Consider the following 72089-nt stretch of genomic DNA (forward strand, 5'->3'; position numbering starts at 1 on the left):
TCATGAATATAAAGTCTATTGGATGAAATTGAGCCAAGTTAGTCTGATTTGTGTCGACTGTAAATGTTTGATGGTTCATGAGTCTCCTTTTCAGAATGAAGTATGCGTATGTATTGTCGAAAGAGAGAGCGAGAGAGAGAGAGAGAGAGAGAGAGAGAGAATAGTGAACATAGGTGATGGTGAATGTCTAATTGGTGTCCGAACCATCTCACCTACTTTTCTGAATTGTTTCTTAGGTGATTGTTGCTGGCTTTCTTCAACAATGACAGTATTAAATCTTAGTTTTACTACCGTTGATTACTGACAGCAATCAATGCTGAAATGTTCATAAATTACCGGTGGTTTATGTGCATCTAAATGTTAGAATCGATTACCACAACATAATCTACAAAACAGAGGCTGTTTACATGGGTATGCCATTCCGAATCTTTAAGAGTTATTCCACGTCCATTTCCTATTTGTACTGAAGAAGTCCAGTGGAAAAAGAAAAAGTCTTAGCCATTTCTCTTGCACAGCAGTTCAGGTATGGCAGTGGTATTACTTTAGTTATTTTCAAGGAGGGTTTGCCATAATAACTGGGAATTGTGATAATCTTTTTTCTATTGATTGAATCGAGAAATATACATTTACTAAAAAGAAATGTTATATTAACGGAAGCTTTCATGAAATTTTGGTTAGCAATAACACATATTCCAACTCCCGTTGTTGTCTGATTTCTTTGTTTGGTTATCTCATTCCATCCATTTTTTTCTTTTTGAAAAAAATGGATGGAATGAGATAACCAAATGAGTTGCTTTAAAAAGTTCGAAAATATTCATAAATAAAAGTATGAATACATAAATCTTTACAAATTATTAATGTATTGAATTATTTTATTCGTTACTGATGTTGAATATATTGCATTAATATCAGCAGGTAGTCATGACAACAGCAAACCAAAGACTCCCTTACTTGTTGAAAGATCCAGAATTCTCTGATGTTACGTTTGTAGTTGGAGAAAAGGAACCACGGACAAGAATACACTTGCATAAGCTGATACTTGCCCTGGGAAGCCCTACATTTGCTGACATGTTTTATGGTTCTTCAAATGAAGAGAGAGAAATATTGGATTCCGATGTTACATCAGAGGCATTCCAGTTTATGGTCAAGTAAGTTTTTTCAGTGTCATATTTGACGAGCATCCTTTCTTCGTAGACTTATTTTGTGTATTACTGGAAAATGCAAAAAAAAAAAAAAACCTCGACTACAGTAATCAGCAAGCTTGAAGATTCTCCAGTAATTATCTAAACTGTGCATTTTCTTCGATGTCTTTTCAACTGAAGGAGAGTGACAAAGTTTCAGGTAGCACAGTGTTTTCACAATTAAACGTCGAAACGGACCTGAGGGTAAAATAATTGGCATAAACAAATAACTGCTCCAATAGCCTTAGACACTTTGTTCTATAATTCTGATGCCAGCTTCAAAATAGAAGGTTTAATATTTTTTCTTTTTGATACCATTCGTATTGAGGGCAACATTTCATGGTTAGTCTTATTACCATACATTTCATAGGTCAATTGGTATATCTCATAGCGGCTTAATTCATTTTGAAGAGGATTTGGGAGCTGGGGAATTAGCAAGTAAGGCCATGTGTCTGATATATTGTATTTTTTAATTTCCTGTGCTTTAAAACTAATATTTATGCTTAGAGGGAAAAAACCACAAATTTTAGTAAGAGAAAAATCTGCTGCCTTCGATTCAGTATGAGATGGCTGAACGATCATCAGTTAAAATGCAATTATAACGGGTTTTCTCTCTCTCTCCTCCCAGGCAGGATTCAAACTGAGATATCTACCTGAAAGTACATACCATGGCTTTTTTCGATCGCCCTATATTTTAAGAGAGGGAACACTTTCACTTCTCTATGAGCATTACTAGTTCTTCAGACGAAATTTTCTTATCAAGATTCTATGCATCGCATTCTAGTTAACTTTAGAATCTAGATTATTCCAAGCAAGGGCAGTATTGCTACTGAAGGAGTGCAGACTCGACAGACCACACACAAAAAAAGTCTTTGTGAGGTAATGCAGATAAGTATTCGTTAACGAGATTGTTTGAGAGATTTTTAGGAATTAAAAGACAATTCAGAACGATAAAATCCTGAAGATAGGATCTGAAACCAATAAACTCAGCCTTGATTTAAAAGTTTAGAAAATGCTGAACGTGTTCTTGGAATTCATATCCAGATATATCCTTCTTGAGAGCAATGATTCATTATACTGTAAAATGTTGAACAGTTAAGAATCTCTCATTTTCTTTCAGTTCTTGTTTTTGTTATGTTTTTTGTCTTTCGGTTCACTGATGATGCCGTTCTTTTTTCAGGTACCTGTATACGGATGAGTTACAGCCAATCCAATCATTAGATGGTGCCATGGAAATATTCTGCATTGCTGAAAAATACCAAATTGAATTACTCAAAGAAAAGAGTAAAGAAGTTTTATTGGGACACGTGTCATCTGATAATGGCTCTCTGTGTAAAGTGTATGAATTCGCTAAGCCTAAGGAACTGTATCACGTGGTCCATAGTTGCCTGAAAATACTCGACAAACATACAGAAATAATTCTCAACTCTACCGATTTCTTGAATTGTTCGAAAGAGACCATGGAATTCATAGTACGCAGGGACACATTGACTATCCAATCGGAATATTGTTTATTTAATGCCATTCATAAGTGGGGATTAAACTACCTCACAAAAGAGGGCATCAAACCAACAAAAGAAAACTTAAGAAACCTTCTCAAAAATGGTTTTAATCATATCAGATTCCAGTTAATGACAGCACAAGAACTGGTGAATGTTTTAGAAACGAAATTGTTTACATATGAAGAAATTGGTCCTTTGATGTGTAAAAATATAAAACCTGCAACTAAAATTAAACGCCTTTCGTCCATTGGCAGCACAGTGAATTCTCCACGAAAACATCGTCCTTGGGAATGCTCCAAATTTTATTTAATTTCTCCCAAAAAAATGGAGAAGAATCACGAGTTCTTTCGGAAGCTCTCCAGTCCTAAAGATTGTGCCATTTCTTTTACCATGGATATCTTAGAGGGTTCCTTGATAATTCGTTATATTTCGATGATAATACGCCAGCCTGATGGAACTAAATTTCGGTTTAACGAAGTTCTCCTGAAACAAATTTCCTCATTTTCAAAGGAGGTGAGATATGTTTGGGATGAAGGCATAGATATAAGCGTTATCCCATTTACAGTGAAAAAGGGCGATAAATTGGAAATTAATGCAACTGCTACTGGAAAACAGATAGAAACATTTTTATGGTCTTCACCTGTGGAGAAAACAGTGCTAATAGAGGAATGCAAGTTCAGCGTGCAGTTTCGGGATAATTACAAAGTCCAATCACTTCGTGTTGTGATTTACAAGACCTAACATTGAATTCACGAAAATTTCAAACTGTTCCTGAAATAGCCCCGTGCTGTCAAACATGTTACTGAGCGTCTGAATTGAAACGAAATGAGGAAATCGAACTTATATTATATTCATCGCTTCGAACATACCAAATATATGCTGAAGAATTTTTTCGTAAGCTCTTCAATACTTATTTATTTACTTTCTTATAAAAAATCGTTTCTTATATGCATGAATCATACAACAAAAAGAAAAAAATAATAAAAATGATAAACGAAAATACTAACCAACGACCATTCTTCACGATATTTTATCCATTTATGATACATTTATCCATTTACTTTCACAAGATCAGTGGGGAACAGTTTCCCCCAAACAGAAACCTGACCTTCCCAGCCTTCACTGGCCTTCTTAGTTTACAGAATCTCAATCGAACTGAGTATCAGTAAAATGAGGTGGAAGAAACCTTTAGCGACAGAAACACACCGGAGTCTGGTCAAAGGCAAATGCAGGATGACATCGAGTATATTAATGCTACTGCTACTGGAAAAGAGATAGAAACATTTTTGTGGTCTTCTCCTGTGCCGAAAACAGTGATAGTAGAGGAGAGCCAGTTGCCATGAACAAGCATCTATGAGAAACACTTTTGGTACCTCGAGAAGTTCATACACTCATGATTTGAGGACTAAGGCCATTCTGACAGCTACTAGGGGTCCCACACTCTATTAGAAATGATCTGTCCAATAAGACGTGTCATTAGTTCATAGCAATACTTTCAAGTTGTATATGTAGTGTGTACATTCATTCATTACCTTCTTTAGATAAGCATGCCTGGTTTCCTCCTAACCTTTCAATGCCCTATTTATTCCAATAGTAATTTCATTCTCATCTAACTGATTCGTACTACAATTATTACACGAACATTAATGTGTCTGTTAATAGCTAACTAATAGTGATAGCAATATGTCGATACAATTGCTAATAATATTAAAAAAAATTCCCATTTAAAATAAATCCGTTAGTTCTGTCATAGTAACCGAACAGACTTTCTTGATATTTGAGGGCACTATGGAGGATCCGAAACCCAGGAAGAGGAGGAGGAGGAGGAGGAAGAGAGACGAAGCTTAACATGGGATAAATCCCTTAGAACTGCATTGGATATTCAAAGATATTGACATATGAAAGAACGTGCTTTGGACAGAGGAGTGTGAAAGACTCAACCTGTTTTGAAAATTAAAGAGAAGAAGAAGAAAATAAATCAGGTTTGTTATTAACAGATGTAGTATAATTTTCCACAAGAGCTATTCCACTTCTAAAAAAATTAAGATTATTCTGATGGCAATAAATAATTTATTCTGTTTTCTTTTGTTTAGTTTTCCTGTTATATTATTAGCGAAAATCCAAACTAAATTTTCTTTATGGAAATAATATTTACTTAGAAGAAGATACGCGTTTCTAACGTTGATATCATATCCATACAATGGCTTTTATTAAAGCGAACAGAAGTATTTAATAATCACTACGTATCATTAAGGTCGCTATCATAAAGAATGAAAAAAAACCGAAGCTGTTCTGCTTCACTTTCGTGATTATTTTATCTTTGAAAGATTCTGTTAATAAACAATACAAGTCATGTCTTCGATTTTAACAATAACAACAAAAGATTTGAATACTTTTTTTAAAGTGTGAAAATAATACAATTTAATGACGGACCAACGCTTACTACCAGTTACTGAAAAACTGGAATTGCATAATTATAAACAAATAAATAAATAAATATATTCAAACTAGTTCAAAATAGAGAATTACATCTCCACCACACATAACAACACTTATGGCGGATTGTTTCACTGCATAATACAAAAAATCCACAACAATAGAGGTTTTCGGGAAATAATATGACAAATGTTTGCATATATGCAATTCACCAGGTCACAAATAATAGTTAAGTATTGAGTGTAGTGTAATGCAAGACAAGTAGAAATTGTGATATTATTTTATGTGAAAGATCTCATTATTTACTTACTAGAATGAAACATGGATAAAAAACATAAGAATATAATGTTCCGATCTCATCTATTGGTTTTTGAGTTATTGATGATTACATACTGCTAACAAAAAACATATATTGGATATTATGCCACCTGGTGTACGAAAGTTGCAGTAGATTTTAGTCACTGTAAAGAAAGGAAGCTTTTATTATTATTATTATTATTATTATTATTGTTATTATTATTATTATAGCGCTTACACAGAGGGTGCTGTGTAGGCATACGAACGGTTGCAAGGTCGTATTGCTGGTCCCGTTTTTTATAGTGTTAATGTGGTTCTAACTCCTGTTTTTAATTTAAAAGTATCATAACGTAACTGTACTTGTCACGCTGAAGACAGTGAAATATAATTCATCGAAATCGGTCAGGTGCAATACAAAATCTGAGTGTGCCGAAAATTAAACACAGTTCACCGTGGTCACTAACGAGCATAGAACAAAGGACCTCGCCATCGTTACAGTTGTCCAAGGGAAGAAAGGTGAGCCATGAAGTGCAACAAGTGCCTGAAGGAATTACCGTCCGACGGAAGTCATATAACCTGCAGGAAATGCCTTAGGAATCTAACTTTACATGTTCCGAAATTTCAGAAACAACATGGCAACGCAAATCCAATTCCAAACGAGAGGATTGGAAATGTTTAAACTGCAAAGAAACCAAAGAAATGCCGCCACCCACAGTGCAACTGATTATGCCGGAGGCAGAATCGAACGATGAACTGAACAGACAAAAAAACACTGGTGAATCTTATAATTGCAATTCCGTAAATTTATTACTAGAAAAAGGTTTAGAAAATATAAAAGCCAGCTTAGTAGATCTTGTCCAAGAACTATTTGATAAACAGAATAAACAAATAACAAAAAATATTAGCGAATATGAAGAGTTTGTTACATTTAATAATACAACAATCGAAGAAGTCTTACAAACGGTAAAAGACATTAAAACCAGCATTAACGTACTAACTGACAGGCAACACCAATTGATAAAAGACACATCCGAACTCCGTCAAGAATTTAATTCCCTAAAACTACAATACGAACTTTTAAATCAACAACAACATAAAGAAGACCTTGTCATAAACGGTCTTCCAGAAAGTGAATCCACAGAAAATCTCAGAGACGTAGCTGTAAAGTTAGGTCATGCAATTGACATCCCCTACAGCATAATCATACTCAAACCATAAATCGGATTCCCAGGAAGAACAAAAAACAAGGTTCGCCACTACCTGCACCATTTATAGTTCGTCTGACAAGCAAGGCTACAAGAGACAATCTCATAAAAGCCAGACGACTGAAAAAACCAGTTGTCAAGGACTTAAACGCAACACAAGACAATACACCACTCTTTCATCTGAGGATTTAACACCTTTCAATCAGAATCTGATGTACCAAGCAAGAAAAGCTAAAACAGAAAAAAATTATCAATTTTTGTGGATCAAAGACAGCAAGATACTCTTGAGAAAGTCACAAACTTCAAAGTCTATACAAATAAAAAGCTCGGAAGACATAGATACGCGGCCAGAGTGAAATAAAAGACTCCAATTTATTTCAAAAAGAAGACCTCAACACAAGAAAAATGAATGTGAACCATCAGATAGATGTAATCACACACCAGAATACAACAGCAATTGTACTTTCGACTCTCTTGGTGCATGGAAACAACACAGAGTACAAGCGAGAGGACTCTCAATCTTGCATATTAACATCAAAAGCATCCGAAAACATTGGTTATTGTTACAGGCTTATCTTAGGAATTACACCGGTATTATTTATAATACCGGTGTAATTCCTAACAGAAATATCGATAACTAATGACGAAGCGACTGCTTTCCAAAATCCAGGCTTCCAATAACATAGATCTTGCCGCCAAACAAAAAGAGGGGATTGAATATTAATATTTATCGAACATAAATTAATAGCAAAAGAAACTGGTTATCAATTTGAGCATGCTGAAACCCTTTGCCTCGAAATCACTAATACAACAAATAAACAGCATCCCATAATAGTAAATGCTATTTACAGGCCACCAAACTTAAACATGATAAAATTCTTGCATGAACTCAATTGCTGGTTTTCACGCTAAGAAATAGGCTCAACCGAATATCTAATGATAATCGGCGACATAAACATAAATATTGCAAACGAAAACCAGAACAACACTGTACAATACCTAGACACACTATCCATGTATAATCTGATACCAACAATAATATCATCTACTAGAGAAGAAATATTCGGAAATACTATCACTGCCTCCTGTCTAGATTATATAAACGTCCGAGCACCACCAAACAGTATTGCTTCATCAGTCATAAAATGCGAAGTAGAAGACCATTACTTCACGGCTCCAAATCTGCACACCAAGACAATATCCATGCAATGTCCCACAGAAGAAAAGCGACAGAAAACAATAATAGACGAATAAGTATTTAACCACGAAATAAGAAAAACCAACTGGGAGCACATGGCATCAGATTCATACTGCAACATTAGACTCACACTGGAGGAAATATATCAAAAAGTTGCAAAGAAAGTCAGAATTCTCTCAAAAACAACCCAAAATCCCTGGATAACACAAAACTTAATCCTAGAAATACACAGAAAGGACACGCTATGGAAAGAATTAAAGCGATATCCAAATAACACAACTTTAAAAACTGAATATAAGATAACAAGGAATCGCCTTACAACACAAATAAGAAACGCAAAAAGAAACTACTACAGAGACAAACTAACTTCTGCACAAAACAACATGAAACAAACCTCGCACCTGATCAACGAGATGCTAGATTGTGCTTACAACACCACCGCCTCCGAATCCATAAAACACAGATTCACGAAATACGCAAAACCTATCCAACAACTAGCAAATGACTTTAACCAATACTTTTCAGACTCCATCCAATAAGTGCATAGAAATATTCCCCCAATCACAAAACGGGATCCTCCACTTGGACCACAATCAAAACAGACATTATGGTTCCCAACCATAAAAGAAGCAGAACTTTCTCTATAATACATCAAATCAAACTAAAAAAAGGCCCAATAATTGATGGAATAAGACCTAAGGATATCACGCAACATGCAACTAGTTTAGGGCCTATTCTACTAAAATTAATAAATTAAATATTTAAATCAGGACAGATACGAAGTATGCTTAAGACCGCCGTAATCACACCCATATACAAACACATGGAAAAAGAAGTTTAATCAGCAATTACAGACTCATAGCAACATTACCTATTATCAATCAAATTATGGAGCGGATCGTACTGAAAAAACACACAGCATATACAGAGATCTTTCATATTATCCCCAAAACACAATACGGTTTTCAGAAAAATAAGGGAACAACGTCTCTCTTGGAAGACTTTACAAACGTAATTAATACCGCCTTAGATAAAAACAAAATTGCCATGGTAGTCTTTATTGATCTAGCTACACTCACACATCAAACCTTGTTAGAAAAGCTGAGGCATGTTGGAATAGACGGGCCTCTGCACAGGTGGTTTACAAACTACCTCCAAAATAGAAAGCATATCACAAGTATCGGGTCAAACCGAAGTAGAGTGCTACCAGTAACCTGTGGAGTGCCACGGGGAGCTGTAATCTCCTCAACTCTATTCAACATTTACACGCACGATATTAATTTGCTACCTCTCAAAGGTAAGATATTCCAATACGCAGACCATACAGCGATAATATCCATCCATAATAACACAAACATATCCCAAACAAATATGCAACATGACATAAATCTGATCACAGACTGGCTCACGAAAAACTCCATACACCTAAACTGAGAGAAGACAAAATTAATGATATTCAGAAATCCACTGACTTGACCAGTTGATAACAAATATATAACCATCCAACATCCACTCTCCAACATAAAAAAAAAAAACACAGAACAGCGAAACCACTATAATCACTCAGATTGAAACAATACGATTCCTTGGAATTTACTTCGATGGAAATATGAACTGGAATAGCCATAAACCATCTATACAACAAACTCCGAACAATAACTGGCAAATTCTACAGGTTAAAAGAAATAGTTCCCACACACCTAAAAACACTGATATACAAAGCACTATGCCAAAATATACTAAGATACGCTATAACAACGTATGCTTTCGGTGCACCCTACAAACTAAATAGATTAATGTCGCTACAGTACAAAATCATAAAACTGACCTTTTGGGAACAAAAAGAAAATAACGACCTTATATACAGTGCAATGTCAGAAAACAAAATACTGATAGCAAAACATTTATGTCAATGTGCAGCTTTGCTTAAAATTATTTCGATGCCAACTACAGGACAGTCAGAAACACATATCGCATAACAAGACCTCAGACAAATAATTATATCACATATAAATACAATAACCACTACGGAAAGGCCACACGAACTTCTACATCCCAGACATGATAAACAAATTACCTTTTGAATACAAAAACCTTACAAACTACAATAGCCTGAAAAGAGCTCTAAGGACATACTATGAACAAGAAACACGCACCCAAAATACCATACAAATTTAATGAAACACAGTATATTCGTTCAGGCTTCCAGTTCAGCGACGCCTCAATACATTCCAAGTTATTGTGTGCGTGTGTGTATGTGTGTGCGTGCGTACGTGCGTGCTGGCGAATTTCTCAATCATAGATTTCGTAGCCTTCCAACACAGCAAAAAAAAAAACAATAAATAATAACCACCTGGTGTCATCCTCAGATAAGCTTACATATAAGCTTCGAGGATGAAAGCAGAGAAATTAGTTCTCATCCAAGATGTACCATATGTAACCAAGTGCATGGAATGTACGTATGACATGTAAACCAATATATGTAATTTATGTATTATATGTAAACAAATGTACGTAATGTAAATATCACATGTAAACAAATGTAAGTAATGTATCATGTGTAATCAAATGTATGTAATGTATGTAATAACTGTATCAAATGTATTCAATGTAATAAAAAAAATTATTATTATTATTTAATTTTTTTCTCTTTAACGCAGTGTTACTCAAGGTGAAGCACTTGCATCCTCTCTGCTACACAAAAGTCTGTTAGGAGTACGAAACACTTTTTGTTTAATTTTGATTACTTTTTTTACATTGATATTTATGTCACCGTATTCTTGCAGATAAGTGCAGGTCCCTTCTATAATTTAATTTTTAATAACTAAAAAAAATCTAAAGAAAGTTTTAAAAAATTACATGTCTCTTTGGCATTATCGACTGATCTCTTCGAGCCGCATCTGGTTGACGGCACATCGCATTGCAACCGATTGGTTTCAACTGCTTGCATTTAAAGTTCCAATTCAATTAATCCGAAATACGCTGTCGGAATTTTCCGCTAAATTTCGTAAGCATTCGTGTCATAATAATTGTCTTCAGCAATGTCTCACTACCGGTATGTGCTTCTATATATGTTTAATCGTGTTTGTATCAGCAGTAATTTCGGCATTATTGGTCATTAACAAATCTCGAAGTGCAAATAATTAATATTAAACATTTTAATTAATATTAATATTTTTCATTTGTACTGGTTAAGAATGGGATGTTTGAAACGCACAACTTAATTAATTTAAATTTTAACAACTACTTTTAAAACAACAATTATTTTCATATTATTGTTTACAAACGCAGTCGTGTTGATTAATCTAATTTATTTTATTTTATTAATTTTATTTTATAAATAAGTATTGCGGAGTATAAATATAATATACTTACTTTCCTTGTTATATTCGCTTGACTTCTCAAACCATTTGCTGGACAATGAAAAATCCGATCCTCACAACAGCATTTTGACTTGATATTCAGAATATTTGTATTCCAAATAAGAATAACATTGCAACTGAGCATGTGTTATTTCATAAATAAATCCAAAACTCACAATAACGATCCAGTTATTTATTGGATATCAACAGATGCCATATGGTCGCTTAGATGCTCGGTGGTGTGTCAAACTAATCCTCGCCATGTGGTCTTCTTGTATGCCTTTCTGGAGGCTTCAATGCTCTGAAGATCAGACATGCCATCCGTCCATCTAATTGACCGTCTACCTCTTCCTCTTTTACAGGAAGTTTATCTTTTATTACTGTTTGGAGAAGTCCTCCTTCCATCTCTCAACTTGTCCAAATTATTTCAACTTTTTCCTCTCATTATCCTTAAGAAGACTTAAAAGTAGACGGTCAAGCTACACTTTGCAAAGAACAGCATTGGTTTACTAAATAGAGGTCATGTCGGAGTACAATTTGTTCGTATTTTATAATAATGTTACATCTGAGCTGGATAAAGGGAATGGATACACTATGATACTGTTCGACTTTGCTAAGACGCTGATAGGATACCACATTAAAAGCTGTTGTATAAACTAGAGAATATCGAATTAGAATATAAGCTATTGGTATTCAGAAGTGGGTGGCTGAAGGAGAGGTATCAGACAGTGGATGCGGTGATGTGAATCTGCCAGATCTAATGTGACTAGTGGTGTGTCCCAGGGATCGATCCTTGAATCATTGTTGATAAATCTCTACATTAACGATATTGGATAGGAGCTGGCAGGAAATCCTCAGTTGTTTCTGATGATAAAGATAGGCAGAACAATGGTTCAATGTTAGTAAGCTTAGAAGACAGTACTTCTGATTTATGCAGAGGTTGTGAGTTCAGTCTCACCGGGGAAATCGTTTTTTTTTTTTTTTTTTTTTTGCAGGTCGGGTAGTTAGTCGAACCTCTCTACAGTCAAAAGACTGTGGCTTCGAATCTTGCCATGGGCATGAATGTTTGTGATTTTCTGTCAAAATCTGTGAAAATACTAGTGATGGTGAGGGAGTAGATGACGTTGGTGTACACGATGATGGATGGTAGTTGCGGTTCGCTGTTGTTGGTGGATTCAGTGTTGGAGAGGAAGAGTTTTAGAGTAGGTGCTTTTCATTGATCCGTGTTTGGACTACCTGATGGTGTCACGAAATAAAAATTATATTTATTATAATTTATAATAAATATTATAAAAAATTTTTATATTATAAAAATTATATATATAAAATTACATGTGTGTATAAAAATCACACACACACACACACACACACACACACACACACACACACACACACACACACACACACACACACACACACACACACACACACACACACACACACACACACACACACACACACGATATTGATGGTTTTCTACACTAATCCATCCTAACACACATTGGTAACCTATTTCATATTTAGTACCGTAGACTTCAGGATTCGGCTCTGGAGACTAAACAGGAAACTCTGTGAAAACATTATTTTGAGTCTAAAATAAGAGGAAAACGGTGGCTGCACAGTGAAGAAACCAGAGATGTCTGTCACCTAATGACTTACTCAAATATTTGTGCCAGAGTAAGATTTGAATCCTATTGTTTACAGAAAGTAGACAACGTCCACTTTACCACAGAGAAATACAAATAAGTTTTCTTTTATGTTTATCTGCATTATTACTATTTTTTAATTACTTTATTTTTCTTTACAAGAATTCTTATCATAGTGGAATTGGAATCCACAGTGTGGTCATTGTAGCAAAGCGGATACGTTAAGCACTGAGCTGCTTGGTTCAGAGTGTAATATATGTGTCAGAAAATGTTTGACACATATTGCAGTTTATAATTTTTCCAGAAGTTTACCATACTAAACGAACTATTCGAGTTATTTAAAATTTGTATTTAATTTACTTACTCAAATTTGCATTTTATTTACATTAAGATCTAATTTTGTCACATAGCAAAAATTGCTGTATATCTCCAGTCAAATTCTTCCCAATATCATTAGTGAACAGGGTGAATAACAATGAACCAAGCACTGATACTATTACAGATTCACATTCCCCGCATAACACTTTTTGATATCTGTCAGTCAGCCATCCTCTTATTTAATATTTTATAATCCAAAACCATATTCTCCATTTTATGCACGAGGTTTCTATGCTATATTCTGTCAGAAGCCATGACAAAATCCAAAAGTATCATGGTGTATCCATTCCCCTTGTCTAAGTGGTAACATTATTAAAGAACGTGAGCAAGTTGCTGAAACATGACCTTCCCTTAGTACACCCATGCTGTTCATTGCAAAGCAGAGGTTCTCTGTCGACTATTATGTGAATAATTATCTCCTGAGCCATCTGAATAGGTAATTGAAGCTGAAAAATTACGGCAACACGAAGATTCAGGATAAAATGCTCTGATATTATGATGATGCATATATACATTCACCTAAGAAATAAAAGTCAGATACTCAGAGTTATGTAAGTACACTACATCAATTATTTTAAGCATCTAACCATACAAATGTGTTTTAGTAATGAATTAATTGTTTCACACTTGCTTCACAAATGTTCTACTATTGTTAAATAAAATTTATTTTTATGTATGCGTTTAAACTGTTTTTTACTTTTAACAAAGTAAAATTTTTCGCAAAAAAGTTTCATATAAACTTATTTTATGGGGGCGCTGAAAACGTTTTGCCCAAGGGCGCCTCCTACCTACAGCGTGGCATTACCTACAAGTCCAACCTATTCCAATCATTTTGCAAGTACAGTACTTCATATCAGCAGCATTCCTGATTACCCTACCCATCCTTGCATTGTCAGGAAATAGTTCTATGCCGTTTGTCAAATCCTTCCCAACATCATTAAACTAGAGATTGGATAATAGTGGACCAGGGACTGATCATTGTGGCATACCACAGGTCAGAAGCGCACTCAGGATTTAATCTTGAGGGGGAGGGGCGGGCCCTAGTTGAGTAGACGATTTGAAAATACACACTAGACATCGCATACGACCTAATGTCTGAGCATCTGCAATGATCTCTAATTCATAAGTAGTATAGAAATAGGACACGACACAACATAAATAAAAAAAAAGAATTTTAATTAAGAAAAGATTTTTGAAAATTTTTCTAGTGTTTTTTTCCCGTTTTCTTTGGGGTTTGGGCCCCCTTGTCTACCCCCTCCCCTCTGGGTGCGCTACTGCCACAGGTTACCTTAAACTCACATCTCCCGTAAACCATTTGTTGATAACAGTCAGTCAGCCATCTGTTACCACGTTAATATTTTATAATGCAAACCCATGTTTTCCAATTTATGCAGCAATCTTCCATTCTGTATTCTGTCAAAACCCTCGCAATGTCCAGACGCATCATTACAGATTACAGTCAGATTACATAACGGATTATATTCAGATTACATAACGGATTATATTCAGATTACATAACGGATTATATTCAGATTACATCACGGATTATAGTCAGAATACTTAAGACGGTCCCTCCAGCCATCATAGCTGATGATTCCAAGCTCAGGCGAAAATAGGGGGAATTAAAATCGTGCCGTATCTCCTCGTAAAAGGGGCTCACGAACGTTGTATCATTATACGAAATAAAAAAACAAAGTCGCATATCTTGAATGCTCCAGTTACACTAACTGAATACTTCTACATGCTTCTAATTACTCTTCTACTCGAATATATGATTCGAATTTCTATTCGAAAAGAGATAATTGATAATATAACCAGCTAATAATTAACATTTATATTTGTAATCGAAGAGCTGTAATGTATATTACATTACAGCTGGAATTTGCTATTTTTGAGACTGCAGCATACATGACGGTTAGAGGAAGAAGAGAAATGTATACATTACACTTGAGAATCCCCATCATATTTACTTACTATTTATACTTACATCGAAACAGCCTACGGGAAGAGTGTCTGTTTATTGTGTGTTCTCCGGCAAGTTTGTCTGTGCTTGTTTGATAAAAATATTTCCTTCGAAGAAAATCTCTCTTATCTCCGTGTCATAAAGTCTATCAATAATATGTACATCGCGGGAATCGGGGTCTGAACCCACAGGTTCGATAGTAGTTGCGATTTCCACTCACTCGGCCAACTAAACCAGCTTGGCAAATATTAATATATATTAATATATTTAACTGATTCATAATTTCAGGCACGAATTTGTCTGCAATACATTCCATTCACACACCAATCTTCATGAAAGAGAATTCTATTCCTCACTCCCTTGTTCACCACACTTGTATACAATTTTTATTTGATGTCTTCTTGTCCTTATTCCCTCCTTTTCTTCGACCTTTGAAAAATATTCCAGTTATCTAGGAATGAGTGTCATATCATCCGATGCCGCCTTTGTTACTCTCCTATGAAACCTTTCAAGGATACTTAACTCCTTCATAAATCTGTGCCCAGCAATCTAGATGTGGCCTAATTGAAGGTTTGAGGGAGAGAACGGCGATTTGTATCTCTATCAAAAATTATTCTAAATTATTTATGAATGCGCTGTATCAATTTAACTTACAGTCGCTTTCCGTGGTACCCTACGATAAATTACTCATACGACTTGTCATATAATATTCATTATACTATTCCTTATAACATGCATATTTATTAGATCCATACTTCATCGTTGTATTGAAAACCCCTTTATCAGTCCTACACTGGGTCTTTGGACTTAATAGAGATACCCATTAACAACAATAATAATAAATTCCAAAGCCTATTAGATACGAAACAATTCCTAGATCTAATAGTGTTTACATATACGTTCTTACATGTAAGAACAAACTTACAAGTTTTGCTGAGTTACGAGCTTAAAGACTCTGGTTTCTTCCATGAGAAAAATTCGTGCCCTTCTACACCAAAGTTCAGCGAACTCTTGAATTGGTTGAATCAAGGCAATGAAAATGTTCCAGTTTTTGGGCTATAATCTACATTGTCTATAGGTCTTTATATTTGTAGATAGCTAAAGTCTTTGTTTTTTAATTCCATCATTAAGAAAGTTACCAAGAGAGTAACATAATAACAAGTCCTTACTTCTGATAAAAAAATTAATAATTAATTATTATATTCATTTGACAAAATGGCTGTTCGTCAAGAAACAGCTGGTACTTTCTCTGACTTTAAAAAAAGTATCACCACAGTGTTGTGTTCAGTAGAATACTACGGTGGTACAACTTCAAGTCAACAACATTTTCAAATGGCTTCTATCTTTTCTGGTACAATAATTATCTTTAGATCGAATTTTGGCAAGAAAATTTAGCATTGAAGCATATTATATACTCTGTCCCACTTAAAATATTTGTAATACGGTTGGTGTTCTTTTTTTAATTACAGCAGAAGCATCTAAGGCTATAAACCAAACTATTATGTTTGTTAACGGCATGCATTCTTTTTGGGTTTTCTTCAATGAAACTCCGGATTAAAATCCACTTGAGTTTTCAGGGAGAAAAAAAAATCCTTCAAACTCTGAATGAGAATTGCTTACTTTTCAGACGAAAAATTGCAATATTTTTAAGTGTCAGACGAGATTCAAAACCAAGCATACACAGCCAAACTAAATTTATTGTTGGTGCAATTTGAAATTGGTGTAGTCGATAACTGGAAACTGAATGGTCATTCAATCTCCAGCTGTAGCCAATTCAGAGTAGCTGGCCCAAAACGAAAGCAAAATTTTTTTTTTACACGTTATATGTTATAAAAGAATAGTTTATAATTTTGCTGGCTATATCTGAAAATTCAGCTCATATCTAATATCTATACTCCGTGGAAATGCAATGAACCTTGAGAATAGTAAGCGGTGCAAACTGCCTTACTGCTGATTTAAAAAAATTGACAAGTACTGGTTTCTCTATTTGCGAAATTTAGAGAGTTTTAGATGTTTTTTTTTTTTTTAGTTTGTTTTATAAATTATAATTAACTCCCGACTTTCTTGTTGCGCATACAGCATTCTCCGTTCTCCCCATTTTCCGTCTTGCGATTCATACTGATCATCCATATATAATCAGGGTCGTGTATTCAGGATATGCTAGGTGTGCGATGCACACCCACGGAATAGAAATATCACGGCTATTATATTGCATTTATTCATGTAAAAGACTCCCCTAATTATTTCTTGGCTTCGAGTGATTCCCAAAATTAAACATATTATACTAATTGTTCATGAAGAGGACGCTTTTCGGCGAGTAAAAATTTCATGACATTCGCATTAATAGCTCAATTGCGCTGTCACAATTACGGACACATTTCAGTCCTTTGAACAGACGTACAAATGGCGCAGCGGGTCAAATTATTAGCTTTCCCGTGGTTTTAAACCACACAGAAAGTGAGAGAAGGTGTGCGCTGAGACAATAGCACCCATAAATCAGTGGCTGTGGTTGGTTATTGTGTGAATCAATCCAATTAAAAATTTTTATTTGTCACAGTTGTTGTTTTCTGAGTTTCGTCTGTTTTACTTGCAGGAAGTGTGAACTGACGTGTTTAAAATTACATATTAAAAACCCGACATAGACAGGTTTTTAATATGTAATTTTCTGCAAATAATTTATAATTTTTTTGCCCATATTTACAATGGGAAACAGTGTTGATGATCTGCTCAATGTCCCGTTTTCTGCCAGAACTTTTGCAGATTGCAGGATTGTAGTCGAAGGAAAAGCTTCGTTCTCTTCTTCCAAATTTTACACCTTTGAGGAAATCAAATATCCTCACCAAATATAGCATTCTCCTTCACTATTATTTGCTAATATATCTTATAACAAATGCATTGTCCCCCTATCTAGACAGATTTGGTTACTATTATTTATTGCACATTATTGTATTTATCCTACAATTAATTGCATTGTCCCAATTAAGATGAACTCTGATGTGCAATGCACTCTTAAAACTTTCATATATCGGATCGATAAAAATGCAATCATAGTCAAAATGAGTTATCGACGCCACTCGATTATTAGTGTTAAATAGTGTGTCAGTGTCATATACAATGTTTGTAATTATTCTTAATGAGTGAAAAACTTTTAATAAACACGAAACACGACCTTATACATTTTAATAATTATGTATACATTTATGTGTAAACAAGGTGGTGGTTTCCATTTTTATTCGTAATACTGGTTAGCTGTTTTGAAACCGCGTTATCTTAGCATAGGCACGTGCAATTTTATGATAAGAAACATGTTTCAAGCTTTTCATTTGATAAGAAAGAAAACTGAACTCTGCCCTAACTGTTAGTATTAATTTTGGTTCGAAGCTGGAAGAAGACAGGTAAGAAGTAATTTTTCCGTTTTTCACGATTTAAATATCAAAACTTCAGAGAAGTTTTAATTGCACGTGAAGGGTATCTTAAACTAAACAAATTACTGACAACTGTTTTATGAATATTAATATTTTTGTTGGATTAGGTAACGAATTTAAAGTTATCAGGGTTAAATAAATGAGCACTGTAGCACAATGGTTCATTGTAGATCGCGACTCACGACGGACATATGATTAATTCTATTAAGAAATAAAATTAAATATTTAATATTTAAAAGTTTAAAATATTAAATAAGGGTGGTTAATCCTTCAGCTATTAAATTTATAAAATGTTTTAAAAAAGTTTGATCTTTGGTGCGGGGATGCTCAGTGATATGAGGCTAAAATTTAGGGAAAGCATTCATGACTTGTGTGGACAGTACAATGGCTTATTGCGGTAATGTGGAGGACACTGAGAGCAAACGTAAGGAGATTATGGTTCTATTGTATCAGGCACGGATCACGCCATGTGCAGCGTTATCATCATCATCATCAAATGGTTCTAATCAGTAGTTAAGCACCTATGACCTTCCGAGTATCATTGCATTTCTTAACCATAATTGTAGGATATTGTGGATCCTCTATACTTATAAGAATTCTAAGACTTCGTAGTATACAAACTGCTTGTGTCCTAGGCCGTTTTCCCTGATTACAGGATCATAAACCCATGTTTCCGAGAGGAAATCCCTGCCACCTCCATATGAGACTGGCTAAGTCATCTTCAGTTAAACAGTCCTGATAAAGGTTTTTCGCATCCTAGAGGAGATTCGAATCCAGTTATTTCCAATCAAAGGGCTCCATCTCTGTCAATTCAGCTACGGATGTTCTTCCATATATATATAGATTACCGTGAATAATTTGGTCATGCGGTTTCAAAAAAGAATGTCGAGATAATGGTGATATTGGGAAAATGTCCGAAGGCAATCAAAATATTGCATATCGACTCAATAATTTCTGATACGCATAATGGTAATTGCAAACAAAGGTCTCACCTTACGCCTATCATCCTATGTCATAAATTGATGAGGTGTTATTACGAGATTAAGATGGAAATTTTTCACAGAATGGGGAAAGACAAAAGACCATCCCGCTTACCAAAAAAACACCTTACCAGTACATACCAGTATGTACTGGTAAGGTGCTTTTTGAATGCAGACTGATGGACGAGTAGAATGCGTTATCCGAGACTGTGGTGAGCAACGACATCGTGAATGCGTTGAGGCATGGTTTGATGTTACTTAAGTATAAAGAGCTAATAAGCTTCATTTCGGCAATGAAAACATTACTTAAATTAAGGGGATATTAAATCCCACATAGTTTTAAAACCGAATAAGAAACTCAAAGATTGGAATCAGAGAGTTTCTTACCGAATATAGTAAACTATAAAGTATCGGCGACACTAGCGTTAGCCAATGCAAGTGATCCTAGTACGTAGTACAATACCGGACGACTCGTTGCAAAGGTGGGGGAAGTTCAGATCGCTATTCTTAGGTATTTTCCATAATGTAAAAACACATTTCCTAGGAAATGTATGCTGTTATTACATTATGGAGGGAGGTCACTACCCAGACCGGTTTCATCCTTTTTTGAGGCTTCATCAGTGAGTAGCTAGACCTAATACCAAAGTGTATAGCGAAAAGAACTTATATACTCTGCGAAAACATTACTTAATTTAAGTAATGTTTTCATTGCCGAAATGAAGCTTATTAGCTCTTTATACTTAAGTAACTTAATGGTTGTACCTGTTTGGATAACTCGTTCGCAGAGTATATAAGTTCCTTTCGCTATACACTTTGGTATTAGTTCTAGCTACTCACTGATGAAGCCTCAAAAAAGGCTGAAACCGGTCTGGCTAGTGACCTCCCTCCATAATGTAATAACAGCATACATTTCCTAGGAAATGTGTTTTTACATTATGGAAAACACCTAAGAATACCGATCCGAACTTCCCTCACCTTTGCAACGAGTCATCCGGTAGTGTACTACGTACTAGGATCACTTGCATTGGCTAACGCGAGTGTCTCCGATACTTTATAGTTTACTATATTCGGCAAGAAACTCTCTGATTCCAATCTTTGAGTTTCTTATTCGGTTTTAAAACTATGTGGGATTTAATATCCCCTTAATTTAAGTAATGGTTTGATATGTTATTCTTGGGACACTGTTAGCCTTTCGAATCCACGGAAGTTTGATGATAATAATACTATTATTAACAAAATAGAGTTTACCTGCTAAGAATCTTGGGTTTTTATACTACTATATTAACAAAAATTGTATTGGGCAACTCACGCCATTCAACACTAGACTTGTTTCGGACGATTTCCTAGCAATTTAGATTATAGAATGCTCTATTTATTCACCGAAGGAATGAAGAAAAGTTATTTTGGTAAATGTTATTTGAATTTACTTAAATATATTCATTTTATTTTGCTATGCACTGTTCACACGAGATAGTGAACGACTTAAAGCAAGCTTCATCCATTAATAAATAGTTAACTTCATTATAATGAAATGTGAGTTATTTATGTATTCAAAGTTCTACCTTTTCCCTACACTTTCAACATCATTAAATATGATGTTTGAAAAAACATCATTAAATATGTTTTTTCAAATATGAATAGGGAATATATACAGAGGGATACGTATAACAACAACTCATGGATATAAAGTCTATTGGATGAAATTGAGCCAAGTTGGTCTGGTTTGTGTCGATTCTAAATGTTTGATGGTTCATGAGTCTCGTTTACAGAAAGAAATTTGCGTATGTACTGCCTGAACTGTTTCTTTGCTTCCCATGCTCGGAGTCCATTAGTAGGTTTGTAGAGAAAGAGAGAGAGAGAGAGAGAGAGAGAGAGAGAGAGAGAGAGAGAGAGAGAGAGAGAGCAAAAACAGTGTGAACATAGGTGATGGTGGATGTCTAATTGGTGTAGGAACCATCTTCTCAGCTGCTTTTTTGAATTGTTTCTTTCGGTGGTCTTTGCTGCTTCCTTCAACAATGACAGTAATAAATCTTAGTTTTACTACAGTTGATTGCAATCCAATCAATGCTGAATTTTTAATCAATTATCTAGCTGGTTTTTGGACAGTCTAAATGTTTGAGACGATTAGAAAAATATCATCTACAAAACAGAAGCTGTTTATATGGGTATGACATTCCGAATCTTTAATAGTTATTCCATATCCTATTTGTACTTAAGGACTCCATAAGGACATATTCTTATATATTTTGGCCATCTCTATACTAGCTATTGCTCTTGCACTTCTTTCATTTGTTGCTTTAAAAAATTCGAAAATATTCATAAATATAAGTATGAATACATAAATCTTAGCAAAATATTAATGTATCGAATATTTTAATTAATTATTACTGGTGTTGAATATATTGCATTAATTTCAGCTGGTAGTCATGACAACAGCAAAGCAACGATTCCCCTCCTTGTTGAAAGATCCAGAATTCTCTGATGTTACGTTTGTAGTTGGAGAAAAGGAACCACGGACAAGAATACACTTGCATAAGCTGATACTTGCACTGGGAAGCCCTACGTTTGCTGACATGTTTTATGGTTCTTTAAATGAAGAGAGAGAAATATTGGTTCCCGGTGTCACACCCGAGGCATTCCAGTTCATGATCAGGTAAGTCATTAAATTTTTTTTCATGTCATATTTGACGAGCGTCTTTTCTCTTAGATTTATTTAGAGTATTAACGGAAAAGGCGAAAAAAAAATCAACTAGTCTTCAGTAATCAACAAGTTTGAAACTTCTCCAGTAACCATCTTAACTGCTCTATCTTCTATGTCTTTTCAACTGAAGGAGAGTTACAAAGTTTCAAGTAGCACAGTGTCACAGTGTCTCCACAATTAAACGCAGAAACTGACCTGAGGATATAAGTAATTGACAAACAAAATACTTCTCAGATAGCCTTATACACGTTGTCGGTAATTAATGCTGATAGCAGTTTCCCTTTTGAGTAGTCAAGGCAATCTTTCATGGTTAGTCTTATCACCACACACACACCATAATCAATTCGTATATACTCATAGAGCCTCGTTCATTCTGAAGAGGATTTGGGTGTTGGGGAATTAGTAAGTGTGGTCATGTATCTGATTTATTGTATTTGTTAATTTCGTGCGCGTTCTAGTAATATTTATGTTTAGAGGGAAAAAAGAAGGGAAAAGAGAGAAAAGAGAAACTTCTCCAGTAACCATCTTAACTGCTCTATCTTCTATGTCTTTTCAACTGAAGGAGAGTTACAAAGTTTCAAGTAGCACAGTGTCACAGTGTCTCCACAATTAAACGCAGAAACTGACCTGAGGATATAAGTAATTGACAAACAAAATACTTCTCAGATAGCCTTATACACGTTGTCGGTAATTAATGCTGATAGCAGTTTCCCTTTTGAGTAGTCAAGGCAATCTTTCATGGTTAGTCTTATCACCACACACACACCATAATCAATTCGTATATACTCATAGAGCCTCGTTCATTCTGAAGAGGATTTGGGTGTTGGGGAATTAGTAAGTGTGGTCATGTATCTGATTTATTGTATTTGTTAATTTCGTGCGCGTTCTAGTAATATTTATGTTTAGAGGGAATAAAATCTCAAATTTTAGTGGGAGAAAAACCTGGTTCTTTCGATTCAGTAAAAGATGACTAAGCGATTCTTAATTGAAACACAATTATAACGGGTCCTCTCTCTCGTCCCAGGCAGGTTGCAAACTGACATATCTACCCGAAAGGTAAATGTCATGTGGTTCTTTTGCACACCCTCTATTTTAAGAGAGGGAGCACTTTCACCTATGTATGAGCATGGCTAATTGATCTTCAGACGAAATGTTCTTATCAAGATTCTTCGCATCATTGATAGATTTCGAATCTAGATTATTCGAAGCAAAGAGCAATTTTGCTACTGAAAGAGAGAAGACTCTTCAGATCAAAGAATGTTTTGTAAGGTCGAGACTGATAACTATTTCTTATCGAGTTTCTTTGATTGTTTTTGTGAATTAAAGTGAAATTTCAGAACGATTAACTCCTGATATTATGATCAGGATTTTAAAAGGTTACAAAATGCTTAAGTATTCCCGGGATTCATACTAGATATTTTCATCCAAAGAATAATGACTCATTATCCATTTAAAAGTTTGAAGAGTTAAAAATCTCCTTAAGAGCATCGCACTTCCTTTCAATCTTCTTTTTGTTATATTTTTGCCTTTTGGTTCATAGCTAATGATGCTGTTCTTTTTTTTTTTCAGGTACCTGTATACCGATGAAGTACAGCCAATCCGATCACTAGATGAAGCCATGGAAATCTTCTGCATTGCAGATAAATACCAAATCGAATTACTCAAAGAAAAGAGTAAAGAAGTTTTGTTGGGACAAGTGTCATCTGACAATGGCTCTCTGTGTAAAGTTTACGAATTCGCTAAGCCTAAGGAATTGTATCACGTGATCTACAGTTGCCTGAAAATACTCGACAAACATACAGAAATAATTCTCAACTCTACCGATTTCTTGAATTGTTCGAAAGAGACCATGGAATTCATAGTACGCAGGGACACATTGACTATCCAATCGGAATATTGTTTGTTTAATGCCATTCACAAGTGGGGATTAAACTACCTCTCAAAAGAGGGTGCCAAACCAACAAAAGAAAACTTGCGTAATCTTCTTAAAGATAGTCTCAATCATATCCGATTTCAGTTAATGACAGCAAAAGAACTGGTGAATATTTTAGAAACGAAATTGTTTGCATATGAAGAAATTGGTCCTTTCTTGTGTAAAGATATAAAACCTGAAACTAAAATTAAACGTCTTTCGTCCATTGGCAGCACTGTGAATTCTCCACGAAAACATCGAGCATGGGAATGCACCCAATATTATTTAATTTCACCCAAAAAAATTGATAAGTATAACGAGTTCGTCCGGAATCTCTCCACTCCTACAGATTGTGCCGTTTCTTTTACCATGGATATCTTAGAGGGTTCCTTGATAATTCTTTATATTTCGATGATAATAAGGCAGCCTGATGGAATTGAATTTCGGTTTAATGAAATTCTTTTGAAACAAGAATCCTCATTTTCAAAACAGGCCAGATATGTTTGGGATGAAGGCAAAGATGTAAGCGTTATTCCATTTGGGGTCAAAAAGGGCGATAAATTAGTAATTAATGCAACTGCTACTGGAAAACAGATGGAAACATTTTTGTGGTCTCCAATTGTTCAGAAAGCAGTGCTAGTAGAGGAGTGTAAGTTCACTGTGCAGTTTCGAGATAATTACAAAGTCCAATCACTTCGTGTTGTGATGCTTCACAAGACCTAACACGAAATACGTGTAAATTTGAAACTCTTCCTGAACTAGCCCCGTTGTGTCAAACATATTACTGAGCATCTGAATTGAAACAAAATGTGCTAATCATATTTACTTTATATTCGACTCTTCGAAAATACCAATTATGTGCTGAGTAATTTTTCGTTAGCTCTTCAGTACTCATTTACTTACTTTTTTATGGAAAACCTTTTTCTTAAAAGCATTAATCATAAAAAAAGAAGAAACTATTCAAACAAAATACTGACCAAGGACGATCCTTCATGGACCTTTTATCAATTTATGATCCGTTACCTTCACAAGATCGGTGGGGAACAGTTCCCCTAAGAGAAACCTGATTTTCCTAGTATTCACTGGCCTTCTGAATTCACAGAATCTCCACCGAACTGAGATTCATTAAGATGAGGCGAAAGAAGCCTTTAGCGACAGAAACTTATTGGGGTTTGGTCAAAGGCCACTGCAAGACGACATCGAGAATCCATGAACAAGCCTCTATGAGAAACCAGTTTGGTACCTCAAGGAATTCATACCCTCATGATTTCGAGACTAATGCCACTCTGATAGCTGCAAGGTGTCCTACACGCTAATGGAAATCGTCTCTCCAATAACAGTTACCATTAGTTTATAGAAATGCTTTTAAGTTATATATGTAATGTGTACTTTCATTCATTATCTTGTTTACTTAAGCATACGTGTTTTCCTCCTAACCTTTCAATTGCCTGTTTATTCTAATAGTAATTTTACTCTCACGCAACTGATTCGAACTAAAATAATTACGAGTGTTAATGTATCTGTTAATAGCCAACTAATAGTAATAGTAATGTAACTAATATGTCGAGACAATTGCTATTAATGTTAAAAAGGAACAATTTGATTTTTGAACCTGACAGAGTTATCTCGTATTTGAGGGCACTGTGGAGGGTATGAGACCCAGGAGGGGGGGAGATTAACATGGGAAAAATTCCCTGAGAACTGCATTGGACTTTCAAATGTATTTTCATATGAAAGAAATTGCTTTGGACGAAAAAGGGTGGAAGGCTCTTATTCATGAGGGACTCAACCCGTCTTGAGAACAGAAGACAAGAAAAAAATAAATCAGATATGTTTTTCTAACAGATGTAATATAATTTTCCACAAGATCTATTCGATTTCTAAAAAAAATTAAGATTATTTTCATTGTAATGGAATTAAGTAATTTAATCTGTTTATTGTTTCCCTGGTATATTATTTGTCAAAATCCAAACTGAATTTCTTTTATGAGGGCGTTTGTAGAAGGTACCTTGATATCTTATCTGTACAATGGCTTTTATCAAAACGGATAGAAGTATTTAATAATCACTAGGTATTGTTAAGGTTGCTATCATGAAAGAAAAAAAAAACGAACCTGCTCTACTTCTTCTTCGTGATTTTATATTTGAAAAATTCTAGTAATAAAGGATGCAAGTCAATTCTTCAATTTTAACAATGCACGATTTGAATATATATATTTTTTAATTTCTTAAAAGAATACGTTTTGATCACAGACCAACACATACCACCAGTTACAGAAACACTGAAATTGCATAATTATTAATAAATAAACATTACCACACCTAATTAAAAATAGAGAATCACATCCCAACCACACATAACAACAGTTATGGAGGATTGTTTCACTGCATAATACAAAAAAAACGACAACAGACGTTTTGGTGAAATAATTTGAGAAGTTTTTGTATTATTATTATTATTATTATTATTATTATTATTATTATTATTATTATTATTAAGAGAGACCTCTAGGGAGTCAGGGACTCATCGGGGTAGGCTGCATAATACACACCAGCTATCATTCTTATTCTTCAATTCCATCACATTGCTTGCACTCGCAACATCTAATGGCAATCCATTCCAATCACGCACTACACTATGAGAGAAAAATCTAGCCCCCAACACTTTCTTAGCGGTATTTTTTCTCTTCCATATGTTGAGAATCCCTGGTCTAAGAGAATGCAGTTAGGTTTCTTTCTATTTTAAATAAAGAATAAAGGAATAGACATTGTACGGTCAGCTCTTTAAATTTCTAAAAACATAATATGCAACTGAATTTTCCAATGTTGTCAACTGACAGTTCGCGTAATGAAAGATTAATTAGACACTTCTGCATCTTATATTCCAGTTCCATTCACATTATTAACACTTATAGATCAATTTCAGTGAGGTATTATCTGGAAGTTTTCTGGTCATTTTCAAACGAACTATAAAGTGAGTTGTTCCTCGGTTCACTGAAACCATCTCTTCAATTGCTCTCATTACTTCTCTTTCTTTTGGAAGAGAAAGAGACCTGTCATTATTATAGAACGACCAATTCAGTGATCTAAACCACAACTCTGTAGCTTTGGTTTGTTCCTTCACGTAAACTGGACGCTTGAATTTTAAAAGAATTGAATTTTTCAAATATTGAACTGTGAGATCTACTTCTTCTAGTGATTTTTCTTCTGGCGAAAGCAGACATTTCACATACTGTTTGGCGAGATTTGTGGAAGTTGATCTACCGATTTCAGTATTTTGAAGAAGTGTAATTCTATCAGAAGTATGATTTTCTATATTTGTTCTTTTCCATTCTAAACAAATTCCAATGATGAAAAAAGACCCAGATATAGCGTGAGCTGAAAATAAAAGCTCACCATCGACTATAACATCTGGACTGATTGCAGTAGTTGCTGAAAATTGTATTTTTTCACGTTTCTTAAATGTTCTTTTGCTTGTATTTGTAGATAGATCGTCGAATTTTATTAGAAATGAGGCTTTAGGATCAGTCACATGAAAAAGAACAGGACCGAGTTCTTCCATTGTGAACAGCGGACTCTTCAGAATAGACACAATGTCTTCGGGTTTCATCAAGAGGAATCTGATATGAGGTAATACATCTTTAAGTAGCTTTCTCGAGTTTTCCCTATTGCATGTGAGATTGAGTTTTGAACATCTATCTTGCACCCATAGTGAAACTGCTTGAAATAGTTTATATTCTGAAGAAAGATTAAGAGTATCTCTCTGTGCTAGAAACTGTAGAGTGCTGGCACTGGCTTCTAGCAGATCCGGTGAATTCAGGAGTTGCTCAGTGTATTCATCTATTTCCATGATGCATTTGAAAATAACATCATCAAGATTCATATCTTTAGCAAATTCATAAATAGTGAAAATTTTATTCCTGGTAGCTGTAGTGTGCTGGCTCAGATAATCCTTACAGCGATTTTCAAGAAAATGGATGGCATACTTTCTTGCACAGTACAGGGTGTCCATTGCAACGCTCACACAATCGAAGGAAATGGAGTCGGTGTAAAGATAGCTGAAAAAGGAAATAAATTTGAAAAATTAGTTATATATATATATATATATATATATATATAACATACTATGTTAAAGATACTATTTTAATTATAAACCTGGTTTTAATCCATTTCCCAAGTAAGCAAATAGAGAAATAAGTCAAGTTTCCGCCTGCAAGTAGTGCAAGTCTGGGTGACCCGAACGTAATGCAAGTCTTAGGCAACGCGTGGTAAAGGTGGAGTAAGTTCTGATCACTATTCTTAGTATTTACCCTTAATGTAAAGCACATCTCCTTGAGGAGATGTATGATGCTATGCATTAAAGGCAAGGGGTCACTACCCAGACCGGTTTCGACCTTTATTGAGGTCTCATCAGTGGGAGCCAGGCTTAGATACCAAGGTTTAAGTAGTACAGAGTTTATACATATTTTACCGAAACAAGTTACCATAAGGTGCTTTGACCTTATTAAATAAAAATCTCAGGATGAGAGATAGATGTAGAAAGTTTTTTACCTTGGGTATAATATACGTTAAAGATACCAAGCTATTTTAATTATAAACCTGGATTTATAATTAAAATAACTTGAAATCCATTTCCAAGTAATTTGAAATCCAAGTAAGTCAAGTTTGTGCCTGCAAGTAGTGCAAGTCTGGGTGACCCGCACGAGGTGCAAACTTGACTTACTTGTCTGCTTTGAAATACAACCTTTCAAACTGTATGAAAATTTCGGTTAAGGCCATATCTTTTATCAAAACGACGATGCTCCTCTCCCCAATGTGAGGTCTTTGTAGATATTCCTTGATGAGATGAGAAGAATGGGAACAACAATTGTGATCTAGGCAAAATAACCGTTGGACTATTTACATCAGGTGTGGTTAAAAGTTCACCTTTACTTGACATGAAAAGCCAAATAGCCCTTATTTCTAGTGTAACTGCATAAATTCTTGAATCTGTTGCGCACATAGTAATATTCTAGTTCAGAGTACCACAGCTCTGATATTTGCGAAACTAAATATTAAAATAATGGCAAAAACAAACAAATAAACACATTCTGTGGGAGGAAGACATTTTGGTGCTGACAGTTTGTAAACCTGCAAGCAGACCGTATTGAATGCATTCCCGCTATATTAACATAGTGAAAATGCGTTCAATATATGTATATTGACACACTCTATTTAGCATACAGCTGAGTTCTTGTATGCAAAAATCGATTTTACCATAGAGGTACTCAGCTGTATGCTAAAGTCGATTTTTGCTTAGTACTAGAATCAAAATCCGAATATGTTTCTAGAGGAAAATCCTCTTAGTCTGTGCTTAAAACTAGGCTTAAAAAGTTCTATTACTTACCACTAGTATCCAACTAACAAGTTCTTTCTTTTACACACCTAACATCACAGAAATTATGAGTGGACTACGCAGATAATATTAATAATAATGAATGAAGAGTCACAGATTTAGAGACAGTCACAGAAAAGGAGATATTAATGGACTTTCCCCCTCTCCAACCTGGAGATAAATTCATCAGATGGTGGGAAGAGACAAAAATTCTCCAACCCCTCTTTGTTATTACTCCTGATTCCTGTCACTCTGCTAATCCTTCTCTCTCTCCTTTCTTCAGATGATTAACTCCTTTCTGATTCATCATAGCTACCTTACTACCCGCTGATACATGTATATAAATCGAACATGTGTGTACACATACGAGCCACTTAACTAGAAACTTTTTTAATATATTGGTTTTTTCTAGGCATGCTGCTTCCAATACCGAACCTCTTCAATTCCGTGTACGTAGTTGGATGTGCATGCTATAGGTGAGGAACAGCCTTCAATAAATTCTTCGTTCAATTGCTGCATACAGGAAGTTCTGTTTGTCCGTGTAGGACATTCTCTGACGACTGCGATCTCTTTCCTGACAAACTATCCTAGGAATATGCTCCTGCTTCTTTGACAAACAAAGTGGATTATTTTTCCACTGATTAAACATCCGGGATCTCTCACATTTTCAGACCCCAGTTAGTTCTGAGGTTTTCAAAATCATGGCTCCAGCCACACGCACCAACAATAAGCCCTTCATCGAACTCTGAATGATCCTTTGTTTTTCTCATTGTGGTCAACACTATTTATGACTGAGCAGCAGTATTTTTAAATGCTTGTAATTAAAAGTATTTCAGATACATATTCACTGTGTAAGTGAAGTTTGCGTATATCTGCATAAACGTTTCTACTTATGTGGCCGGAATGTGCATATATATCATAGTCATTAAATAAATTCTAAATAAAATTTAAAATCATTGTCACTAGGGAATAATATTAATTAACATACTCCAGCATTTTCCGAAATGCTTCCACTTTAACGTCAGGAAGATTAATTTCTTCTGATTTTGGTAGACTTCCATAGAACATTTTTTGGAACATGCGACTTCCAATCGCCAGAATGAATCTGTGAGCCTCAACTTTGACTCTTCCTTCACCAACATAAAACGTCACATCACAGAGTTGTTTATTTTCCAATATCGCTTTACCTCTCTCTGCCAAGGTGTTCTTCCCTATCTGCCAGTCTTCGTCGTCTCTGTCAAGAAAAGAAATGCAAAACTCCTTGTGCATATTTAAAGAGATAATCATGTGAACAAAGGATATCAATGTAAATCTGAAAATGCAGATCTCAATTAAAATGAAGAGGTGTCTCTCTAGATAAAGTTTATATTCTAATATTGACATAGCACTGCACACTTGCTTCAACTGGGATGGATCAGTATATCATATTTGACAAAAATTTTACGATAGTCTAAACTTATATTTGTGTTTTGGTTTTATTCTAGTGTAAGCAAACAACTAACCTAAAATCTCCATTGTCGCAAACATATCCAAATACTGTCTCCTCTGCATGCAAAAAATTAGCCTTTCTCCTTGGCTCGAGGCGCTACGCTAACTCCAAACAACTCATAACCCTATACAAATCACAAATTCGCTCGACGATTGAGTACAGCTTTTACATCTGGGGGGTGGCGCGCTCAAGAGATCCCGAAAATACTGGATTCTATATAGAAAGAACAGTCAGACTGATTGACAATCCCCCCCCCCCTCTTACTAATACACTCTACTCACTTTCTTATAAGCGTTCAGTCTCCGCGTGGCCGCTGTTCAGAACTAGCATCAATAATTCCCACACTCTCTTGATCATCCGTCCATGTGAAGCAGCCACTTAAAGTCCTTTCCCAGTTAAACCCCAAACCCACTGAACAAATTTCTCCTCCTCTCCTCGTCCTTTCCACCTCGGCCCTCTGGATCAGTCTTCTACCACGTGTTTCCCAAAGAATACAACCCACAGCTTTTCAAATGAAATGTGAATAAGTTCCATATTGCTCATTTATGGTACTAGCGTACTCTACGTGAACAAACTTTTTGGATAGGTTCTAAATAGAAAAAAAAAATAGTATACACTACAGGACCATGTATTTTGTCGCTATTAGTTAGTTGTATAAAACAGCAGCTAACCTCACTATGATTGTTCTGAATATCCTATAATTCAGAGCAAACCTCCGGAGCCTACATATTGCCAGGTTATAATAATATTGCATGTTTCTTGATAACAGACCACCCGCCGAAAGATTCGTGTAGCTCGAGTCCAATCTCCGACTCGTGATAAACAAGGTTTTCTTTGCTCGTTTCTTAACTAGTTGAATTTTGGCCTGGCAAGAAATTTCTTCCACCATAAAACTCACACTCTTTCAGAAATGATCTATCTATGTATATATTAGGATTTGTTGGAGGTTTTAAGTTATACATTATAACACAATTAAGATTCGGGATCACGATATGAGCACTTGCTTTTTGCACTCTTTTCTGTTCCCTAGGTTTTAACAAATCATCGTTAGCCTTGAACTCAGCCTTGAAGACAGTTTCTTGTAAAGTACACTATAACACTGAATTTAAATTAAAATACGATTTTATCTTAAAAATTATGAACCGTACTAGAAGATGAATCAATATGTAGACACACAAATAAAAGTTTCCAAAATTTATTCAAGTGACTCCATATTGAAGATTCTATATTTTAAAAATAAACAAACCAATTACACATTTTTTTCAGAAAACTTTCAACAGAAATAAATGTTGTATTCATAAAAATTATACGCTTATTTTAAATTAGTTAAATTTGCTAAAAAGAAGGATTTCATACTTATCTGATTTCATTGATTTCTTTGGGGCTGAAGAAAACTCAGTAAGCTTGCAAATAGAAAAAAATATATATTATAAAAACTATGAGTAAAATATACATTGTTTAATAAAGTGTGACATTTTATTGCTTTTTAGAGGATAAAGCACTAATAATACTCATTTTAAATTTGCAATAGTGACATCTAGTGATATACTAGTGATATACAGTGATATATAGTAATCTAATGCTATATTAGTGATATCTACGCATAATGGTAAAAGTAGCCAAAAACTGGGTAATTAATTTTCTTAATAACTTGTATCAGTTTCCTAAATATTTCGGACATAAATACAACAGCGTAATAAACTCACACAGTGTGTTTGTTTACTTCGTCAATTTTCAGTTTGCATATGTTTCTTACAGAAGTTGTTAAAATAAATATTTCTTCTGAATTAGCTTCATTTTCTACTACTAACTATTTATGTCCCTTTTTTTATACAAAGATGTCACTATAACATTGCGTGTACAGTTGAATTATAACACAATTAACGTCCAGAAGAAGGTGAAATACTTGAAAGCGTCAGAAATATTGTTCGAAAAAGTATGGGAGGTTTGATAAGAGCTCTGTTTCTCCATTCGTACACCACTAGATTCTTCAATGAGGGATTCAGGAAATGGTTCCTATCCGTAGGTATATATTTTTGTATATCTCTCAGAACATTACTTTCTGAATCAGAAAATACACTATGATATGATTGTTTTGTAATGCGTTACTTCTTAGGCTAAGACGTTATAAAAATTTATATTTGTCTTTGATTGCTTAACAATTAAAAAAAAATGAAGTATTGTAGGATAGTGACATTGTACGGTATATTATTTGCCAGGGCTCCTTGGCAAACGGTATACTGTTTGCCAAGGAGCCCATGAAGGGTCACCGTTTTGCGTGTAAAATTATATGCTTCATATATTTGAAAAGGATTTTAGAATTTCAGGAGTAAAACTATTACGAAAAGTGTCACATGAATATATTCTGGAAACACCACAATCCAGTAAATAGTTTACTTACAAGACTAGATCGCTTCATCCCTATTGGCACGAAAATATTCACCGAAATCCAAACTAAACATGTTCCAGGTGGTTCGCTTTTTGACTTCTGCGTATCTGTTTTATCAAATTGAATAGAGATAACCTCATGGAATATAATTGTTCGCTTTATCGAGACTGACACACGTACATCTTCAGTGACGATATCTACTCTGTTTTGAATCGATTGCTTTGTTAAGACGAAATGCTCTTAATAAAAAATTTTATATTTTGACCATATTAATAGAAAATTATGTTCACATGGATTTATTTTCTCCTTCTCTTTTACGATAGAAATATTGTATTTCTACTGTACAGAGTATAGCAATATACAGGGTGTTACATTCTGAATGAAAAGAATTATAATATAATAGTGTTTCATTCAGGATTTAACATAGTTTGCCATTCCCAAGGCCAAGTTTGTTTATCAGTCAAATAGCAAATTATTCACTTACTGTTGTATATCCCATAAATTGAAATATCTGTATATATTTTTTTACAAGAATTCTTATCATAGTGGAATTGGAATCCACAGTGTGATCATTGTAGCAAGGTGGATATGTAAAGCCATTAGCCACGTAGTTCTTAGTGTAATATACGTGTCAGAAAATGTTTGACATATTGAAGTTCATAATTTTTCAGAAGTTTCACATATTAAACGAACTATTCGAGTTATCTAAGATGTGCATTTAATTTACTTACTCAAATTTGCATTTTATTTACATTAAGATGTAATTTTGTCACATAAACCACATTAAACAAAAGTATTTATATGTTCCGATAGTTGCAGTGTCATATGAAATACTACTGGAAGAATATTGATCTAACATCCTTGGCTTCCTAATCAGTATCTTACTGTAAAATCTTTCTTAATAATGGTCTGAGGCCACACACACACACACACACACACACACACACACACACACACACACACACACACACACACACACACACACACACACACACACACACACACACACACACACACACACACACACACACACACACACACACACACACACACACACACACACACACACACACACACACACACACACACACACACACACACACACACACACACACACACACACACACACACACACACACACACCAGCTATCATACTTATTTTGAATTCTTTCAAACCGCTTGCATTCTCAACATCGAATGGCAAACCATAAAAAATACCCGCCACCCTATGAAGTAAATTTTAGCTTTCACCCAATTCTCGACCGCATTCATTCTCAGCTCCCAAAGATGACCTCTCGTAATTTGCCCACTTTCCATAAGTGAAAAATTCCATCAGCTGAAATCTTGTATGAATCCTTCAGAAGTTTGTAGTTTCAATCATATTACCCCTTTTTCTCCTGTTTGCTAGTGTCAACAGTCTAGAAATTCCCAATCTATCTTCATAGTCAGTATTCTGCAGTCCTGATATCATTTTTAACACTTTCCTTTCTACTCTATCCACACTATCAGAATCACCACTGAAACAAGGGGGACCAAACCTGCGCAGATTAGTCCAAGGGAGGTGTTATGAAGGCCTTGTATAGAGGCAATAGGACATTCTTATCTTTACATGTCAAAGCTTGTATCAGGATTAAAATTATTTTCCGAGTTGTATTTGTAATCTTTGCCATATGATCTTCGAACTTCGACTTCCTATCTACTAAAACTCCAAGATCCCTAGCCTCATCAGTTTCATCAAGTATAATCCAACCAATATGACTTTGGATAGCTAATGACGCCAAAGTGCATGATTTTACAGTTACTGACATTAAACTGATAGCCATTTTCCAATATTCACAATTCTATCCTATTTAAATCTTCTGCACATCAGCAGCATTCCGGATTGCCCTACCTATCTTTGCATCATCAACAAATAGCTATATATCTCCTTTCAAATCCTTCCCAATATCATTAGTGTACAGGATGAATAACGGTGAACCAACCACTGATACTTGTGGTTCACAACTAGTTACCTTAAATATTACAGACTCACGTCCCCCGTATAACACGTTTTGATATCTGTCAGTCAGCCATTCTGTTATTTAATATTTTATAATCCAAAACCATATTCTCCATTTTATGCACGAGGTTTCCATGCTGTATCCTGTCAGAAGTCATGAAAAAATCCAAAAGTATCATGGTGAATCCATTCCCCTTCTCTAACTGGTAACATTATTATAGAATGGGAGCAAGTTGCTAAAACATGGCATTCCCTTGGTAAACCCATGTTGTTCATTGTAAAGTAGAGTTTCTCTCACAACCTATTATGTGAATAATTATCTCCTAAGCCACCTGAATAGGTAATTAAAGCTGAAAAATAACTTCATCATGAAGATTCAGGATAAAATGTTCTGATATTATGATGATGCATATATACATTCACGTAAGAAATAAAAGTCAGATACTCAGAGTCATGTAAATACATTACATCGATCATTTTAAGCATCTAACCATACATATGTATTTCAGTAATGAATTAATTGTTTTACTCTTCCTGGAATCCTGTATTTTAATATTTTTCTTGTTTAAAATGCGCTGAGAGAAATGAATAAAGCTGGCCGAAAGTTCATGTTTCAGGTTTTCAGAAAGAGAAGTTTGTACTTGTTATCGTCAAAGAGAATTCAATTAGGTGTGGTGTTTTTGTCTTTAAAGTAAAGAATGAAGGAATTGACCGTGTACGGATCAGTATTTAAAAATTCTGAAAACATTCGGAACCCCGCCTTTCGAGTTTTCAAAATTCGAATCATCAGAATTCAAGGAGAACCGGCCTACCAGTCCGGAACACGGGGGTTGGGCGCTTTTGGCGTCGGGGGGGGGTTTCCCCCAGTATATATATATATATATATATATATATATATATAAATTTCAGAAAAATATTTAATTTCAACTGGCAGTTCACGTAATTAATTAATTAATTAATTAATTAATTGGGAGTCCTTGTGTTGACCTTATCAACATGCGGGTTCCAATTAATACATATACTTCATCAGTAATTAACACCAAAATCGACGATCATTACTTTGTTTCAGCTTTATTTCATTACGCCACTTCCTCCTCCTCCCCACAACGCTGCAAAACCCTACAAAACTCATATTGAATAGAAATGTTGACAGACCCTGTAACTTTATACGAGATCTTTCAACTAATGTTCATAGAAATATACAATAAACAACAAAGACTATACAAACGAGGCGACAAACAGAAAATAATCCATGAATAAATGGCGACATCCTAAATAGTATTACTGTAAAAGAAAATCTGTGGAAAAGACTAAAAAGTCACCCAGTAACACTCAACTACGAAGATTATATATAAACACAAGAAATCAACTAACAAGAAAAATTCTTAGGGCAAAAAGACACATCCAAACATTTATAGAATACAATAAAAACATAAAGAAATTACTAACTAGAAAAAAGAAAACTTTATCGCAAAATATGTTTGGTCAGGATACGAACCAAAAGGAACTAGCAGACACATTCAACCACACCTTAACGAACTGCCAATAATCAACACAAAATTACCAACACAGAGTCAACAGCAAACTATGTATTTTCCACCTGTAACAAAACAGGAACTGAAAGAAGTATCTTACAGCTAAAACCAAAGACAACTCCAGGAATAGGCAAAATAAGATTTACAGACCTTTTAACACATTTGAATAATTAATTCTTTTGAGACTGTTGAACATAATATTCGACACTGGCATTATCCCACAACAAATAAAAACTAGGATAATTACGCCAATATACACAGATAGTAAAAGAAATAATACACAGAACTACAGACCAATAACTAACCTACCAGTCATCTCAAAAATTCTTCAAAAAATAACACACACACACACACACACACACACACACACACACACACACACACACACACACACACACACACACACACACACACACACACACACACACACACACACACACAACAGACTACAGAACTATTTACAGAAGTACAACATTATCTCACAAAACCAATAAGGCTTTCAGAAAACAAAAAGCGCAATCACTTTATCAGAAGACATCGCTGACGCCATAAACAAAGCCCTCGATAGAAACAAGCATACTGTCCTTATACTTCTTAACTTAACCAAAGCTTTTAATAGACTTGAACACGACATGCTACTGTTCAAACTATACTCAGTCGGAATAATAGAAACACTGCATATCTGGTGCAGGAACTATTTCTCGAACAGAACACAAGTAATAAAATTGACACATTCAGTCGAGGTATACAAAAAAAAAACAAAAACAAACAACAACAAAAAAAAACACTGTGTCCCATAGGCCGCCATATAATCACCTAACCTGTTCAATACATACATTAACAACGTTCATAACCTGGCCACACGAAGTCAAATATATCAGTACGCAATGACACCGCACTACTAGAACTCCACACAGACATCAATACGGCCCTCTTCAAAGCACGACATGAACTAAATGAAATCACAACAAACTTGTACCAAACTCAATTGTAATCAACGGCACCAAGACATGGATGTTAATAATACATAATCTAAGAATCATGGGTCCCCCCAGCAATATCGCTACACTGTCACACATACCGCTGCATTAACAACAAAAATAGCTGCCGATATCCTGAAATCAAGCCAGTAACACATGCAATATAACTTGGCCTTTACACAGATTGCCACCATAAATGGAAAAACATATAGAACACCTAGATATTAAACTCCGTATCATCGCAGCAAAACTCTTAAAAGACATGATTCCATATAACATAAAAAACCAACTCCTATATCACGGTATTTTTCGAATCTCTACTCAGTATAACGGTCTACGCAAACACATCAAACTGCCACCTAACAAAATTAGAAACATTACATAGGAAAATTGTGTCAACAGTTTTACACAACAGCCAATATCCTCTGTATCGCTTATGGCGATACAGAGAATTCTGAGTATTAAAAATATGAAACACTACATCCTTTTACTAAGGAATTACTTCAACCAACGCTTTTACTACAAGCACTGGCTATCATACTTCTTGAGTTGTTGAAGGGTCTAGGAATGTAAAGACTTGTTTTGGTCGTGTTATTGCGATATATGTCTCTGTTGTCACAATACGGGACAACACTATATATAGTGTAAATATGAAAAAAAAAAAAAAGATAGAGACCTGCAGGGGATCAGAAATTCGTCGAGGGAGGGCACTTACTACAAACACTGGTTATCAAATTTCTTGAATTCATGCTCGCTACTTGCACACACCACATCCAGTGGCAATCCATTATAATCACGCCCCACTCACTAATCTATGAGATAAAAATCTAGACTGCACTCTTTCTTAGTGGCATAATTTTCACCTTCCAAGGATGCAATTTTCGCCTTTCTCCATCCTCCATAAAATAAAAATTCCAGTTAACTAAAAATCGGGTATGACCCTTCCGAAAGTTTGCAAGTCTCAATCATATCACCCCTCTTTTTCCTGTTTCCTAGTGCCTGCAGTCTACAAATTCTCAATCTGTCTTCATCATCCGTGTTGTACAATCCTGATATCATTTTAACACTTTCCTTTGCATTATCTTCACTGTATCAGAATCAGAACGGAAAGCAACAGAGAAGACATGCGCAAATAGTCCAAATGAGGTATTATCAAGGCCTTGAAAATCGTCAAAATGACCTGCTTATATTTACATGTCAAAGTTGATTTCCGCAATTCAATTATCTTTTGAATTGTGTTTGCAATCTTTCCTAGATATCAACAGAACTTCAGCTTCCTTTCTATTAGCATACTCCTACGAATATAATACGACATTGGATATCAAATTTCGCCTAGGTTCATTACTTTACATTTACTGATATTGAACTGACATCCATTCCCCCATGCCTACAAGTCCAACCTATTCCAATCATTTTGCAAGCATTGCATATCAGCAGCATTCCTGAGTACCCTACCCATCCTTGCATTGTCAGGAAATAGTTCTATGTCGTTTGTCCAATCCTTCCCAACATCATGAAAATAGAGATTGAATAACAGTGGACCAAGGACTGATCATTGTGGCATACCACAGGTCAGTAGCGCACTCAGGATTTAATCATGAGGGGATGGGGGGCCCGAGTTGAGTAGACGATTTGAGAATACACACTAGACATCGCATACGACCTATGCCTGAGCATCTGCAATGATCTCTAATTCATAAGTAGTATAGAAACAGAACACGACACAACATAAATAAAAAAAAATGAATTTTAATTAGGAAAAGATTTTTGGAAAATTTTCTAGTGTTTTTTTCTTTTTCTTTGGGGAACAGGGCCCATTGCCCGCCCGCCCCCCTCTGGGTGCGCCACTGCCACAGGTTACCTTAATCTGTGCTCACTCACATCTCCCGTAAGTCACTTGTTGATAACAATCAGTCAGCCATCTATTATCATGTTAATATTTTATAATCCAAACCCATATTATGCAAGAGTCTTCCATTCTGTATTCGTCAAAAGCCTTAGCAATGTCCAGACGCATCATTACAGATTACAGTCCGATTACAACATAGATTATAGTCAGAATACATCACGGATTATAGTGAAGAATACTTAAGACGATCCCTCCAGTCAGCATAGCTGATGATTCCAATCTCGGGTGAAAATAGGGGAATTGAGATGATGTCGTATCTCCTCGTAAAAGGAGCTCACGACCATTATATAATCATACGAAATAAAAAAAAAATCGTATATCTTGAGTGCTCCAGTTACACTAACTGAATGCTTCTGCATGCTTCTAATTACTCTTCTGTATATGATTCGAATTTATATTCGGAAAGAGATAATCGATAATATAACCAGCTAATAATTAATATTTATATTTGTGTTTGAAGAGCTGTCGCATAAAACGAATATAAATTACAATAAGCACATAATCATCATGAATATGCTATTTTTGAGACTATAGCATACCTGACGGTGGGATAAAGAAGGGAAATGTATGCATTGGACTTGAGAATCCCTTTCATATTTATTTACTATTTATACTTACATCGAAACAGCTTAAGGAAGGAGTGTCTGTTTATTGTGTTCTCCGGCAAGTTTGTCTGTGCTTGTTTGATTTCCGACGCTTTTAAATGTGAAAATAAAATATTTCACTTCTGATAATATTATACCCAATATTAATCATAAATATGCCTTTCTTCATTCACAGTTCAAGTGTTACAATATCTTATTTTCCCTGCAGTGAAGGATGTAATTCATTTCCAAATGATGGCTAAGACTTCTTCTCTTCTTCTTCTTCTTCTAGTGCATCTCTTAGGTTAATTAGCATCTCCTTCTCTTCTATGGATCCACATCTCTCACATGCAGATGATATCAGTGAAATATCACTGAAATAAGGCGAAATTTGTGCCATCTGCTCTCCAAGATGGTACGAATAACTCTTCCAGAAGAAGAAGAAGGAAGAAAAAGAAGAACCTGTTTTTAAGATGATGAGACTATTTCCGAAATATAAATTTTGATATTAGGGTTAAATTTCTCTTCCATTTGTAATCTAAAGTCTGTGTCGTGTTTACAATACAAAAGGCTAATAGGCAAAGCACGAAAATAAAGAATGGCAAAACAAAACGAAAAAAAAAAACAAAGCATTAGAAATAGATACAATGAACTAATATACTGTATATATGTAACTTGAAACTAAAACACATAGAATAAATCGGTTATTATTAATTAGAAATATTCACAATGTTAAGACTCGTTCTGGGCTCACAATTAAAATATTATTCACACAATACCTATCACAGGTCTCCTTAAACCAATTTACTGAGTAAGTAATCACAACTGACTCTGACAATCCATTACACTTGTTCTCAATCCTCCAAGCAACAAATCTGCTCATCAAATACGTCCCCCCCCCCCAGGAATCCGATTAGCAGTATATTTTAAGCAATATTTAAATATCTTTCCATTCAACCATCGGTTCCCAACCGGTGGTACACTCACCCCGGGAAGTACGTGCTGGTCTATTCAGGGGTACACGAAAAATAATCGGTAAAGGCGGAAAAATAAGTAAAGTGTCAAAAAGTGACTGAACAAAAGTGTCAGTATTCAAAAGCAGCCATTTTAAAAACAAGGGGTACAATTTATAGAAATGGGTTTAAAAGGGGTACGCAATGGATACTGCCGTTCGTAATACTAAACAAACCTATTTGGACCCACTGAATCTATATTAGGTATTATAATTATGATGGCTAAATCTTTGCTGATTTCATTCGCGAAGCACTTAATACTTTAAAATAACTAGATTACATACAAGATTAATTCATTTCATTGATTCGTTCACTTCGTTTCATTAATTCGTTAAAAACTAAACTAAAACATTTTCAAAATGGGAGTTGAAAGTTGAAATCAGATATATTGCAAAATATGGCGGAGTGGTAGATTAGAGAGAGAGAGAGAGAGAGAAAGAAAGAGAAAGGGGCGGGGGAAACCGCATAAAAGTGCCTCATACAGAACAATTATCATTTGGGCGACAATGGACTATTCGGCCCAACTTTAATTTTAAAGACAGTAATTAACTTGACCTGTCTTGAACAATATTCGGAGTTTGGAATAAGGAAACAATTGAAAATTGAGTTTATCCGAAATACATGGAAAATGCAATACGTGGGAAACGTTAGCCCTCTGGTGACTGAGAAGAACTACAGAAATGTACGAAGAAAGAATGGTTTCAAAACTGAAGGAAGAAAAGGAATGAGGCAACTTTTGTAAAAATATGAATAATCTAAGAAAGGCACAAAATGGAAATTAATAAACACAAAAAGGGTGAGATCTGTTAAATTAATACAATAAATATTTTTTCTGTCATTAATATTTTTCATCAATATTTTTTCACTGTCATTAATAAATTTCTTTAAAAAATTATATTTTTTACACTTCTCTGATAATTCCGAGAAAAGAAAGAAATCGATCTGAATATTCTCAAAGGTAAGGAGGAAGTGAAGTGAGATCCTTCTTACGATATAAAAGATAGAATTATGTATAGGTCCATTACATTCTTCCAACCTTACTACAGAACGGTAAAGAGATCATATAACTGCTTCAACGTTGGTTAAGAAAGTTCTTGAATCGTGAATAATTTGGGCACTGTAAAGTTGCTCAAATCAAATGAGGGACATCAATTGGGCAATGGAGAGAGAGAGAGAGTATTAGACATTAATTGGAGATCATGAAGATATACTGGAAAAGAATGATCAGAGAAGTAACAAACGAAATGCGAAAACGTTTGTTGAAAAACTGGTTTTTCTACAAAATGTGAGTTAATGATTTAATACGGCTAACCTCCTTATCCTAATGATATTAAGTTTTGAAAGCCAACGAAACTTTGGCAAGTTATGGGATGTAAAGGCCATTTAAGTACCAATGAAGATTCTCCTCTATTGCAAGACGACAAAAATTGCAACAAAACTGGATAAAGTTTTTCAAAGCAACCCATTAATATAAATCAGTTGCGATTAATGTTTATGGACCCTCCATGTTTGGCATAATAATATATTCTCTGATCCAAAGAGAAAACCACTTGTTCCATTGTCCTCATCACTTTTCTTTCTGTAAGCTCTACGGATTCAGATTTACCCTTTGCATAAATTAGACGCCTGATTTCGAAGGGAATTGCATTTATGAATTGATCCCCTTCCATATTGTCCTCTTTTGGAGTATTTACCGCAGGACCTTGACATTTGGAAAGGCAGTAGTTAAAATGTATAATTTTTTAGCTCTGTCATCTGAAGTTCAAAATAGTTGAATGCAGTTAAGATCATTCAAACCAATTCACCAGTAATTATCAATATTAAGGACTGTATAATAGCACACCTAACAATTAGTATACAGCAGAAATAGGTCAGTTGCTTTTAGTCCCTGAAGAAGATAAGGAAGAAATAAATGACGACTTTTTACAAACAGTTAAAAAAGAATATATGGGAAATTAAATCAAACAGACAGAATTATAACTGGAGATCTTAATGCCAGAATAGGAATGAGCAGTAAACCAGCAGTAAACAATAATGGAAAACGAAGCATTGATTATATCAAAATCAAAATCAGCTAACGCCTTTTTATTCCATTATATATAGGGAGTAGGCGGAGCCGTTTTTAACCCTATCTAACTTTTGGAGACTGAGTGGGCAGTTCAATCTCCACTGTTACCCAATTACAGGTAGCTGGACCAAGGCTATCACTAATTAAGCGGTACGCAGTGAAGAGAGACTGTTCTACAGGTGCCAACATCTCGTGGTTCCTAACTCTAACATTCGTATTTAATGTCTGAAATAATGTGGGTTTTACGGTCGATTTTCTTGAGTTTACGGGACGAAAAACCCGAGTTTCCAAGAAAAAAAACCGCTTGTCGTGTCAGAGATCGACTAATTCGGGAACCGGTCGAATATTAAACTCGAAACCAAGTCTTCTTGGTTTCGAGTGTCTCTTCCTTCGTGCGGCCAAGCACCGTGGTGTGCAAACGCCACATCCACTGAGCTACACAGGCTCATGCATTGATTATATAATATATAATAATTTAAAAAATACTAAATACGTTCTACAAAAATAAAAATATACATAAATATACATGGCATTTAGGAGAGCAAAATTCATGAATAGACTACTTTATAGCAAATAAACAGCAGCAAACCTTTTCCTATATGCTAAAGTGAGGAGTGAGGTAGAAAGAGATATGCATCATTCATTAAGGAAGACAAAATTAAGGTTTCCACAAAATTGGTTACAAAAAATACAATAATAAATAAACTAGAGGAACAAAATCTATTTACAATGTAAAACTACTAAACGATTTAAGTATAAAAAGTTTGTACCAACAGAGGATTAATAATTATTTGGAAAAAATAAAATATATGAAAATGAAGACATCGAGAAAGAATGGATTAACATAAAAGAAATTATTATATCAGTAGCATATGAAAGTCTAGGGACACACACACACAAAAAAAAAAAAATATATATATATATAAAATTACATGTGAGATAATAAAATAAAAACAATAATTGAAAACATAAAGCTGGGCTTTTAAAACATGGTCAAGTAGAAAAAATCCCCCCAAAATAAAATTTAATATAAGAGAGACAACAATAGCCAAAAGAGAAACCAGAAAGAGACAGAGAGAAAGCTGAGGAAATTTGTATGACATCTGGAAAATGATACATACATAAAAAGATCCAATCTGTATAAAATAATAAAACAATAAAATAAATGAATGCAGATATAAAAGAAACTGTAAATATAAATTGCAAAATAGATTTAAAAGAATTATTGGATTATTTTTTTTATTTGGTCACTTAAATTCGTTGACCAGATATTAATACATGTTCTTGTTGAGAGGCTTATACGCTGGTTATACATGATAACCAATAATTAAGGAATTGACAGCGTACACTAGAAATATAAATTAAATAAACTTTAATATATACTTTCCGATATTTCAGCAAACGTCACGTTGCCATCTTCTTGGGAACTTATTACAAAGACACGTGCACAGAAGTACTATATAACAGCAAATGAGAGCAGAAGCTAGGAAGTTAACGTCATCGTTAACTTCCTAGCTTCCTAACACACCATCACACATAAAAAAACTCAGCCCACTTCAAAGCCAGTATAGAAAACCTCACACTCCAACATAATGACATAATGGTCAGTTTTGATGTCTCCTCCTTATTCACGAATGTCCCCCTCAAAGAAACCTTAGAGCTAATCCAAGCTAAATTTCCTCCCGATATCTCAGCCCTATTTCAGTTTACAATGAAGGCAGGCTATTTCGTTTGGCAGGAAAAAATCTACAAACAAATAGAGGGGACAGCCATGGGTTCACCACTTTCCCCACCCTTGGCTAACTTCTTTATGGAGACTTTTGAAGAGAAAACCTTAAACTCAGCCCTACAAAAACCTACCATATGGCTTCGCTACGTTGATGATGTGTTCGCTATTTGGCCACATGGCCCATATTCACTCCTCTCCTTCCTAACTAAACAACCAAACACCCTAGAATCAAGTTCACCCTGGAAAAAGAGGCAAACAATAACCTCCCCTTCCTAGACACACTAGTCACTCGCCAACCTGATGGAACCTTGGTTTTCTCAGTTTATAGAAAACCCACCCATACAGGTAGATACATTCACCAACAGTCCCATCACCGCCCCCCCTCACAACAATATGGAGTTATTAAGACACTATTCAACAGGGCAAAAATAATCTGTTCTAATGATCAAGCCCTAACTCCTGAACTAAATCACATCCGTGACACTTTCTCAGCCAATGGCTACCCCCCCAAAAGAATCCAAAAAATACTTAATCCAGTTATCCACAACCCCCCCCTTCACAAAAAAGACTATTCTAGATCCATCACCATTCCCTACATCCGAGGCACCTCGGAAAAAATCAACAAAATCTTAAAAAAACATGACTTGACCACCTGTTACAGACCACATAGAAATTTGGCATCCTTTATCCTCTCCACTAAAGACCAACCACTTCCCCTAGACCTACTTGGTGTATACCAGGTCCCTTGCAGCTGTAAACTGTCCTACTTTGGCCAAACAGGCAGGACAGCAAATATCAGAATTTCAGAACACAAGGATTACATCCGATTTCACAAGTACAGCCACTCTGGGCTTGCAGACCACGCTCTGGATACTCTCCACAGAATAAGATGGAAGAAAGCCACAGTAATACATCGCAGCAAGTTCAAATATGAAAGACTATTCATGGAATCAGCCTCAGCCCTGGAACATGCCAAACCTCAACAAATTTGGATGCATGAGACTGCCCCAAATTTGGGAAACATTTATCAGAAGAACTTCAGCCCAAAGGCCAAGAACTACCAATATAGCTCTCCAGGGGGCACCATCAGGACTTTAGGAAAACGGTAGCTTCCTAGCTTCTGCTCTCATTTGCTGTTATGTAGTACTTGTGTACACTTGTCTTTGTAATAAGTTCCCAAGAAGATGGCAACGTGACGTTTGCCGAAATATCGGAAAGTATATATTAAAGTTTATTTAATTTATATTTCTAGTGTACGCTGTCAATTCCTTAATTATTAGTTATCATATTAATAAATGATATGCACAATTTTGTTTATACACAATATTTAATTTCTTGAAATTCGTGTATATCATTTATTAATATCTGGTCAACGAATAAAACCAAGAAAAAACTCAAGTTTAAATTCCTGGATTACTTTACAGATCTTTGGACAGACAATATTAACATAAAATTACGCCAATAACTTGAAAAGGCATTAAATGATATAATGGCAATGAAAGAATTAAAGGTCAAACTAAGTGAAAGAAGAAAAAATAATGGTAAATCAGCAGGAAATGATGGGATAAACTCCGAACTGTATAAATTTACTGGAAAAAAAATCATCGCAGATTATTAAAACTTTTAAACAAAATATATACAAATGGACAAATTCCAAGAGAATGGAATACAAATATAGCAATTCCTGTATTTTAAAAATTAAAACAAAACTTGCTTATTAAAGAGTTTTTAGTTTATTGAATACATGCTACAAAATATATAGCAGAATACTTAATGAATAATTGAAAACATACGGTGAAAAAATATTATTGAAATTTCAAAATGGAATTAGAAAATGACGCTCTACAATAGATGCTGCTTTTTGTTTAAAACTGCTTTAAAATAGAAAAAAGAAAAGAATTTAATTTAGAAACTGATGTTTTTCAAGATTTTGCAAAGGCATTTCACAAAGCAAAAGTATATTTTGCTTGATATATTACAAAGAACAAATATGCCTAATATTTTACTATATGCAATGCTGAATATTTTCAAAGATAATGAAATAAAAATAAAACTATATAAAAATATATAAAATATATAAATAATAAAATAATAAAATTATAGTTTATATAAATATATTTGCATATATATATTTATATATTAATATATAAATATATATAAAATATGAAACAAGGAATAAGACAGTGATGCCCTCTATCTCCAATACTGTTCAATATTTATATTGATGAAATATTAATACATTGTTATTAATACAAATATTAATAATTGATAAATATTAATAAATAATAAAAATATTAATAAACAATCCAAGTATAAAAATTTCTGAATAACAAATAAACACGCTATCATTTGCAGATGATCAGGTAATAATATCAGATATGGAACACAATTTTCAAAGAGCAATGTATAATTTAAACGTTACAGTAGAACATTTTGGAATGAAAATTTCATAGATAAAACTAAAACAATGGCATTTTGTGGACAAACTCCAGTTAGAAATAAAAGGACGAAGATGGCGGTTTTTAATTCTCCTGGAAATTTCATAATTTGCGTATCATGCAATTTCTTACCTTTTAGTGGTTTCGTTAACATGGTAGTAACACCGAAAATCGTAAAACATACAAAAATGCACATAGAGTACAATTACAGATACATAAGTTGCCGATTACTCACCATGCTATCATAGGATTACCATACGTCAGCATTTATACGGACATGTCCGCATTTTGATAATGAAAATATCTGTCCGCATACTTGTCTCTGGATCGAGTTGTCAGGCGATGGGGTGTCAGCATTTGGGCATTTTAGAATATGGCAACCCTACTCTCAGGTATTATAACTAGGGATGCCAAACTAGAAAAACTACACAGTGACAAGTATAGTTTATGGTGAAAAAAAATGTATGAAAAATTAAATCATTTAAAAGTTTACTTTTCTTGATTTTATGAAAGCAAATTCCAAAATGTCACTTGTTTCTAGTTTCTTGCAGATATTCACCTTCTACAGCGATCGTTGACAGTCAACCAGCCTTTTGTGTGACATACTTAATCTTCGATATGTTTTAATTAATTTCTGTATTGAAAATGATCATTCGCCACTTGATACTGAAACTGGGGTGTCAAAAATATTCGAAGAGAAATTGCCAAATTAATAAAGACACTTTCAAAGTCATTTGCGTGTATATATATATATATATATATATATATATATATATATATATATATATATATATATATATATATATATATATATATATATATATATATATATTGCAATATTTTCAGTGGGTCTAAGCTGTCACTATCCTGTATGATGTCCTTTAGAATGTGTATTTCATTATATAATTCGGTGGCAAAATATCCTTTTCTTCACCATCAGTCAGCGCAACTTGTATATCACAGTATTTTCTTAATGTGTCCCTATCTTGTCAAGAGATCAAACCTTTCGGCCAAAGAATTAATAATAGTGTCCACAATTGGAAGAAAAGTTATATTTTGGATCAATTGGCGTTTCGTCCCAAAATTCCTAACAGAACCATCCATCTTTTCTTACGTCTGGGTTACTGCTTTTGAACTCGGGAGAAATTTCTAAATCTAATACTAACTCTTTTTCCGATTCAAGTGTAACATTAAAATTTTCAACCGATCTAAATTCTTTAGTAAATTCGATTACATTATTTAATACCTTTATAGAATCGTTTAAATTTGTGTTCGGTTTTTGAAGCATTTTACTCACTACATTGATCCTGCACAAAATTTCATACATACCAGATTATAAGTGAAAACGAAAATCCATAATCTTTAAATTTCAAATCTGAATGCTTTTGCTGCATATTTTGTATTATTGTAAATTGGAATATTATCAAATTTCCACAAAAGAATCGAAAATGTCTCCAATGTTCAAAATGTATTAGGACCATGTTGATGGTTCTAATAAATCGAAATCTGAAATCGTATTCGACAGCTGCGTAGAAAGTTCCACAAAATTTGTGAAATGTTGTTTCGCTTCATTTTCATCTTGTTGTTTGTTATCTTCATATGCTATTTTTGTACCTACAGACTTTTTGAGAAATTTAGTTAGTTGTCCTCTCAGTTTCTCTTTTTTAAGTTCCTTTGCCGCTTTTATTTTTTTATTTGCAGCTCCGGATAATTTTTTTCGTCTCGATTATGTCCATAAATTTGGGCTATTGGACAAAAAATTTGGGAAGACAAAAAATAACTGTAAATAAAAGAACGTTGATCCAAATCGCCATCTTACCACGACTTTCATACTAACTGGCCATTTTCTGGCAGCCATTTAGTTCAGCCCAAACCGTCAGCCTATTTAAATCATCCTGCTAGATATCCAAATCATCTGAATTAACTATCGCTCTTCCCATCATCAGCAAATAAGTGGATATTTCCTTTCAAAGTATTCCCAATATCATTAATGTAAAAATTAAACAATAGAGGACAAAGTACTGAGGCACAGCACTAGTCACCTGCCTTCTACTCGACTCTGCTCCAGCATAAACCACACCTTGATATCTATCCACTAGCCACCATCTAATGCAAATCACTAGCCTCGGATCCAGACCAATTTGCTCCAATTTATGCAGCAGAGTCCCATGCGAATCATGTCAAATGCCTTTGCAAAGTACAGCATTATCACTGAATAAGGATTTCCTTTATCCAACTCCATTGTTACTTCATTATGGAAAGTGAGCAAATTACTAAGGCAAGATCTACCCTTCACAAAACCATGTTACCCCTTATAAAGTATCATATTGCTGTCCACCCAGTCCTGAATTCTAATTTTTATAAATTTTTCCAAAACCTTAAGCACCACTCCCGATATACTGATTGGTCAATAATTTGCTACCTCAGTCCTGAAGACCCCATATGCAGTGGAATAATTTTCCACTCAATTGGGATTTTACCAGAACTGAGGCTTAAATTAAACAGCCAAGCTAGAAGAGGTGCTAATTCTCATGCGCACTCCCTTAAAACATGGGCCGATATGCCATCTAACTCAATGGCAGTGTTAGCATTAAGGTTCTGTAATATACTAAGCACCTCAAATTCTTCTATCACTAGACTCTCATCGGTCAATGACACATTCGGCACTGCAATATCACAACCAAGATGGTACACTTTTTTTGCAAAATGATCACTAAGCAACTGAACTTTTTGATTAGCTTCTGTTTCCTTACCATCAACGCTTTTTAAAGTCATCCTTCCCAAGTTATTCCTCCTTTTATTTGCAACATAGTGAAAGAACTCCTTAGGATTTTTTTTTGACTCATCAGCTAGTAGCATCTCATAATTAGCTTTGGCCTTCCTTACTATGCAAGTTACCCTTCTTGCCTGTACCTTGTACTGTTGAAGAAGAAGGGGATGGGAATGCTCATCACCTTCTTCTTTATACTTCCACCACAACATTTTCTTTATCTGCAACTCTCGCTTAATAATATTATTCATCCATCTTACTCCTACCTGATTCCTCCTCCTGACTCTGGGAATAGAGTCAGATACAGCTTTCATTTAAGAATCCTTGATAATCTCCCATGCACCATCAACATCTCTCTCCACTTTAAATTCTCATTCTATAGCACTTTTGAAAGCTGACTTCTCACCTTGTCATAATCACGAGCCTTGTAATTCCACATATAACCGTTCTTAACAGAATATTCAGCACATAATACAATCTTCCAAGTGAAAACCACATGATCACTTGCCCCTATCTAAATTACTTATGTTCTCTGATGCTATGACCAGATGTAACACTCTCAAATCTCTTGTCCCTTCCATTCAGGTAGTTAATTCTTAACAACTGTAATAAACTCCAGTTACTTTGTTCCTTGAGACAATTCCTTCTCCCAATCTATGTCTCCATAGTTAAAATTGCCCTTAATAATTACACGTCCTCCACTCATTTTACTAATTTGCCAATGCGTACCATCTACATTCTCCCTTATTCCCCTTGGATTATAGCAACCAATTACATATTTCATCCTATTGATTTCTATCTCACACCAAACAACCTCAAATGAATTACCCTCTACACGCCTGTCATCTTTGAGGCACTTCTACCATGTTTGGCTTTAACACTTCGTCTATTATTAGTAAAACTCCTCACCCATTCTGTCCTCTCTATCCTTTCTGAAGATACCATATCCCTTACATCCAATTCCTGTGACTAAATCATTCTTTGTTAACCAAGTCTCACTGATTCCTATAATTTTTGGCCAAGTAGAACTAAGTAATGACAAAAATTCTTCACACTTATTCCGAATACTTTAGCCATTAGTATACATAAATTGCAATACTCCTTTCCCCCATAATCAAACTGTGTGCGACTTTGCTCACTCTGAATATCGTTAAAATTCTGAGTACAATGAATCCCCATTTCCCAGTTATTATTAACCTTAGTACCATTTACAGCTAATTCTACTACCCTGTCATTATTTCTGACAACCATCCTCCTACCCTTGTACCCTTTATGTAGCTTTTAGTCACTCTAATGACTGTAAATGATACAGACCAATAGCTTTGACTAGTACTCGCTGTAAACTAAATGAAATAATTATAGATACCAGACTTGTGAATTGACATTAATTGGATTTCAGATTTCATGAAATGAAGAAAAATGAAAGTAAAAGTTAATGGAATTTATTCCAACAAGCATCGAACTTGGGTTGGAGTCTCACAAGGCTCTGTTTTAAGCTCACTCCTATGTCTCATTTATATGACTAATATCCATCCTCATATAACACATGACGTAAAAATAGCATGCTATGGAGAAAATAAAGGAATCTGGCACACAAACAGTAATCCTCAACAATCTGAAAAACAAACAAACAAAAAATCCTAATTAATTCAATAAAAGGCTTAAAAAGATGGGCAAAGGAAAACTTAAACTACAGATAAACCCAGAAAAAAAAAAACTGAGCATCTATTTCACTGATAGAAAAAATGGAGCAATTTCAAAATATATAATACTAAAATAGAAAAAAAGAGTCTCCAAAATACTTAGTCTTAACCCTAGATACTGAACTGAGATTTACAACTCACATTACAAATATATCTAATTGAACGTCGTAAAAAAAGCTTAATATCATCAAAAGGCTTTGTGGAACAAAGTGGGGTGCAAAACCGAGGACACTCAAAACTGCATATACGGCACTCATTCGACCCACTATGGAATATGTGTGGGTGTATCTTCTAGTTCACATACTAGAAGGCAGCAGAAAATTCTCAACAGTTAAATTCACTAACAGAATCAGGAGCCACCAACAGGATTACATCTCACTCAGGACTTTCGACGCCTGGACAAGAAAAATCTAGACTAAAGAGATCATCTACGTTACAATATGATCATGATAGAAAACAGATTGACTTAGATTGACTTAGAGCACCTATCCACTGAAATAAGCAAAGAGCCATTCTTTTTCGCTATTCTACAAAAAAACACAGTGATAACTTAAATCTCCTCGAACCTTGTTCAAAAAATGATTCACAGCAATAAAAGAAAAGGATTTGACACTGTACATCACTTAAATAATCTTAACAATGTTCAAACCATGTTGAGGGCTTCATCATCTGATGAAGCACTTAACCTGGGATGTTCAGGGGTTTTTCTATCTCTGCCTGGAGACGAGTAAATGCAAATCAAAACCACAGCTGGCAAAATAGCTTCAAACTTCACTGAATTAACAGCCATGCAAACAGCTCTCAACTCCAATAATAAACATTACAGAAGGAATAACCATCTACAGCGATTCAAAATCTGCACTTGAGGCATTAAAAAATGGAAATACAAAACTCACACAGGAAATTCATAAACTACTAACAAACTTAAATTTGGAAACTAAGAACTGTACACTGCAGTGTATACCAGCCCATGTAAATATTGAAGGCAATGAAAGAGCAGACAGACTAGCGAAAGAAGCAAGATACTTACCTCATAAATTATACACCCTGTCACTAACTAATGCTAACTCTGTCGCCAAAATAAGATTGGTAAAACAAACTATCAATAAGAAAAATAAAATCAGTGAAATTAATTAAAATAGAGAAATGACCACAATCATCACCAGACTAGGGATGGAACATTTTAAAGACATGAAAATTCATCCAGACCGTAGTAAGAGCTATGAAACATGCAAAAATTGTTAGGAGTTGAACTAACATCTGTCCATATGTTTATTCTTGTCCAGCAATTGCCGCTGCTCTACAGAAAATTGAAAATAACCGTAGAGCAGTGTTTCTCAAACTTCAGATATCCGCATACCCCTTCTTAAATTTCCATTATTCCCAAGTACCCCCTTATCAAAATAATAATAAAAAATAAAGTATATTTCATTGTAAATATCTATTTTATTTGAATTTATATGTTTATGTAAACAAAAAATATGATTTATTTTTAATAGAACAAAATTTGGAATAGGTTCCTCTTCATTTCCAGTCCATGAAGATCCACATTTCAAGCAATTCATATCATACTTCGGAAGATTTTTCATCTTCTTCTTAGCTGGTTCTCTAGAGATGGCAGACGAGACACCCTTATCAATTTCATTTGATCCAGATACAATATCAACGTTTTCTTGATGCTTACAGCTAATTGCATTTGCTATATTGCTCTCTTTTGGGGGTTTTATAAATCCAATCTTTAACCAATGATCCATACTTAAGAATTTGAAAGTTAAAAAAATTACAGTATTTGCTCGAATATAACTCGCACTTTTTTCCCAAAATTAAAGCTAAAAACTTGTGGCGAGATATATATGGGGAGGAGGGGGATTTTCGGAAACTAAAGTTTTCAGAAAAAAACTGAAAATGATGCGACTTGCCAAGAAGCTCCTATTCGCTATTCGTTACTTTTGGCATCGAGAACAGCTTCCTTGTGTGCATTGTCAATGTCAGATTCAACTTCTTTCCCATTATTTCAAGCAAAAATTACCAGTAATTTAGACTTGAGATATGTAACGAACAATCCTTCACAAATGACTAATGAGAAGCAGAGCACGAAACAGACAGCAATGGTAGGCCAGTAGAGGTAGAGCAGCTATGCAGAATTGCATATGATTGGTGGGGTATTAACAAAAGATCGCGCGAACCAAAGACAAGGGCAAGGCAACAGTTGAGTTGAATGCTAATTCTCTTCAACTGAATTCCATAATATCTGAAACACATTCAAAATATATATTTCTTGAACACGTTCACGACGGGGTGGTGTCAAGCAAAACCATATGTTGAACTGGCAACATATCGTTTTTCTTGAGTCTATACAGTAGTTTCTGTTGGAGGAGAGATGTGATTTATTAGTTAGTTCCATTTTAATCCCAGTTGTCTCTAATTGCACTATTTGTTGAGAAATATATTACACAGACTGCAAATGTCTCTGTACCTTATTCAATGATGCAATAAAACTACTTATTTTTCTTGCATGTTCAGTATAGTGGTGCTGTTTGGGAGAGCGTGTTGTTTACCACAGGGAGCGAGTTGCTATCGCCAGGACGTGAACGTCGCGGAGAGGCGTCCATGCATTAATGATGCACAGGCAAAAATTGCTACATACCCCCTGAAGATCGTCCGCGTACCACACTTTCAGAAACACTGCCCTAGAGAAAAGCTCTACCCTATCAAAGTTCAATAGATTGCTAAAGTAGTTCTACAGATACATGGTCATATCTAGAAGCTCTTCAATGGACTTGACAACAACAACAACAACCGTTCTCATATCCTTTATGCGTGGTGATAGCAAGCACAAAACGTATACACATCTGATTTTTACTTCATTTGTGTTATGGTGGTTTAATTTATATCGTCCTGAGTGCTGCTTGTGTTTTATTGATGGTATCCGATGGCTACTATACAATCGACGACATCGTATCGTGCAGGGGGATGGTTAGTTCCGCCTCATATTTCCACTAGCAACGGTATGTACAGAAGCATTACGAAAGATATGGGAGCTTCACTAACAGGCTGCATGTTTAGTGGCGGACAGCAAAAATGCTTCTTATTGATGAGTTATTTGTGTTATAGTGGTTTTCTTTATATTCTGCGTATGCTATTTTCCTACATACTTACAGTTCTTCTCTTAAAGGAATGTCCATTTTAGAATCGGGGCCATTATTACACTAGCGAGACGTTATCATGCTCCTCCACAGATCGGACGTAAACTTGATGCTACTTCCGTTTCATCCCCTTCCGGTGCCGTAACGTCTGGTTGCAATTGGAGACGAAGTGTCTGCTGTGGTCTCCTGTAAACCTCAATCTTAAAGAAACCACCGTTGGAAAGGAAAGAGTCCCAATCAAGATATAGATTAATTCAAAAACTAAGGATTATCCACAAATCCATATGGGATAAAATTTTGCAATTTTCCAGGGAAATTAAAAACTACCAGTACATATATACCTGATCAGATAGATGAATGAGCTAAGATTAGATGAGACTGAATGGAGTGAGAGATTGACTGGAATATTCTGTGACTGATCGTGAGCGTAGACGGACATACTTATTTCTGTGCTCCTCGTCATTTTCTCAGGCCCTCTACTGTTCCCTGCGCTGTGCCCGGCAGTAGTCTTAAAGATAGTCATCAGAGGTCTAGATGGAAACAATAACATCAGAAGAGATAGCCGCTCACCTCAAATCACAAGGCTTAGAGACAATAAAAATCTTGCACAAGTACAGAGCACACAAACACCCCATGCCTCTGGTTTTAGTGGAAATCAGCAAAGATCAGAGAGAGATTTATGACCTGAAGACCGGTTGTAATCTAGTAATCAAGACTGAACCACTCAGAAGGAAAACAACTGCCAGACAATGCCACCGTTGTCAAAAATATAGGCATGCGCAAACTTTTGTAGAGAAGAGTACAAGTGTGTTAAATGCAGACAACCAGCCCTCTCATATATGCTCGAAACCACTCACTACTCCCGCTAAGTGCGCAAATTGTGGCGGCCCGCACCCGGTGAAGGCTGCACACTCCACCCATCCAACCTGTTGAAAACTAGAGAAGCAGGAGCCCCATCCACTCAGAAGTGCATAACACCTCCTGCACCAGAAAGCCTTGTGCGGACTGTTACACCTAGCAAATCATACACCTCTGTGGTTTCCTCATGCACCAATCAGGAAGTACCTATACCAAGCAGTCAGAACTACGCTGCTGTTCTTACCGCTACTTTAGGAGAGATGTTAACTGCTTTTAACAAAACAAATCCCAACCAGAGTGACATAAATTCCTCAAAAATACCTAAGTTATCTTCTCAATGATTAATGGATAATCTGACTATCTCAGATAATCCTATACAGATTGCATTTTGGAATACTAATGGTCTCAGTAACAAACTCCTAGAGCAACAAGAATTTGCTGTTCACTTCAGAATTGATACTTTCCTAATTACTGAGACATGTCCACAGCCCTGAGATAATCCCAAATGTAGATATTACTCGTTACTCAGAAATGACAGACTCAATGCCAGAGTTGATGACACAGCAATTTTTGTCAAGAAAGACATGCGCTATAACGAAATCACGAAGACTAATACAACAAAGCTAGAAGAAACTGGTATAGAAATTCACACTAATAATGCAGGCAGCTTAAAATTATACTCAGTCTATAACCCTCCTGGCAAAACTCTTATCCCCTGACCTTTCCAGCTGCTCGCTACTAATTAAGCAACAATAGTGGCAGGAGATCTCAATTCAAAGCAACCCCTATGGAATAATAAGGGCTTCAATAACAACGGAATGATCCTTTACAACTTTGCTTTGCTAAGAAACATTGTTATTGCAGGTCCGGTTGAATCAATGCACTACGGGCCACAAGGCAGACCTGATGTATTGGATATAGCCATCTTTAAGAACACATCTCATCAATTCCAGTTACAATTGATTAATGAACTTAGTTCTGACCACAATCTAATACTATTATTATTATTCCAATACTGGGAATGAGTTCAGTTAGGGGACCTGAGCTCATTCCCAGCCAGACATGTACTAGTTTCACTAAATTTAATGCTGCACTCAGTACTCTTATAGATTCAGTACCAACTATCTCCTCCTGTGAAGAAATTGATGCAGCGGTCAATAACCTAGAAAGTAAAATTCATGCAGGCTTACCTACAACCTCCACTGTTTCCACCAGTTCAATCAAACCTGCTCCCGGAAGAAATCCTAACTCTAATCCGCAATAAAAACAAGATCATATGCCGATATCACAACACTTTATCTCCCCAAGACCATCATGAGCTAAAAAGAGCAACAAATTTAGTTAGTTATGCACTGAAAGATCACGGGAACCAAGTGGGAAATAAAGCTGTGTTCCCTCAAAGCGATGACAATTCGTTATGAAATTTGGTTGAAGCTCTCCGAATGGATTGTTCCAACATCCAGCCCATTCATGGTGAAAGAGGCATTGTTTACAAAGATGATGTGAAAGCAGAAGCTTTCGCAGACGCCCTAGAACTGCAGTGTAGCCCTAACTACACGAATGCGGACTTGCTGTTCATTGAGAAAATCCACCGGCATGTTCGCTGCGCGCTCCGTCAGCCCTGCAGCCGAGATATTATCTGTCACACTTCGCCTAGAGAAGTTTATTCAATAATTAGAAAATTCAACAACAAAAAGGCCCCAGTCCTGACGAGATTACTAACAAGACTATAAAGGTGCTCCCGCATAAAGCAGTTATGCATCTGGTAGCCATTATTAATGCAATACTGAGATTCAATTATTTTCCCACTCGCTGGAAACAAGCAGATATAATCCTTATTCACAAGCGAGGAAAGGCACCTCAATTACTGCAAAATTATAGACCCATCAGTCTCCTGTCATACCTAGGGAAACTGCGGAAAAAATCATTCTCAATCGTCTGCAAGGTGAATCTGAAAGAATAATTTGGGTTCTGTACTGGGCATAACACAACTCAACACGTTCACAGATTGATAGAGTTTCTAACAAGTGGTTTTAATTGGAGACAACATACAGGAGCTATCTTTCCAGACATTGCAAAATCCTCTTATAAGGTTTGACATAAAGGTGTTATTTACAAATTAATTACAGCCGATATTCCACTCTACCTTACTAAACTTATCGACTTCTTTCTTAGAGACCAGAAATTCCAAGTTAAGCTGCGCAGACTCAGATGCACATTGAAAGAATCATTGCAGGTGTTCCCCAAGGCTCGCTGCTTTTTAACATCTACACTGCAGACGACCCAAGCACGGCATCAACCTCCATGGCTTGCTATGTGGCAATTCTGAGCAAATCTCTCAGACCACACTTAGCTATGCAGCGCTTACAAATCGCAGCAACAAACCTGGAAAAAATGGTTCAGGAAATAGAGGATTGATGTTAACTGAGAAAAGCACTGCTATTCTTTTTACAAGATGGAAAACATCCCACTGCATAGAAGTCAAACTTTTCGTCACAGCTATTCAATGGAAAGCGAAAACCAAATATCTAGGTATACAACTAGATAACTGCCTCAATTTTAACCCTCACATTGTATATGTCTGCAATAAAGCCAATTCTGCAATTGTCCAGCTCTACTCTCTTCTCAATTGAAGAAGCCAAGTTAGTATTGAAAACAAACTACGGATTTACAAGTCAATCGTCAGACCCACTTTAACATACTGATCACCTGCTTGGAATCACACTTTCCCCTCAGCTTCAAATAACTACAAATAATTCAAAACAAGTATCTCCGTATGATATTTGATGCTCTGTGGTTTGTCAGGAATGCTCTCCTACATTGAGATGCTAACATACCGGATATTCCAACATTCCTCCGTGGGACTGCCTCTACATACTTTACGCAACCAGCCATTCATCCCAATCAACTCATTCAAGGGTCATCAAACTACGATGAAAACAACAGGTGTAAAACACAGAAGGCAGCTCTGCAAATCGGTACAAGCGCTCCCACATCACCCTAAATGGGTCAGCCAGGTGCTTGATAATCTTTTATTCACATAACCAACTCCATTAGCGACGAAAGGATAAAAATCCATGGGACTGTCATCCATCCAGCCACAAAATTTAACAGTTAACTGATCCGATATTTGCAATACGTTGCACTAAAGCCACTTCATTTTTGTTGGTAGAAGAAGGAGGATGACGTCATACATTGGCGATATCCAATGTATGACGATAATTCTGGTGTTTGCTTGATTATCGAGAGGCATTGCAGGTATTAATCCTACTTAGAATATTTCTTCACAAAGCAACTAAAGTTCGGTAATAACTATTAGCAAGTTTATGCTAATTTAACAGCCGGTAGGCATAAAGGTTAATAAACTCACCATGTGTTCCTCCTTGATTCAGCATCTATCACTCCAGTGTTATCGACTGACAAGAGAAAATTCACTGGATATTTCGTGGATAAAGGCCACTCATTATTTAGTGAGTGGCCTTTCTTTAATAATGGCGAAAATATTTAATTAATATCTTCATAGAAAAATGCATTACTAAATGATTATATATCTCTCTTGTAGTCATTGGACTGGCGTCCACAACTGCCAGCTGCATGTCCTTGATATGAACGACTTCCTGGAAAAAATAAATCAAAACCAACCGGTGTTTGAAATTAAAACAGGCGCGAGCACTTTTATAAAAAGTTACTAATTCTAAAATGATTGCGTACTTTCACTAAGTATTGTAGGCTTTCATAAATATGTTAATTTAACAATGGATTTATAACAGTATTCATATTCATAGTAATACTTTTTTTTTATATAAAAAAAAAAGGTCATCGCCATGGAGCTCCTAGTCATCGCCGAAGGTCAACTAACAACAGCAACAGTACCATAATATCTGCTATATCTTGCTTTGAAGTTATTCACCAAGCACTTATAACTCTCTGTGACTTGACTACCCATTCTTCTTATTCACAACTTCCCAAGCAAAAGATCTCATTCTCACTTCCTTGTTAACTACACTCTGACTTAAATTCCAACGATGATCCCTAGTTTTCCTCACACTAGTCATTTGAGTAATACGTAAACGTGTCTTTTAACAGATCTCTTTCACCAGACACTTCTTATTATGATGTTTCTTATTTATGCTTTTGTCACCAATGTGTCATATCTCATATGCAGAAAAAATCTGATATAAGATCATATCCCCTATTATATATTTTTATTTAATTTTTGCAAAAAAAAGAAAAAATCTTAGCATAATTGGCCAAGTGATTAGTGTACTCGCTCTCCCACCAATAAACATGTGTTTGTGATCGTGTTTGGTGAAATAATAATAACTTATTAATATAATTTTATAATAATAAAAACAACAACAATAATTATTATTATTAATAAAATAATATAATAATTTATATTATTATTTTCTAGTTAAGATTCTAACATTTAGCTGTATGGAATCAAACAGTATCAAATTGTATCGACCAATCAAGCAGCCTCTGACACAAATCTTCAATCTATTTAGTGTTTAATAGCATATTATATCTGTCAGTATATTTATTATGGATTTATCAGCACAATGTTAGCGACGAAATGCTCTTGAGTAATATGTAAACGTTGCTTTAATAACAAATTTATCACCAGAAGCTTCTTATTATGATTCTTATTTGTGCTTTTTTCACGAGCGTGTGATATATGCAGAAAAAAAAATGATATTAGAACTTATATGCCCTTTTATTTATTATTTTTATTTTATTTTTTGCAAAAAAAAAAAAAAAAGTCCACTTAATTGGCCGATTGATTAGCGTACTCGCTCACCCACCAGCAAACATGTTTGTGATTGTCTTTAACAAAATAATAATTATTTATTCATTTAATTTTATAATAATAATAATTATTATTATTATAATTATTATTATTAAAACAGTAATGTAATAAATTATATTATCTAGTTAAGATTCTAATATTAATCATCTGTATGCAATTAAACCATTCTTTAGGTTTTCATTCTGTATATTTTTTCCTTTATTGCAGTAGTCTTGTTGATTTTTATCGCATTATACTTCCGATGTCTTCATTCATACTTGGTACAATCCGCGAAATTCAATACTTCCGCGATTTCGTTTGTTCTCTGATCCCATACTCATGTACAAACGTTACAGTTCAATCTATGAAATATCATCAACAATTGCAGCCGAACGTTTCCCTCAAAACATCAGCTACTCATCTCAATTTTGGTTTAAAGGCACAAAGCAATTGAAAATGGACAAAAGAGCGTCCAGTAGTAATAAGAGTTTTGTTTTTCCAGTAAGTCTTCAATGAATTATGGTAATAAGAATCTCGGCGTGTTACCGTTTGTTAGGTAATTTACTAATATCGAATGATTTTATTAGATATAAATCATGAAAAACGATAGGAAACCTTTCGAAGTTGTATATGACAAATGGCAATCAATAATCCAATTCAGCATAAAATAAATCAAAAACCACGCCCAAAAAGGGCACAACATTCAGAACAGGCGTTCTAAAATTGCTCAATCGATGCTAAATTTAGATTTGTTGTGATGGTTGTTTTACAATTCTTTAAGTGGAGAATAAGTTTTAGTCTTCCGTGAGTATTCTATTCTGGGTGGCTTGGCGCAATGTCCTGGAACAGCAAGACATGTTTTCGCTGGCTGGATATTTGAGTGGAATGGGGATTAATGTATTCAGTTCCAACGTGGATAATGTTTATTTCTCGAGAGGAACAAGTGTTAGTGGGAAAGTGGTAACAATAGTAATACCATGGTTCCAGTTGTAATACCAAAGATACAAAATTGTTATTGGCTTAAGGGAGTGTTGCAGTGGAAGATGAAACCCACGATTATGATCTGAAATACTAAAAGACAAGGAGCCTCTGCTGTACAATTAGGAGAACAGCGTCACTAAAGTTGTAAAAATTCAATAAGTGAATATGGTTGACTAGTATTCCTGGTAGAATATTGACAATTTTAATATCATTCTTGCCTACTGCAACTTAATCTCCATCATTTCCAGCATGGACAGTGGAATTTGCAACATGATGCTCATTCGACTTATGACTATTGAAGTCACAAACAAAGATAACTTCACTAATTGCACAAGTGTTAAACGTTGGAATCAGAGAGAGAGAGAGAGAGAGAGAGAGAGAGAGATTCATTCAGATGTAAAGTACATGTTGTAGCTACGATTTGAGGTACAATCCATGCAAGAAGATAAGTTTCGTTGTAACTAAATTTGAATTCTTGCCATGAATATTGGTGAAAAAGGACGTAATAACAAGATATCTAAAGTGATGGTTTTACATTATTGAAAGGTAGAAGAGAGGCTATCCCTTTAGATCAAGAAAATAAAACCACTAATTTAAAGAATAACATTTTGAAAATTACATACACAGCGGCATGATTTCATTAACATCGTTATCTGCATATCTTCCCAGTAACTTTCCTGATGCTGCCTGTACAGAAGGAAGACTATATAACTTTGATTCCACTTAGCAATTAGACGAAATTTTTCGATTTCTTGTTTCTAACTCAGCTGGTTTCTGAGACAGTAGATCCCATCCACAAGATCTTTCTCTAAATAAGAAGTTTTTAATCATAGCATTTTAAAAACTGACCACAGTTCTCACATGACGACAGATGGAAGGTGCATGGTCAAGTATGAATAATGTTTGCTCGAGGCTTTTGGAATTCTACAATACGAATACTTCAAATTGTAAATAATTATACGTTATATAAATCAACAATTTGAAAGGTTCTTTCCATATCCTATACTTAATTTGAAATACAAGTCATTCAAAACTGTTTATCATTTTTTCAAGATGAGATCAGGTAGATATATTATGTAGCTAACCATCTAATCTTAATAATACGTTCATTATTTATTCACCTCTTTCTGTCGTAAATCATCATAAGTTCAGGTTTGTAATTAATAGAATATATTATGTCCAAAAACTTGTAAATGCAGCATTCATAAGACACTTCTACCATTCTTGGGTAAATTCTTCACTTCAATATGGTATCGCCTGTTGCTCTAGAGATTATTACATCAGTGCTTCCTTTGATTGGAATACAAAATCGAATAAGAGCTATAGCCATTATTGATTTCTTCGCATATTGAACTACAGTAGTGACTTGTTTCCATTCTTCACATTTTGTCATTACATGAAAGAAATAACACTGTAAATTTTTCTGTATTCTTTGAAAAAAAACAAAGAAAGTTTTCACAAATCTTTTGTACTAAGCAAAAAGCAGCTACAATCTACTCCGTATTGAGAAATAATGGTCTTTTCTAAAAGATCTTCAATATTTTTATAAAATGATTAAGAAACTATCTTATGGGACGAATACTATTAACTTTTCTTTCAAAAACATATTATAGTAAATTACTATAAATACTGGACTGGTGGGTCGAGTGACTAGAACACCGTTTTCCAACCAACAAGCTGCTGGTGTGAATTCCCCCGTGGCCATGGATGTTTGCGATTGTCTTTAGGTGGAAGATGAATTTAGTCGCCGATGAATACCTGTTGCATCACTACACTTTCATTTGCAACATTTCAGTATCAAGAAATTTTCGATTAAAAAAATTCTGATTCATTATCAAAACATAAACAAGTTATATTTCCCAGTATAAACCTTGTATCTCAAAAAAATTAAAGGCAGACTTAGGAAATGAAAATAGTTTATTTACAAAAATTAGTTATATAAGATAATTATGTGCTGAACAGCTCTTGAACAGAAGTTTCATTGAGGCATTACTTGGAAGGCTTCTGAACATACTCAGATAAGCAATAAAGTAGTTGTTACCTCTAAGCATGACTTCATCATCTTCATCTTGTGCCGCTGCCCTCACGTTTCTTTCTATTGGGTGAGAAAGCGATCTGTCAGCATCATAAAATAACCACTCTAATGAATAAAACCGAAGTTCTACATATTCAACGCTCATTTTCAAATAAATTGGACGTTTGAATTTTAAAATTACTGAATCTTTGTCATAATGAAATTCGATTTCTGGCTGTTCTTTTCTTAATACGTAACCCAACGGACCGTCGCAAATAAGCAAATTCGCAGTTGCTGAATGCATTCTTTCGGCAGTCATTCTGTCATTCAACTCTGAGACAAGACTATGACTACGATGGGCAGAATGAACAAAAGAATCATCAAATGTATTGTGATCAGCAGTAATTGTATTATTCCATTGTAAACTAATTCCAATTATAAAAAAGGGCTCAAATCTATCTGTAAATGAGAATGTTATCTCATCATTCTTCAAGAAGTCATTAATATTTCTATATATTGGCCCAAATTGCATCTCTTCATATTCTTGGAATGTTCTCTGGCTTTTATTTCTGCATATTTCACGACTTTTGATTCAAAATGAGGAATGAGGATCAATCACATGACACAAAACAGGACCAAATTCTTCCATTGTAAACAGCGAACTCTCTAAAACAGACACAATTTCCTTGGGCTTCATAGAAAGGAATCTAATGTGTGGTAGAATGTTCTTCAGTAGTTTACGCAGTTGATCCTTAGTAGACGGAACATCCAACTCCGAACATCTCTTCTTTGCCCAACATAAAACAGCTTGAAAGAGATCGTATTCTGAAGATATATTAAGCGAGTCTCTTTGTGCAATAAATTGTAAAGTTCTTGCATCAGCTTCTAGTAGATCGGGAGACTTGAGGATCTCATCGATGTGTTTTTCTATCTCCACGATGCATTTGAAGAGCACTTCTTCCAGATCCATTCTTGCAGCGAACTGATAGATGCTGCAGATTTTGTTTGTGGTAAAGGAGGTGTTTTCTGTTATGTAAGCCTTGCACTCGAATTCCAGATGGTGAATAGAATACTTTCTTGCGCACAATAAGCTATCCATTGCAAGGTCCAGAGAATGGAGTGAAAGGGAGTCTGTGTAAAAATATCTAAAAAAAAAAAAAAAATAGATTGACTAGGTTTCATACCTTTAGCTAACACACGAAATAGGAATTATTTCTAATTGTTTTCTTAAAATAACTGTGTAAATTTAGTCTGGCAGATGTCAGTTAGCAATAAAAACAAGAAAATAATACACTGAAATAATAAAATATATATATAAAAAATATCTCTTGGCATACTGTTTTAAATAAGAGGTGGCAAACGTGTGATGAAATGCAACCAACCTTTAATGATGTATTACAAAGTAAAGAATAATTATAAGAACTTACTCAAGCATAGTTTGAAATGCATCTACTTTAACATCAGGAAGCTCAATGTTATCTGATTCTGGTAGATTTCCATAGAACATTGCCTGGAACACGCAGCTTCCCATAGCCAGAAGGAATCTATGAGCCTCAATTTTGATTCTCTTTTCTCCGACATAAAAGGTTACATCACAAAGTTGCTTATTCTTGAGCAACGCTTTTCCTCTCTCTACCAGAGTGGTCTTTCCTTTCTGCCAGTCGTCCATGGTCCTATAAAAGAAAAAAAATATAGAATACATTATGTATTTTACACATGGAAAGGAATACTTGTGTAAAGAAGAGGTATTGATTTTTACATCAAAATAATCTGGTACGTTTATATACCCTTGTCCTCGGGTAGTTTTCTGGAGTTGAAATATAATAACGAGGTGTTTTTTTTTAATACAGTGTATAATTTTTAATCTCTCACCTGAAGTTATTCAAAATTGTTAAATTCAATTAACATCATTCAAAGCAATGCACCAGTAACCAATATTAGAATGTATAACAGCAAACCTATCAATCAGTATATAGCAGAAATGTGTTACTTGTTTTTAGTCCCAGAAGCAGGTAAAGAAATAAATGACGACGTTTTACAAACTGTTACAAAGAATATATGGGAAATTAAATTAAACAGACATAATTACAACTGGAGATCTAAATGCCGAAAAAGGAATGAAAAAAATTTGGAGAACCAGAAGTTTGCAATAATGGAACACAACTCATAATAATTTAAAAAATTATGAATACGCTCTGAAATATAAAATATATACATAAATATATGTGGTATGCAGGAGGACAAAATTCAATAATAGAGTACTTTGTAACAAATGAAAAAGCAGCAAACCTTTTCCTATATGTTAAAGTCAAGAGTGGACTAGAAATAGATTCAGATGACTAATGAGAACAGGCCAAATGAAGGTTTCCACTAAAATTGTTACAAAAAAAATAAGTAAATAAATAAACTAGAGAAACAAAATCTAACTACATAACTAATAAATGATTTATTTTTTGCCCGGAAAATATTGTTAATTATTTAAATTTTTTAATTAACTAACTCTTAACTTAACTTTAATTTTACTTTATTCTGCTTTATTCAGTAAGACTAGAAACTCCTTTAACACAAACTTCTCAAGGTTAGGCTTATGTTTTCTTAATCTGTACCACAAAAGTTAATCTCACCGTAACTAATTTCTGTCCCCCCCCCCTTTCTCTGCGGTTAGTTGAACCCCCGTGTAGTATGTCTATTCAACATAAGCAGCCCCTAAACTCTCGCGCAATATCAATTGAAAAATTTATTTTATTATCGACTGCTCCACCTAATTGACTTATTATTGCTTGAAAGTTAACAGAAATAAATCAATACGTTTACACAATTTCCTTACATGCAAGTCGCGGTTAGCCTTTTCTTACTATGCCCGCAGGTTCGCTAATTTTTCCGAGATAGTGAATTGGCTAAGGAATAAAACCAGGTAATTACAAAAATAAAACATTTATTTTCGATCTGGTGGAATAGGAACAGAGCACATAATGATTTCTGAGAAATTACTTCACTCAAAATATTTAACACACACACACACACACACACACACACACACACACAAAAATGCAATTCTAGCAACAGAACGTGCTGTGCGTTCACTACTAATAGAAACTCATTATATATTAACATAAAGATGTCTCTTGTGACACAACTATGCACATATATACGCTTACAAGCTACCATAATTCTTCCTATCACATAAGCTTACAAGTAAACATTATTCTTCCTATTAGGATTGTAACAAAAACTGTCTTCCGGCCACATACAATACTTATTTAGCACTATATCCAACGTTATCACATACACTCTCATAAACTAAACATACTTAACAACAGATAATCTTCGCTTAACTTATAACCAAGTTACCGCCTGTTTACAAATAATATCTCTTAATCACATATAATTCCGAGGTAGACTCTTTTAACAAAATACAATCAAATAGTTGCTTACTTGCTAACTATCACTAGTGGAAGGTCCAATTTACACAAAGCAAACTACATCGAGACAGGAGCGTCTTTCGTCGGGTCAGTCTTCGAGCTGCTTGGACTACTCTGGCGGTCCAAGGGATTGCAGCGCTTGAGCGCTGCATTCCCTTTTCTGCAGATTTTCAGCCCTTTGTTCTTAATGATGAACTTGCCAGGATTAGCAAGTAGCAAAAATGACGTCATTGCTAGCCTTTCTACCATACGATCTTTGGATGGTACTTATCAGCGCTAATCTGGCTTAATTCCTATTATTAAGAAGTCAAAATGTATGTGCATTCTTACAGCAGGTCCGCGCGGTTAGCCTAGTGGCTTTGCGCTTCGCAACCATATGCCTGGGGAAGGAGTGTCCTAGGTTCGATTCCCGTCCACGACGTGAGGAGCTTAAGGATCTTCCTCAGCCATAGCCGAGTTAGCCGGTCTTCGGCGTGGGCCGCAGGGTTTTTTCCGCCAGTTTATCTGACGTTTTTCATCCCGCAAGCAGGCAAACTGGCCCCGTGAACACACAAGTTACAGTCATAAATACTTACGGCAAGGAAGGCAACGGGAAACCACCTTGTTCATAATCATCTCTCCCTAGAATGGTAGCATATAGCTACCCTCCCGCGGCCGTATGGCAGATGGGAACCAGAAGATTCTTACAGCAAAATTTTTAACATCTTATTTAGTACATTTTTCTTTCATAATTTCAAACAAAAAAAAACTGGAAAATCTATAGCGAAAAATTTACGAAATTTAATTTCTCGCGAGATTTTACAGGTTGAAACAAAACCTGCTAATTACAGAGGCATTAGCTAACTGAATACATGCTACAAATATAGTAGATTAATTAAAGAAACATTAAAAATATTATTAGAATGCCAAACTGGAATTAGAAAAGGACACTCTACAGTTAATGCAGCATTTTGTTTAAAACTACTTATAGAGAAAAGAAGAAAATTCAAATTAGAAACTCATCTTTTGTTTATAAATTATGAAAAAGCATTTCATGAACTAAAACGATGTATGCTGATTGATATATTACAAAGAATAAATATACCTATATTTTACTATGCAATATTGAATATATATAAAAATAATGAATTAAAAATAAATGAAAAGTTGTTTGGAAAACAATCTGTAAACCAAGGAGTAATACATCGATGCGCGTCGTCTCCATCACTTTTCAATATTTATATTAATGTAATATTAATACAGTGGAACAGCTTAAATAATTCATGTATAAACATTTCTCAGAGTAACAAAATAAACCAACTATTATTTGCAGATATAATAGCTGATACGTAATAATATCAGATAAGGAAGACAATTTACAAAGAGAAATATATAATTTAACCATTACATTAGAACAGTTCAGAATGAAAATATCCACAGATAAAACTAAAACAGTGCATTTTCAGGACAAACTCCAGTTAGAAGTAAAATAGTTATTACTAATAAAATAATAGAACAAATAAATACTTTTAGTTATCTTGTATGTGGAATATCATATAAAGAAGAAAGACTTAAAATCCAAAACTTCAAAATTATTACAGATCCTAAGCCTAATAAATATAACACTCGATCCAATTAAATACAAAACGAAACATTCTTCAAAATATACAGTACTTTAGCAGTGTCCACATTATTATATGGCAGCGAAATTTAGGCAATAAACAAACAAGATAAACAAGAATAAAAATCAAGAGTAATGAGATTTATGAGAACTGCAAAATACACATTATTAGACCAAAAAAGGAACAAGGATATTTTAAAGAACTAAAAATGAAATCGATAGAAGAAAACTAAACAATTATAAACAAAAATAGATAGAACATCTAAACCATATGGCCAACACCCGATATCCTAAACAAATAATAAAATATAATCCAATTGGAAAGAGATTGTTGGGTAGACCTCAAAAGAGGATATCAGATGAATAATGAGACTGGAACAGACAAAATGGCAACCATCCATATTAACGAATGTATAACAGCAAACAGGAACCATTAATGCTATCCTGGAACCAAAAATACTAATTGAAAGATCACTTGAAAGAAATAGGAATATTTACATACGCTTCATAGACTTTCAGAAGGCTTTAGACCGGGTAAAACATAATAAAATGTTCAATATATTAGATAAATTAGACATAGAAGAGCATGTACTTAAAATTATAAAAACCATTTACACCAAACAGAAAATGCAGCTGTTTAACTCTGAGACTTCTGTAGTGAAAATAAAAAGAGGAGTTAGACAAGGTTGTATCCTTTCACCAAATCTATTTCATATCTATAGCAAGACAGTGATGAAAAAGATTGAAAAACAAAAAAATAGGAATTAATATCAATGGTATAAAACACAACAATCTTTGATATGCTGATGATACCATTCTAATAGCAGACAACAGAAAAAAAATTAATCAAATTAATACAGCTACTAATTGAAGAAGGTAAAGAATTTGAATTAGATATAAATGCAAAAAAAGACCAGATTTATGAAAATCTCAAAAAAAAAAGCAGATCCGAGCCAGCCAGAAATATTCATAAACAATATGAAAATTGAACATACAACAGAATATAAATATTTAGGCACCTACTTTACTGCAGATGGAAAGCAAGATAAAGAAATAAAAATAAGAACAGCCATAGCTAAAGATGCATTCTGGAAAAATAAAGATCTGCTCAGAAATTCTGTGAGTATTGAGACAAGGAAAAGAATGATAAGAACATTGGTGTGGTCAATTTTCACATATTGAAGTGAGAAGACCTGGATATTCAAGAAGAGTGTAAGGCAACGATAATGGCCTTTGAAATGTGGTGCTATAGGAGAGCTCTGAAAATCCCATGGCCAGAACGTGTGACAAATACAGATCTCCTATAGAGAATGAGAACACAGATCTTTATTACAGGAAATGATCCAGAGAAAGATGAGATTCGCAGGACATGTACTGAGAGGTTCAGCAGGGCAGAGAATACAAACAGTTTTAGAAGGGAAAATATGGGAAAAGGATCAAGAGGCAAAAAATTAAGGACATCGCTTGGAGATATAAGATCATGGGCAGGTCACATGGCTATGCAGAAACAAAAAGGAAAGCCACCAACAGAGAGAACTGGAAGGACATGGTTCTGCACCCTCTCACTGAGGAAGTTACATGATAATGATGATGATAATAACAGCGAAAATATCAATTAGTATACAGCAGTAATATGCCATTTGCGTTATCCGGCAGTAAGCTGACTCAGGACGTCCACATATTATCTCAACGACTAGTTATCAGTATAAGGTAAAACTAATCTCTCTCGGAACGGTATAATAGAAGCTTCCGTCGGGATGAGAAGGATCCGATATCTCCAATACACAGGACAGTGCTACCGCATGGGCAACTGGTCATTTTCCCAGAGCGGCAAATTTTCATAAATGTATACAAAATTTTAGGCATATTATTTTTTTAATATTTTTTGTTTATGTTACATGGCGCGAGTTGAATATTGATTGACTGAGCAATTAATAACGAACAGTGAAGCTATTGTAGTAATGTAAGTTAAATTAAAACATTTTGAATAAAATTAAAATTTAAAAACATTGGAAAATTTCTCCCCACTTCTAATAGGTAAGGCATTTAAAAAAAAAAAAAATTCATTTTATGTAGGGGGGGGGGGTATAACAAAAATATCAGTTGTTATACAGCAGTAATATGCCAGTTGCATTAATCAGAGCCTTAAACTGACTATGGGCGTTCACATACTATCTCAACGAATACTTATGAGTACGATAAAACTAATCTCTCTAGCAACGGCATAATCCAAACTTCCCTCGATATGAGAAAGACCCGATATTTCCAGTGCATTGCACTAACTCCATTTCATTTTTGTTGGTAGAACATCTTGGATGACGTCATACATTGGTGATATCCAATATTCTGATAATTATTTGAATATTGAGAGGCACTGCAGGTATTAATCCTAAACCTACAATATTTCTTCACAAAGAAAGAAGAGTTCGGTAATTACTAATGGAAACGAACAGCATCAACAAGTGTACGTTTATGCTATTTCGACAGCCGGTAGGAGTAAAGCTTAATAAACTCACCACGTGTTTGTCCTTGATTCAGCGTCTATCAGCTCACCGTTATCAAGTGAAAAGAAAATATTCACTCTAGATTTTTTGGATTAAGACCACTCACTGCTTAGTTAATAACAGTGAAAATATTTAATTACTATTTGATAGAAAAATACATTCCTACTTACCGTCACTGCCACCTGCGTGACCTTGACATGAACGACTTCCTGCAGAAAACAAAACTAGAAATAACCGTTGTTTCAATGTAAACTGTAGCGAGCCCTTTTTTTTTTAAGTTACTAATCCTAAAATGTTAGCGTAGTTTCGCTAAATATTCTAAACTTTGATGAATGTGTTGCCTTTGATGCCTCGGACACAAGCATATTGTAGTTCTGCACGCCCACAGATAGGAGACCCTTTGACACTTCTGCGCATGTCAGAAGAAGGAGAATCCATTTCGATAATAGGGTAATCAATCTGTCTTGTGAGATGAGTTGTTTATTATTACACGTCGGAAAATTAACTTTTCTTTTATGAACATTGTAGTTTTTAAAGTCGTAACTATTTTGCTTGTATAACAGTTGGAAAATTTTACGTATAAAGCACGTGATAAAGCAAGTCATCTAAT

General features: G+C 34.8%; 3 protein-coding genes across 4 annotated transcripts; 2 read left to right on the top strand and 1 right to left on the bottom strand.

The window, feature by feature from the left end:
• Positions 1 to 916: 916 nt before the first annotated feature.
• Positions 917 to 4730, top strand: LOC150106027 (BTB/POZ domain-containing protein 6-A-like). The gene is made up of 2 exons (XM_090393761.1): positions 917 to 1148; positions 2362 to 4730. The coding sequence occupies exons 1-2, from the start codon at positions 922 to 924 to the stop codon at positions 3422 to 3424; spliced, it is 1290 nt and encodes a 429-aa protein (XP_090249887.1). The 5' UTR covers positions 917 to 921; the 3' UTR covers positions 3425 to 4730.
• LOC150106028 (BTB/POZ domain-containing protein 6-B-like) lies at positions 4619 to 26239 on the top strand. The gene is made up of 3 exons (XM_090393760.1): positions 4619 to 4665; positions 21991 to 22226; positions 23844 to 26239. The coding sequence occupies exons 2-3, from the start codon at positions 22000 to 22002 to the stop codon at positions 24907 to 24909; spliced, it is 1293 nt and encodes a 430-aa protein (XP_090249886.1). The 5' UTR covers positions 4619 to 4665; positions 21991 to 21999; the 3' UTR covers positions 24910 to 26239.
• Positions 26240 to 26706: 467 nt separating this feature from the next.
• LOC150106029 (BTB/POZ domain-containing protein 2-like) lies at positions 26707 to 33509 on the bottom strand. 2 transcript variants are annotated; one of them, XM_090393763.1, is made up of 4 exons: positions 33450 to 33509; positions 32405 to 32451; positions 30548 to 30793; positions 26707 to 28243 (listed from the first exon to the last, which is right to left on the bottom strand). In XM_090393763.1, the coding sequence occupies exons 1-4, from the start codon at positions 33465 to 33467 to the stop codon at positions 27088 to 27090; spliced, it is 1467 nt and encodes a 488-aa protein (XP_090249889.1). In that variant the 5' UTR covers positions 33468 to 33509; the 3' UTR covers positions 26707 to 27087. The 2 variants fall into 2 exon arrangements, with proteins under 2 accessions (XP_090249889.1, XP_090249888.1); XM_090393762.1 differs by lacking the exons at positions 32405 to 32451; positions 33450 to 33509 and having other exon boundaries at positions 30548 to 30987.
• Positions 33510 to 72089: the final 38580 nt, after the last annotated feature.

The sequence above is a fragment of the Typopeltis vanoorti genome, chromosome 6 (assembly GCF_054136105.1).
Source record: "Typopeltis vanoorti isolate ZY-2024b chromosome 6, IOZ_Tvanoo_1.0, whole genome shotgun sequence".
NCBI lineage: Eukaryota > Metazoa > Arthropoda > Arachnida > Uropygi > Thelyphonidae > Typopeltis > Typopeltis vanoorti.

Coding starts and splice junctions, on each gene's coding strand:
- LOC150106027 (XM_090393761.1), top strand. CDS start 922: ATGACAACAGCAAACCAAAGACTCCCTTACTTGTTGAAAGATCCAGAA. Junction 1,149..2,361: donor GCATTCCAGTTTATGGTCAA/GTAAGTTTTTTC, acceptor TTCTTTTTTCAG/GTACCTGTATACGGATGAGT.
- LOC150106028 (XM_090393760.1), top strand. CDS start 22,000: ATGACAACAGCAAAGCAACGATTCCCCTCCTTGTTGAAAGATCCAGAA. Junction 22,227..23,843: donor GCATTCCAGTTCATGATCAG/GTAAGTCATTAA, acceptor TTTTTTTTTCAG/GTACCTGTATACCGATGAAG.
- LOC150106029 (XM_090393762.1), bottom strand. CDS start 30,942: ATGTCAATATTAGAATATAAACTTTATCTAGAGAGACACCTCTTCATT. Junction 28,244..30,547: donor GCATTTCGGAAAATGCTGGA/GTATGTTAATTA, acceptor TTCCTTTTTCAG/CTATCTTTACACCGACTCCA.